Source organism: Hypanus sabinus, chromosome 1 (genome assembly GCF_030144855.1).
Source record: "Hypanus sabinus isolate sHypSab1 chromosome 1, sHypSab1.hap1, whole genome shotgun sequence".
In the NCBI taxonomy this organism is placed as follows: domain Eukaryota; kingdom Metazoa; phylum Chordata; class Chondrichthyes; order Myliobatiformes; family Dasyatidae; genus Hypanus; species Hypanus sabinus.
The window spans coordinates 155,069,458-155,141,546 of record NC_082706.1 but is presented as its reverse complement, the minus strand read 5'-3'; the positions used below and the strand labels follow the sequence as shown (position 1 = coordinate 155,141,546).

Here is a 72,089-nt window from a genome sequence, read left to right as displayed (position 1 = left end):
TAATGGTCTGAGAGAAAGACTGTTAAGAGTACAAGATTTAAACTTGGAAAGAGCTTTGATGCTCTGCAAAGCTTCAGAAACCGTGATGTCACAGGCTAAAGAACTTTTCATTGAGAGCTGCAATGTAGATGCTGTGAAAAAGCGCAAACATATTAGAAAAAATAATAAAACGACAACAAAACCGATAGAGAGCAAGACATCATTGAGAGAAAAAAGCTATGTGATTGCTGTGGGCAGCAGCATCGGTTAAAGCAGTGTCCAGAGTATGGGAAATTGTGCAACAACTGCGGTAGAGTAATCATTTTTCATGCTGTTGCAAAAGTAGAAAGAAAATAAAACACGTAAATGCAGTGCTTGAAAATTAACTTGAGGAGTTTTATATAGATGTGCTTTGTGAAAACAAACAAAGAATGACTGGAATATTCTATTGCAAGTGAACAAAACAATATTCTGTTTAAACTTGATACTGGAACACAAGTAAACGTTCTTGCAGAATCTGAGTTTAATGCATTAAAGCCAAGACCAAAGTTACATAAGACAAATATAAAAGTGACAGGGTATTCAGTGCAGACATTCCAGTTAAAGGAACATGTGTGACAAAAGTATCACACAAAAATATTGTGCACACACTTTCATTTGTGGCGGTGCCAAGGAATGTAAGTCAATAATGGGTTTATCTGCCTGTGAGAGACTGAATTTGGTGAAAAGAGTATTAGCCCTGGACAGTGACACAAAGTCAGAATACAGTGACTTGATGAAAGAGTATGAAGATTTGTTCAAAGGGCTTGGTTGTCTTCCAGGAAAGCACACAATTAAAATCAACAACACAGTGCCACCGGTAGTACGTCCATATAGAAATGTGCCTTTTGCATTATGTCAACAACTGAAAACAGAGCTTGACCGAATGGAACGGCTAGGAGTCACAAAAAAAATTGATGAACTGACTGAATGGGTCAATTCAGTTGTCATTGTTATAAGAAAAATGGAAAACTGAGGATTTGCTTAGATCCAAGCGACCTGAACCGAACCATTAAAAGAGAGCATTTCAAATTGCCTACTTACAAATAAATTATGTCACAGTTTACTAATACAAAGTACTTTAGTAAATTAGATGCATTCCCTGGGTTCTGGTAGCTAGATGAACCGAGGTCAAAGTTGTGTACCTTTAACACTCCTTTTGCCAGATACTATCTGATTCAGCTTCTGTTTGGAATTGCATCAGCTCCTGAACTGTACTGTAAAATGATTCATATGTTATATGAGCACATTGAGGGTGTGGATACTTCCATGGACGATATTATTGTTTTGGGATCATCTAAACAAGAGCATGACGCCAGACTCAGACAAGTCTTTGAGGCAACACGCAAGATAAACCTGAAGTTGAATAAAGACAAATGGCAACTGGGAGTGACTGAACTTACATTTGTGGGTGATATCATCAGCAAAGTGGGTGTGCGTCCTGATCCATTGAAGGTTTCTGCTATCGGGAATATGCCAAGACCACATGTAAAAAGGATGTCAAAGGGAATGGGAATGGTCAACTACATGGGAAAATTCATACCCAATCTTTCAGAACAACTTGCTGCATTGAAGCAGCTAACAGAAAAGAGAAACGAATGGAGCTGGAATCGTGAACAGGAGAAGGCATGGCAAAATCTCAAGAAAGTGCTCACTAAAGAACCTGTGTTGATATTCTCTGATGCTGAGAGACCCATCAAAATCTCATGTGATGCATCTCAAGCAGGCTTAGGGGCAGTATTACTCCAGAAACATGATAAGGAATGGCTACCAGTGGCATATGCATCTCATACATTATCTGATCCAGAAACAAGGTATACCCAAATTGAAAAAGAATTTCTCAGCATTATGTTTGCTTCAGAGAGATTTCATCAGTTTGTGTCAGGGCAATCTATTGATGTTGAAACTGATCATAAGCCTCTGATTGCATTGTTCCACAAACCTTTAAGCGACTGTCCTTTGCAAATTCAGCGAATGATGATCAAATTGCAAAGAAATGTATTGAATGTATCACACACCTGGAAAACTCATGTACACAGCTGACCTCAGAAGTACAAGAATACTGGAACCACAGATCAGAACTTTCTGTTGTGGATGAGATATTGTACAAAGGTAGCAGAATTGTGATTCCTAAAAGTCTCCAAAAAGAAATGCTTGGGAAAATTCATGAAGGCCACCTAGGTATTGAAAAATGTAAGAGAAGGGTGCAGGAAGCGATGTTTTGGTCCAGGATGAATCAAGCAATTGCAGAATTGGAGTCTTCTTGTCAAATATGCCTTAAATACCAACCTAGCAACCCTAAGGAGCCACTGAATCCACATCCTAGTCCTCAAAGACCTTACCAGAAAGTAGCCGTTGATCCTTTTGTAACTGACAACAAAGATTATCCATTAATAACAGATTACTACTCGTTGTATCCTTAAGTGTGTGGTCTGAGCAGAACAATGTAATTACATGTATTAAATCTTTTTTTTTCCAGACATGGTATACCTGATGAAGTTCTCACAGATGATGGTCCACAGTTCAATGGTGAATGCATGAGACATTTTGCTCAGGAATGGGGTTTTGTTCATACAACATCTAGTCCATTTTCCCTCAGTCCAATGGATTAGTTGAGAAGTCAGTAGGAATTATCAAGAAACTGATGAACAAAGCAGAAGATAATGGAGGTGATTTTTATAAAGCTTTGTCAGCTTATTGCCGTATTCCACTTGAATGTGGATTTTCACCTGCTCAGCTCTTGATGGGACACCATTTGAGATCCAATCTGCCAATAGATGAGAGCCTTCTGAGAACAAAGGAAGGTGAACAAGTGAAAAGCTGGAAAGATGAACACAAAGCAAAGCAGAAAACATACTTTGACAGTTGTTCTCATCCATTACCTGAACTGCACCAAGGAGATGAAGTAAGGATACAAGACAAAATGAACACATGGACACAGAAAGCTACAGAACTTGAAGAAGTACAACCCAGATCATACATGGTCCAAACAGAAGAAGGAGCAGTGTTAAGAAGAAATCGCAAAGACCTCAAGAAAGAGCCAACTTCAGAGTTTCAGTTAATTGATGCAGACCAGACAAAACATGGAATTAACAGCAAAACACAAGAACTGTGTGAACCACTTAGAAGGTTTACTCGTATTCATAAACCCCCAGAGAGACTGATAGAGACACGTTAAATTATGCATTTTCTCTGGTCAATGTTGCTAATTCTTTTTCTTTTTAAGGAAAGGAAGATGTGGTCATATGACATGTAAGAACATGATTGGAGAGTGTTCTGAACATGCACAAAAATGATAGAAAGATCAAGAAAACATGGCATTGTAAGCATGTGTAGTTGTTGTTAAATAAAAGTTCTATTCTTCCAGAATATGGTTCTTTATTGGTAACCCATGGTATGTTAGAATACAAAGAGCAGAACAGACAGTACCTCCTGGCTCAAAACAGAGCTCGGGTTTCCTTTGTTTCCTCGTGAAAGACACAACTGAACAATTAGTTTGATTAAGTAACTTTCTTAGCTCTTCAATAAAAGAACAAAGAAATCAGTAACTTCAGTAATTTTTACTCGGTCACAGAACTAATTTAACTTTCTACCTTCAGCTACAAATCCAAGGAACAAAACACAGACTTCTTTATTTGATTCTTTTCTAAAAAATCAAACTCAAGGTTGCATGCAATCCATAATAATACTTATCAGCAATTAACAGCACCACTTGTATATTCTTCACCACTCTGTCTTTAGCCGTTGAGGAGGCCCAACACTTCGAGACATGAGGTGATATAAATATTGCCAGGCATTGTTCGCTAACCTGCTCATGTAGGAGATCCAAAAATCACTTGATAAATCTTTACTAGTATACTATTCTGGATTTTCCTTATCTCACCTACAAATGAATAATAACTCCATATAAGGCAAGGTGCCCTATGCTTGACTTATTGGAAATTACTACGTGATTTCCAATAAATCCTCTTAGACAGCCTACTTCTGTAACCAGAGCCTAAAACAAAACTTGTCAGCCATCTTGTCAACATACTCAGCCGTATGATCCCTATTATAACAGGGAAATCACTAACTCTGCTTCATCTTACCACACGGCCACAGCTTGATTTCATTGTTGCTTACAGCTTTACATCAAAGGTCGTGGGCCATGCATGGGTACCTTGGTAAACCTATTTGTATACAGCAGCCTCTAAGCAGCTGAACACAAAAATATTGCAGCTATAATAAGCATAAAGAAAATTGTTTTTGTCCTTGCGTGCTGTTGAGTCATTGTTGGCTCATGGCGACCCTTTCCATAAGGGTAGTATAGCTTTTGTGGCAAGAAACAGAAGTAGTTTGCCAGGCCTTTCTTCTGCACAGATACTACTGCTGCCCAGGTTGGGACCCTGCCAGAACTGAACTCAGGACCATCTGCCTTGCAGGCCAGTGCTGATGTCACTACTCCACCAGACAGTCCTAAAAGAAATTATCCCCTGTATTTTGGCAGTCATAACTGAACACATCCAGCAGATTTCGCAATACCTCAAAGACTTGGTCATTGCTAACTTTCTAATGTAATTTGCAAGTTTGGAGTTTACAAATTTGAAAGGAAAATAAGTCAGTTCCCACAAGTGTATATGCCCCCTCCCCAGCTTTTGATAGGACAATATCTAAACCCATTCAGAAGTAGGCTCAATGGCCACATATAAAATAGGTACCATTCAGAGTAGGTGGCATAAAATAACAGTTGTGATTTGTAAGGATACCAACATTACAAAAACTATTCCCAATCCAAAATCCAGAATTTTTAAACTTCTGAAATCAAAAAGACCTGGTTGGTCAGACAATATCTGAGAGATTGGTCAAGGGACAGCGATAATGGAGTATGGAAGATGCCATACTGTGAGGTGCTACCATCCCCCTAGGTGCTGATAGTTGTGAGAGGAAGATTTCATTGGCATTGGTGACTGGGTACTATTACTGAAGGCTAACCAAGACAAAACTACAGCTCAATTGAAAGGGACAGGACATTGCTGAATGCTGAATACCCCCTGTGGGGTGTATAGGAATATGTGAACACACCCAAGAATTAGTTAAGTTAGCACTTTTAGCACAGGCAAGGGACATATACAAATAGGTGTTCAGATGCAAATCCCTATGTTGCCGTAACACTACCAAAACTGTCAAGTTCATTATAACTAAAACCTGCATCAGATCGAATTGCTTAGGCACAATTTCTGAGTATATATTTATAAAATTCAGTCCAAGTAATATCTGACAATGCAAATAATGCAGGCTAAGGGAACCAGCTCTCCTCACAACTTTCTTTTCCAGTTGTCGCCAGATAAAGCTTATACTTACTTGTTGTTTTCCTGTAATGTCAAAAGAGCAGTTGTCATTATTAATTCCTTCTCTTTTAGTCTATTTACCACAATGTACACAAATGGGTTTTTACAGTTCCCTGCAATATAAACCAATCGGTATTGCTATTGACATTTTCTGTTTCTGCACTCTGCTGTAGGCGTCAGCTAGCCCAACTCAGATTTACTTTCAGCCCAGCTGAAGGTGCTTGCTCTTCCTCCATTTCTGATTCAGGTGTGACAAAGTGGTCTGTTCAAATTATTCTGCCCTACGATTTGGGTCTGATGTTAAGATATAAAGTGCTAAAATACTTTCATAAGTGCTTCATATACCTGAACCAGGCTCTAGTCTGATCGTAGTGCTTTACTGGCAGATGAAAATTGCTATCAGTACCCCTGAATAGGTGTCCGCCTGTGCCACATACTAGTGAGGACAGAAAGAGGAAGATGCCAGTTTGACACGTGGCTAAGGAGAGAGGGCTTTGCATTGTTGGATCTTTCAGCTCTCTTCCAGGGAAGGTGGGACCTGTACGGGAGACTTGCACCTGAACAGGAAAAGGAGGAACATTCTAGTGTGAACGTTAGGTGGTGCTGCACGGTGGGGTTAAACGAGAGCTGCAGGGGGATGGGACCAGACAGCCAGAATAGATAGTGGAGTGATTGTAGAGAAAGTTGTTGTTCACCCTACATACAAAGTCAGGGATCACGATGGGTCTAATATTCCGAGCTGCATATATTTCAATGCAAAGAGTATTATAGAAAAGACGGGTTAGCATAGTGTATAGATCAGCATATGGGATTTTGACATTGTAGCAACTGGCTGCAGGAGGGGCATGACTGGCTTCTCAATGTTTTGAAGTTCTGATGTTTCAGATGTGACAGAGCAGAAGGGATTAAAGGGATGGCATTACTAGTCAGGGAAAATGTCACGGCAGTGTTCAGTCAGGACAGACTGGAGAGCTCATCCATTGAAAATTTATGGTTAGAACTGAGGAATACAAAAGGTATGACCAATTTAATGGGATGATATTATAGACCACCCACTAATCTATGAGATTTAGAGCAAATTTGTAGAGAGTTTTGACTGTTGCAAGAAGCACAAAGTTATGATAGTAGGTGATTTTAACTTTCCACGTATTGACTGTGTTATGAATGTACCACAGCTCTGAGGGGCTGAAGTGTGCAGGGTAGCCCCGTCCTTTGTGAGAATCGCAAGATCACTATTGAGTCAGTTCAGGAGACCCAGGAAATGAGAGAGAGACGTGCGGAATGTCTCATTTCCCCGACATGGCCATTGTCTCCGGAAGGCGAATTTGTGGATTGGAGACTATGCTACGTGAACACCCTCAGGCAAAGTGGGCTGGTTGAGGGAGGGATTGCATCACCCCCAACCTGATTGACATCTGCGACCCTGCGAGTCAGGATAAAAGAGGGTCTGTAAGAACAGCCCCTCAGACGCACCAGAAGAAATGTTAAGCGACCACGTAATAGCAGGACGCCATTTGAAGGAGGCCACATGCGTTCAGTTCCGTTGCCTGGAACCACGGAAAACGACTTTTAGCTAATGACGGGGAACCCACTCCCCTGCCTGAAAGGACTGGCATCATAAAAGACCTGGGCAAGTTTTAAACCACCTCTCTCTTAAACCCAAAACGCTGCAGCGTGAACGGACTGACAGTGACTGTTATATTTCCATTGGACAATACATTATCCCCTAGACAACAATAGAGCAATTTCTTATTGATTATTATTATACCCACGCTTTAGATTTAGCATTGACGACATATATTATCTGTATGTTTGCATTAATCTTTTTTTGTGCCCTTTTATCAAATAAATACTTTTAAAAATAGTACCATCAGACTTCAACGGACCTCTCTATCTTTGCTGGTAAGTGACCCAGTTACGGGGCTTCATAACAGCTGGGATTTCCATACTGTAAAAGGGCTGAACAGGTAATAGTTTCTCAAATGAGTTCAGGAAATTTTCCATAATTAGTACACAGAAGTCCCAGCTAGAGAGTGTTATACTAGATCCCCTATTAGGGAATGAGACAGGGCAGGTGACTGAAGTTTTTGTAGGGTAACACTTTATAACTAATGATCATAATGCCATTAGCTTCAAGGTAAGTAAGGAAAAGGATAGGTCTGGTCTTCGAGTTGAGAATCTAGATTGGCAAAAAGCCAACTTTGATGGTATGAGAAAGGATCTGGCGAGTATGGACTGGGATAGGTTATTTACTTGCAAAAGTGTACATGATAAATGGGAAACCTTCAAAAGTGAAATTTTGAGAATATAGAATTGTATGTTCCTGTCAAAATAAAAGGCAAGGATAACAGGTTTAGTGAACCATGGTTTTCAAGAGATATTGAGGACCAGGTTAAGAAAAAGAAGGAGGTGCATGGCAGGTATAGGCAGAGAGAAACAAATAAGGTACTTGAGAAATAATGCAAGAGAGCACCCAAGAGGGAAATCAGGAGGACTAAAAGAAGTGATGAGGTTGCTCTAGCAGACAAGGTGAAGGAGAATCCTAAAGGCTTCTCCAGATATATTGAGAGCAAAAGAATATCAAGGAACAAAATTTGTCCTCTGGAAAATCAGTGTGGTAATCTATGCATGGAGCAGAAAGTGCTGGGTGAAATCTTAAATGGATTTTTTACATCTGTGTTTACTCGGGAGATGGACAAAGGGTCTATAGAAGTGAGGCAAAGTTGCAGCTAGGTCATGATCCCTACACAAATTGAAGGAAGTGTTTGCTGCCTTGAGGGTAATCAGAGTGGATAAATTCCCAGGGCCTGACAGGCTGTTCCCTTGGACTCTGCAAGTGCAAAAATTGATGGGCTCCTAGCTGAGATATTTTAATCATCCTTTGTGGCAGGTGAGGTGCTGGAGGTTAGGAGAATAGCTAATGGTGTTCTATTGTTTAAGAAATGTTCTAAAAATAAACCACAATGTTATAGGCTGTTGAGCTTTACATCAGTAGTGGGAAAGTTATTGTAAGGTATTCTAAGTGAGCAGGTGTGTAAGCATTTGGATAAACAGGGACTGATTAGGCATCGCCAGCATGGCTTTGTGTGTGGTAAGTCATATTTAAACAATCTTATAGAGTTTTCTCTTGCAGAAGTTACCAGAAAAGTTGATGAAGGCAAGGCAGTAGATACTGTCCACATCGACTTTGGTAAAGCACTTGACAAGATCCCACATGAGTGGTTGGTCAAGAAGTTTCAGTTGCTTGGTATTCAAGAAGAGATAGTAAATTGGATTAGACATTTGGTTTGTGGGAGAAGCCAAAGGGTGGTTTTAGATGGTTGCCTCTCTGAGTGGAGACCAGTGATTAGTGGTGTGCCACAGGGATCAGTGCTGAGTCTATTGTTGTTTGTCATCTATATCAATAATGAGGTAAACTGGATCAGCAAATTTGTGGATAACAACAAGAATGGGAGTGTAGAGGACAGTGAGGAAGACTATCAAAACTTGCAGTTAGATTTGGAGATGCTGAAAATGGCACGGGGGTATTTAGTGCCCACAAGTGTGATGTACTTTAGGTGGACTAACTATGGTAGTTCTTACACAGTGAGTGGTAGGGCACTGAGGAGTGCAAAAGAACGGTGGGATCTAGGAATAAAGATCCATAATTTCTTTAAAGTGTTGCCTCAGATAGATAGAGTCATAAAGAAATATTTTGGCACATTGGCTTTCATGAATCAATCTATTGAGTTCAGGAATTGGAATGTTATGTTGAAATTGTATTAGAAGTTAGTGAGGATTGATTTGGAGAATTGTGTGCAGTTATAGTCACATATGTACAGGAAAGGTGTAAATAATATTGAAAGAATGCAGAGAAAATGTACAAGGATGTTGCCAGGTCGAGGACCTAAGTTACAGGGAAAGGTTGAATCAGTTAGTACATATTCCCTAAGACACAGAAGATTGAGAGGAGGTTGAATAGAAGTATACAAAATTATGAGGGGTATAGATAGGGTATATGCAGGCAGGCTTTCCACTGAGGTTGGGTGAGACTACAACTAGAGGTCATGGATTAAAGGTGAAATGTTGACAAGGAACATAATGGAGAACTTCACTCAGAGGTTAGTGAGAAGGTGGAATGAGTGGCCAGCGCAAATGGTGAATGAAGGTTCAATTTCAACAGTTGAATGAAATTTGGATAGGTATATGATGGGATGGGTATTGAGGGCTACGGTCCAGGTGCTGGTCAATGGCTCTAGGCAGATTAATCATTCAATGACTAGACCGGCTGAATGGCTTCTTTCTGTGCTGTAGTGTTCTCTGCCTCTATACAGTCCAACACTTTCAAACAGCATTTTACCACATAGCCAGGTCTGGGAGTTTACTTGACCATAATCCCAATGGTACATTGGTGGCTCCCTTATTTTAACACAGGCTCCAAATAGTCACACCTTCCCACTCTGATACTTCTGACTCAAATGCATATCAGGCTTTCATGCTGTGAGTGTTAGTGCTGGGCCATCTCCTGCTTTGCCTTCTGGAATGCCCTCTATTGGTCAGGCCTATTCAAATTCAGCTTTCTTTCTGGCTGTTCCATACAGCAGGAATGTCAGATGGGGTGTTGTGGTGAACTACATATACCTGTCTGGACACGCCCCCCCCCCCCCCCCCCCGCTGACTGCTCCTGTGGCTCCTCCCACAGACACCCCGGTATAAAGGCGATTGGAGCCACAGACCCTTCCTCAGTCTCCAGGATGTTGTGTGATGGTCACTTGCTGCTTGTGCTTTCTTCCAGCCAATAAAAGCCTACCTTAACCCATGTCTCAGAGTTATTGATGGTGCATCAGGTGTATGCTGCATCCAAAATCTAAACAGGTCAACAAAGTTCTGCACTTCTCAATGGTGAAAGTCACTTTGTCAAATATATTATTCTTGGTTTTATCCAAGATGGTTCCCTGAGCTGACCTCCAGCTAAGTGTCCAAAATCAGAACCATCTTTCTGGGCCCTCGTACTTTGAATGCCCATCCATGCTGTGTCATGTGTTCCTTTAATATATAGAGTAAGATGGTGGCATGCACATTAACAACACCCTGTCTACCTCCAAGCAAAGGATGTTCATCCTTTGCATCTTTTTTTTCAATCACAAGACACTGCTAGATATTAACAACATCAAGTACTGCAGATTCCCCATCAGCGAGTTGCTGATAGTGACGGAGTTGGACTCGTTTTGTACCATATTTTCACATGGACTTGTTGCATACCAATGTTTTGTGGAGATGATGCATGGTCCAACAAATAGTACAAGTGATTGCCTTGAGCTTTTTTGCTGTGATTGTGAGACCCTGGTGAACAATGGTAGTGTAGAATACTGCAAGTCTGGTTCACTGGTTTATTGGCAAGACCGATGGTGGGGGAAATGTGCTGCCTTGGATGTTGGGTGGCCCTCATGCCCCAGTGTTGCCTGTTGCCACTGTCCAAGAAAGGAGACACTGGAGGCAGTATGGGAGAGAACAGAGGCCCCTGTGGATACACCGGAATTCAGACTGGGTTGGTAATTTGGCCCCTTCCATTGGTGCTGCTCTCCAGTTTTCTCGGTGAAAGACATGCGGACCAGGGCACTATCAATCTACAGACCATGCCTTTTGAGCTGTGTTATATTTTTGTGACCCTCTTTTTCTGGAACTGCAGCTGTTTGTGTATGTGCAGACTGCTGTGTGCTGTTAGTACTGTGTTTTTGCACCTTAACCCTTGAGAGACACTATTTTGTTTGGCTGTAATCAAACTAAAGTAGAGATTGAATCTCCTGGGACTGTACTCACTGGAATTCAGAAGAATGAGAGGAGATCTTATTGAAGCATATAAAATTATAAAAGGGATAGATAAGATGGAGGCAGGAAAGTTGATTCCACTGGTAGGTGAGACTAGAATTAGGGAACATAGCTTCAAGTTTTGGGAGAGTAGATTTAGGATGGAGATGTAAAGGAACTGCTTTTTCCCAAAGAGCAGTGAATCTGTGGAATTCTCTACCCATTAAAGCAGTGAAGGCTACCTTAGTAAATATACTTAAGACAAGGTTGGATAGATGTTTGCATAGTGGGGGAATTAAGGGTTATGGGAAAAATGCAGGTAGGTGGGGATGAGTACATGACCAAATCAACCATGATCTTATTGAATGGTGAAGCTCTATTTCTTATGTTCTTAATAATGTGCATGGTTGAAAGACAATTAAGCTTAAACTTGAACTAGAAGAGATTCCACTACTTCTCTGTCCATGGGTCCCTTTAGTAAAATATCATCGATTGAATGTGTAACCTGTAATGTTGGGCAAGAGGGAATGTGGCTCCAGGTCCTGAGCCAACAAAGAATGACAAAATTTGATTAGATGAGATTAGATTAGATTCAATTTTATTGTCATTGTGCTGAGTACTGATACATAGCCAATGAAATGCAGTTAGTATCTAACCAGAAATGCAAAGAATTTACAAAATAACTGTGAATAAAAAGTAAGTACTACAGCACACAAATATAAAAGTACTGAGACAGTACAATATGGGTGTAATACTGCTTAGTGCTGTGACGTGAGGTTCAGCAGGGTCACAGCCTCAGGGAAGAAGCTCTTCCTGTGTCTGCTGGTGTGGTATCGGAGGCTGCTGTAGCGCCTTCCGGATGGGAGAGAGTGAAAAGTCCATGGTTAGGATGAGATGCATCCTTGATAATGTTTTTCACCCTGCCCAGGCAGTGTTTATGGTAGATGTTCTCAATGATGAACAATTAGGTGCTGATAATCTGCTGGGCAGTTTTCACCACATGCTGGAGTGCTTGCGGTCTGATATGGGACAATTGCCATACCACGCTGAGATGCAGTTGGTGAGTAGGCTCTCAATGGTACAGCGGTAGAAGTCCATCAGTATCCTGGGTCAGAGGTGAGCTTTCCTGATGCTCCGCAGGAAATAAAGGTGCTGACGCGCCTTTTTGATCAGGATGGAGGAGTTCAGGGGCCAGGCGAGATCCTCAGAAATGTGGACACCAAGGAACTTGCAGCTTGATACACGCTCCCCTACAGCTTCGTTAACGTAGATGGGGACGTGTGTGTGGCCACTAGCATGCCTGAAGTCCACAATGATCTCCTTGGTCTTCTGGGTGTTAAAGGCCAGGTTGTCGTTAGCAAACCACGCGGCCAGCTGCTGGACCTTGTCCCTGCAGGCCACCCCGTCATCCCCTCTGATTAGGACAACCACCATGGTGTCGTCTGCGAACTCCATTATGGAGTTGGAACTATGTACAGGAATGCAATCATAGGTGACAAGGGAGTACAGAAGAAGGCTCAGCACACAGCCTTGAGGCACACCAGTGTTCAGGGTGAGAGTGGAAGAGGAGAGGTTGTCTAATTTAACAGATTGGGGTCTGTTAGTCAGAAGGTCCAAGGTCCAATTGCAGAAGGATGAGCTGATACCAAGCTGGCGAAGTTTGGCGATCAGCTTGGAGGGGGTCACAGTATTGAATGCCGAACTAAAGTCAATGAACAGCATTCTGATGTAAGAGTTGGGGCTGTCCAGGTGGGTCAGAGCAGAGTGAAGCGCCGTGGAGATGGCATCCTCTGTTCACTTGTTGGTGCGATAGGCAAATTGATGGGGATCCAGGGTAGTGGGCAGACAGGATTTCAGATGTGACAGAACCAGTCTTTCAAAGCACTTTGCAATGATGGGGGTGAGTGCAACTGGGCAGAAGTCATTCAGGCCCGTGGCAGTGGAATACTTTGGCACTGGCACGATGGTGGTGATCTTGAAGCTTGTGGGGACAACTGCCTGAATAGGGGCGTACCTCAAGTCTGTGTGCTGAGCCCATTTCTGTACTCCCTTGTCACCTATGACTGCGTTCCTGTACATAGTTCTAACTCCATAATCAAGTTCGCAGATGATACCATGGTGATTGGCCAGGGACAGATTGAAAATGTCCGTGAAGACCCCGGCCAACTGCCCTGCACAGACTCTGAGCACACGGCCAGGTATTCCATCCGGACCAGCTGCCTTCCGTACATTCACCCTGCTCGGGGTGGCTCAAACATCGGAGGTGGAAAGTGAGAGAGGCAATTCACCAGGTGGGAGATCCGCTTTGATGGTGACTTTCTTGTTCTCTCAGTCAAAGCGAGCGTAGAAGTAATTGAGTTCATCAGGGAGGGAAGCAAAGCTGGAAGGGGGCACAGTACTGAGTGGATTGTGAATGTACCCTTCAGGAAGTCTAGTAAATGTGTATTGCTTCCTCTCCCAGATGAAGGCAAGCTGATCCTGTGAACTCACATCCCCAAAGGAATAGAGAAAAATGCATTAGACAGGTCAATCACGTGTGTTCTTCCTGCATCCAACATGCTTTCCCTCAGGGTAGCAATATCTGGCACTGCTGAGGCTAAAGGCAATGTACACACACTTAATTGTCAATAGTCAGCGTTTATGTGTCAGCTCCCATCCGATTTCCTTACTGGGCTGTTGTACTGTAATGTGGCTAACCTTACCAGCCATGTTACCCTAAATTCCCTAAAGGTCTCAGTAATTTTTTGTCCCTCTGGTATCCGGTTCTGGTTTTGAAGATCCTCCTGATCAGGTGAGGGTATATGCAAAAGCTCAACTTAAAAGCTTCTCCCACCCTAAAGACACTGATCTTCTGAATTCCAACCATAAATTTTCCTATTCGTGCTGTGAAGCATATTCATTCCCAGAATCAGTTCTGGCATTGGCACGCCAATAACTGGGCTCACATTCGGGTGTCATTATCCACTGATAACATCATCTGGACCTCTGTTGCCGGTATCAGTTCTTCTCTGAGTCCTTCTACCCATTTTTGTCTTCCCTAATTGGCTCAGCACAGATGCCTAATAATCCCATCAATCACTATTGGGTTCCCTTCCCCCCTAAAATAGTACCTGGGGCATGCAGCCTTAGGACCCCATCGAGGTTTGGGAAATCCTGTATACAGACAGGATCGATGGTTGACATCTATAGGACAGGCTGACTCACCCTCCTCTCACTCTTTGATTCTGTCGTAGCTGTTCCCACTCCAGTTTCTGATTAATCTGTACCAGTTTCTCTTGGGAGGGGTAGAGTGGCACATCTGCGGTTGGGTGGGAAGAAGGTGTTATCCTTGTATCCCTCTGCCAATATTTCCCTTCCACATGGCAAGCATTGTGGTAATAATCCTAATTATCTTCTCTTTTGGCTCCCCCACCTTCATCAGGGCTAGAAACATTTCTTTGTGAATGGTCTTGGGGGTGCTTTACTTATTCCCTTATGAACTCTCTGAACTGTCTTTTGCCAGTTGCTGCCCCTTGTTAACATGTGGGTGCTTCCCTAACAGGTCACATCTTACTCTGTCCCACTGTCGTGTTTCCATTCCAAATGCCATTTCCTCTATTAATTTTCTTAGCACAAAGGTAGTTAGCGTCAACATAACCCCTCCAATTCCACTGGCCTCCCTTGGATTTGCTGAGTAAAAGGGGTTTGGTTTGGGCCTGTCAGCTTGTCCTCATATAAGGTTCTTTGAGTGGCTGCACACCTTGCTCAAGTGTATTCCACTCTGCAGGATTTATATGCCAGTCTATTGGGCTAGGACGATGATGCCAACTGGTGTGCACCACCTGGCTGAACAAGGACACTGTTACTGATGCATCCCATACAGCTGCATTGATCCAGTGACATACACTGAAGCACCTTGCATTGATACTTCGGCAGCTGACAGTTCAACAGTTCAACAAAATCTGTTGCACAAACTCTCAACTACGTTCCACTTTGGTCCTGACTGATGACCTGCTGCCACTGAGCACACACCACTGGGTGTTTGCTGTTTCTGGTCATCCTCATGCTGACCTTCACCATGTTCCTCACTCACTCTGCCCCACTTGTCCCAAGTTTCAGTTCTGACAGGAGAGGTCTGGTAAGGGTGCTCATAATTTCCCTCCCCCTCCTCATGTACACAATCAATAGATTGATCCACTTGTCTATTGTAATAGACAGACCAGATAGTGTCCAGACTCCAGCCTTTTACCATCATAGTGCACCCTTTCATTGGGTTTGGGTTGTAATCAACTTTCAACATTTTGTTTAGCCACTGCCAGTCAGCAGACCGGCATGGCTCCTGACTGTTCAGCTTTTTCAGGCCATTCTTGGGCTGTGTATACAGTTTTATATGCATTCACTGTCTCTCCTTCTGTAATTCACCTTTCAACCTAGAAACTTCTTTCTCTAAGGCATTTATTAGTTGCTCTCTATCCTTATGTAACGTGCTGTAATGTTTCACTGCTAAGGCTAAGGTAAAGGTGCAGCATCCACCTAAACAAGGTTTCTTAGGTTTGACCGGGCCGGGGGCTGTCATCCCCTAGATTAAGCCGCTAGCCAAACCAAGGGTCACATTTTGGTACATCCATAAACATCCAAAGTGCAGCCCGAGTGGTGTCCTTTTTAAGCCCACTTCCCACAACAGCTGTGCTATCCAATGAGCTATTACCTCTTGCCCCAATAAGCAGTCGAGATCCCGTGACTTTGGCTCATGTCTTGTGGCTATTAAATTGGTAAGAGCATTAAGACCTTCAGATTATCTGCCCACACAGGAAATAAAACCTCTTCCAGCCTGTTCTCATCTTTCTTTCAATGAAATTTTGCTCAGAGTGAAACCTTGCCGACCACATATACTGATTCGTTCAAAATAGAGTTCAGGTTTCCTGATACTCTGATTAAATAACTTTATTTAGCTCTTAAACAAAACGACAAAGAAATTAGTAACTCAAGTAAAATATTGTTTAACACTTACAGTAGCTACAGATCAAATTTAACTTTTAACTACAGATATAAATCTGAAAAAAAGAATACTTAAGCTTCTTTATTTGATTCTCAACAAGTAAACTAAACTCAAGGTTACATGCAGTTCATGGTAATAATTGAACATCAGCAGCACAGCTCATATACTTCCCACCACTCAGTCTCGAGCAGCCAGTGAGCCCTAACACTTTGGCCAGATATGAAGTGATATCAAGGTTGCCAGCACAATGAGATATCCAATCTGCCCTAAAAAATACCTTAATATTATACTGTTCAGCTTCTTACTTATCTTCACCGCTATGTGACTTTCAGTTAATCCTCTCAGACCGCCAACCTCTAATTAAAGCGTAAAAAACTTAACTCAGCCATCATGTTAACATTTTCAGCCATTTTATAGCTAATGCAAAAAGGAATGAACTAATTTTACTGCATCACCACATCGCCTGTGTTTCAAAGTGACATCAAACCACCGTTCTTCCTTTCTGGTTAAAGGTGCCATCAGGAAGTCATCAATGTGACACAATTGATATCAACTTTTAACCCAAAAATGATGTGATTATCTCCATTCTTTCTCACTCTGTACTATTCAGTACTTAAAAGGATACTCCAGCCCCTCTCTCACCACCCACCACCAGCACACCAGTTCACATTGTCACCAAGCTCCAGGATGTCTAACCCTGATCTATCAAATCTTAGGTCTGCCAGGCACAGCAGTGACGCTGCCTTCCATCACCAGTGTTCCTGAATACCAGAGTGCCAGAGATTCCTGACAAAGACAGAATAATGAAATGAAAATCGTTTCGTGTATAGGCCATAAAAGTAGTCACCTGCATTGGTTTAGAAAAGAAGTGTTCAGATCCTACTGAAAGTGGAGAAACAGCTTGCAAATGCAGTAGGAGGAATTATATTTTTGAGAGTGATGGATTAGCTCACCCAGACCTACCTTCCCTTCTCAATTTAATACAGTCATAATGCTTGCCACTTACCTTAAATGCTGAGATGAACCCTTGACATTTTTTGGCTGGATTGCTTGGAACCTGTGTCATCTTGTGACTCTAAAATTTAATTGGAAAGTCTTGCCAAATATTCTTACCTTTGGGGAAAAATGGTTAACTTAATTTGACAGGTAAAGCAACACACAGACAAAATAAAAGAGAGCACGGTGGGTGTGTGGAATGCACTGCCAGCAAAGGTGGTAGAGATGGAAACAACAGGGTCTACTGAGAGACTCTGAGATGGGTACATGGAGCTTAGAAAAATAGAGGGCTATGTGGTAGGGAAATTCTAGGCAGCTGGTAGTGTAGGTTACATGGCTGGCACAACATTGTGGGCTGAAGGGCCTGAAATGCACTGTAGATTTCTACGTTTCTATGTATAACTCCACCTAAAGACTGAGCAAACTAAGGGACAGAGTTGTGAAATTAAACTCCTACAAGTCACCTATATTTTAACTTATCGGAATAAGAATTAGACTTATTATTAGTTGAACTACACGTTGTGAAAACTTTTGTTTAGCAGCAGCAGTACAGTACAAAGCTTTGCAAATGTTCGTCACCTTATCATGGTGAAGAGGCTTGTGAGTTCCTGAGATCACGAGAATGATGCTGTCTGGAGTTTAGCTCCTGGTAGGGTCAGCCAGGGCAGTAAGGTCAAGGGGAAGGTTCCAGGCAAAGAGCAATGTAACCAAGACCTCAATTGTGGAGCAGGTGAAAGAGGAAGACACATTGAAGGTGGAGGAAGGCTGCATAGTGAAGGGCTCCCTGTCGTCTTGCTCTCACGCCACTGGACACTGACCCCAATCTGCCAAGATCTGTGTGGTGTCTGTCTGTGCATCACCCTCCCCACGCTAAACAAAGTCACACACGGGCATTCTCCATGAAGAGAATCTACCTGAACATCCTGCATTAAATCACATGGTAGTCAGCAAGTGGCAAAGGGGGGCAGGATTGTGAGGTCTGGAAGCCCCTAGTCCTGAGAGGGCACATTGGACAGTGAGTGTTTGATTCAGCCGCTGAGCTGTTGGACTGAGGCAGAAAGAGCCCTTCATCAGGGCTAAGCAGCCCTACTCAGGATTCACTCTGTTCACCCCATTCGGGGAAAATGATGCCCTAAAAATAACGTGTTTTGTGCATACCCACAACCAGATGGCAACCTTAGTGAGTGTTTACGCACCATCCCTTCTCACATGTATGAAAAAGAAGCCATCTACACTTGTCTAGACAAGAGGATAAGATAATACTCTCAAGAAACCTCAATGCCACAGTCAGTGGAGACTTCATCCTTTTGCAGAGTGCCATAGGAAAGGAAGACATTAGCAACATCATCTCCAATAGAATACCACTTCTCACCATATGTGCTGAGAACAATCTTATCATCACAAACTCTCTTCCAGCAGAAGAAAACAAATTCAAGGCATCTTGGTAGCACACCTGATCTAAACAGTGGCATCTCATTGGCTATGTCATTGTCTGAGCTAGGGACCACCATGATGTGAATATCACAAGGGCACTGATAACTGCTGAACAGCTCATCACCTGATCCATTCCACTATGTCCAACAGCTTCATGAAAAAATAGGAGGAATCATACAAAACAGACCAGGTTAAGACTAAAACTTAAGAGCTTGCTTGACACAGCCACCCAACAACACCTTCAGGCCTCGTTAGGGAAAACTTCCTACCGGAGTATCCAGAGGATACAGAAGAACACTGGGGTCTGTTTAAATCTACCACCCTTAATACCTGTAAAAATATCCTTGGCTACAGGTCCAGAAAACATCAGGATTCGTTCGTTGATAAGAGCATGGAGGTAGAACAACTCATCTCCTTTTATTCCTGACAAAATGACTTCAGCAGCAAGGCCAAAAGAGAAGCTTACTCCAGTTATATAGTCCAAACAATATTTTTGGTCAAAAGAGTAGTCATCCTTCCTGCAATATTATATGGACCACCTACAGTAGACACATCGAAGCCCTGGAACAATCCCACCAAAGAACCTTATGAAAGATTTTGAGGATGAGCTGGAAGGACTGAGGAAGAGGCCAACATGAAGAGCATTTCCATCACAACACCAACCCCAATGAATAGGTCATGCCATTCAGATACCTAATTCACATTTCCCCCAAACCCCGCAGGAGAACAGCTTGCTTGATTCAAGTGATGACTATCAACAGTGCATAGATATAAAATTATTATAAATTCTAGCAGTGAACCCTCAGTGAAGACTGGTGCATGTTCTTTCGATTTCTCCTTCCTGAAGTCCAGAATCAATTCCTTAGCCTCACTGGCATTGACTGAAATGTTGTTGTTGTGTCGCCATTCAACCAACCAACCTATCTCCCTCCTGTATCTCTCCTTGTCAACATCTGGTATTCTACCAAAAGCTGTGATGACATCATAAGATTAATAGATAGCATTTGAGCTGTGCTTAGCCACACATTCATGAGAGTAGAGCAGCGGGCTAAACAGGTATCCTTCAGATGCAAATACATTGATTGTAAGTGAGGAAGAAATGTTATAAATGATCAGCACTGACTATGGTCTCCAGATAAGGAAGTCGAGCATCCAATTGCAGAGGGAGTTACAGAGACCCAGGTTTTGGAATTATTTGATTAATAATGACCCAGGCATGACCCAGTCAATATACTTGTTACTATTCCTTACATGGCAAAAACATCTATTATTAAATTATAAAGCTAATTTTAAAACTTTTTAAAATTCTAATATATCCTTATCTGGCTTAGTTAAACTTTGTTTGGTAGTGAATCAATTACATATCGTATGAATTCTACTTTGTTAAATATGTAACATAAATGTGAAATACATTGGTTATCGAAGAACATGGTCTACTATTTTGCTACAAAAATATCACAGAGATTACCTGCCACATACAAATGTGAATATTACAGAAGAAAAAAATGGAGATATTAAGCTGTCCTGTATGTATGGTTCACATTAGTCTGTGCAAAAGAGGCTAATATACAATAATGTTTTTTTTTACCTTAGCAATAGCTTTTGCTCAGTTGAAAAAATACACTCTTTTGTATAGCAATTTCATTTCAAAAGGCAACTCAAACAATTTCTCTTTCTTCAGATTTATATTTAAAACTTATATGATCACAACATATACTTTAAAGACATACAATCAATCTATGTATATAAGCTATCACATGTATTTATATCTATTGTGCTTTTTATTATTGTATTTTTTTATCTTAATGGTTTTATTTTTGTACTGCATTTGATCTGAGTGACAAATATCTCTTTCTCTTACATTTGTGTACTGGAAATGACATTAAAAAACCTTGAATCTTAAATAAGAACAAAAAAAAGTTTTATGGTTTATCCTTTATTATATCATAAAACAAATCAATCATATCAAGAACAACAGTATAAATTATTCAGTACAATTCAATTTTTAAAATATTATGTATCATTTATCAATACAATATGGGTATAATCATAATTATTGAACCAGAATTTGCAACAATCAATATCATCTGTATTCACTGGTATTACAGTGGAAAAGACAACAAGTCTTGGCATCTGAATATGCATATCTTCATCTATGCATCCCAAAGCTACTATCAGTAATGTCCTCAATGGTTGTACTATCAACTGAGTCAATGATTTGACAAAAGTAGACTTGCTGCAAGTCAGACTGAAAATGCTGACCTGTTGAATGTCTGAGTGGGATGTATTTCTTTCTATTCCATAAAAAACTGACAAAGAGTTTAAAGTAATAAAACCATTATGTTTCATTGCCATATATCATCTTTTTCCTCAATCCAATGTATATGCCCCAGACTTAATATGCTTTTCATATAAATGTTAACATGTTGCTCATAATTCCTGTGTTTAACTTCCCGGTCTGAATTCTTCAATCTGTTTTGCCACTCAGCCTACTTTACTTACTGGCACAAATCCCCAAATTCAGTATTCAGCAGAATCTATGGAGGGAAAAACAAGTTTTCAGGTCCCCTAATTCTGTTTCATTCAACTTCACCTGCCCCATCACTGAACGGTTCCCACAAACTCTGGTCTCACTTTGGAGGACTTTTCATCCCATTTTCTCAATACTTGCTGCTTATTTGTTATTATGATTTCTTTTTCTTCTTTCTTTTTTATAAGCACCATCTGATGTCTTTTGCTCATTGGTTATTGTCCCTGTTGGTAGTCTTTCATTGATTCTATTATTGTTATTGGGATTTATTGAGTATGCCTACAAGAAAATGAATCTCAGAGCAGTACAGTATGTGGTGACATATGTAGTTTGGTAATAAACAAGAGAAAATCTGCAGATGCTGGAAATCCGAGCAACACACACAAAATGCTGGAAGAATTCAGCAGGGTTTCGACCCGAAATGTCGACTGCCTTTTTTCCCATAGATGCTGCTGAGTGTAGTTCGTGTGTGTAGTTCGGTAATAAATTTACTTTGAACTTTGAAAACTGTCTTGAAATAGGGAAAATAGGTGATACGCTTTCCATTAAATTTCAGTGGACGACGTTTCTCAATGCCTGCAACAGGCATAGTCCCTTCATTCTGTCTGTATGGCCTAGGCTAATATCGTGATACACTAATACAGAGCTGACCACAAGGTGTGTATTGAGTGAAGTTGTTCCACATTTTATCAGGTTTCAGTCACAGTTCAATCTTAGGCTTCTTCCTTTCTTATCATTTTGCACATTCAGATGTCTGCAGATTGTGAACTCTTTTTGGTTCTGGCTTTTTCATTTGTTTTTTCTCTAGGGTATACTGCTGCACAGCCTGCAGAACAACCTTTTCCACAATCTTCTTACTGGTAATCTGCAGCTCCTCTTCCTGTGATTCATTCTCAGGTTTATCACCTGCTGGGGGAGACAACCTTCAGTAAATTAATTAGTCAACTTCAGCTATCTATAACATGCCAATAGCTTTCTACCTTGCATACATTCGTGTTTATTCTTTATGCTTTATCCTTATTCTCACAATTTCCATACCTCAGTTTCTATTTCAATAATTATAATGGAAGGGATTTAAGTGAGCATTTCATAACAGAACTCATCCATGTCATGTTACAACAACAATATCTCTTTTTTTATATACTACATTTTCACCAAGGAGTGAAATAATGAAAACTCCTATTTCCATTTCCCATTGACTGTCAAGAAGAATGTTAACAAGCAAGAGAAAGTGGAGTGGAGATCAAATATATGACTAACTTGAAACTGTTACCAACTTCGGGCTGAAGTAAAATAACTTCTGGCTTTAATTGATCTTTAGTTATAATTACATTACCCGCTCATCGGAAGAGGCAAAATCATTGAGAAAGGCCTGCAATATCACATCTTCCTGCCTGCCTTCTACTGTACATACCTGTTGGTTTAGCATATGAATATTCGAGAGAAAATTGTTTAAAATGATAATACGAGTATGGTTGAACTACTTAGTGTGATTGAAGTTAAACTAATTGAACCAACATAAAACTTTGACCCAAATTATACGTTGTAATAATATCAAATAAACAAGCTCAATCAGGGCAAGTTAATGTAATCAAAACATAAGGACAAGCTGAGGAGAATGGTTTTAACACTGCAGTCTACAGAACCAACTGATAATATTGTTTGAAGACTCTAGTACCTGGGGTAGGAATAACCATATGATACTAGATGTGTATAAATGATTTTAACACTCTGCAAACAGGGAGCAGACAAATTACATTATCTCCCAATGATATTGTGAAGCAGTAATAAAACAACATTTTATACCCTTTTCAATTGCTACAGCATTCTTTTCTTTAACTTGTTTATTCAATAACCAAACTCTAAAGAACACAATAGACTGAGCAATACACACAAAATATTCAGCAGGCCAGGCGGCATCTGTGGGAAGGAGTACACAGTCAATGGTTCAAGCTGAGACCCAGTCATCAGGACTAGAAAAGAAATGGAGGTCAGAATAAGAAGGTGGGAGGAGAGGTGGAAGAAGTATGAGGTGGCAGGAAATAGGTCAAACTGGAAGATGTGGAGGGGTGAAGTAAAGAGCTGAGAAGTCAATTGATGAAAGAGAGAAAGGGCTAGAGAAGGGATTCTGACAGGAGAGGACAGAGGACCATGGAAGAAAGGGAAGGTGGAGGAGGACCAGAGGTAGGTGATGGGCAGGTAGGAAGATGAGATGTAAGAGGGAAACAAGAATGGCGAATGGTGAAGTAGAGGGTGAGGGGTCAAATACTAGTTCAAGAAATCAATGTTCATGCCATCAGGTTGGAGGCTACCCAGATGGGATATAAGGTGTTGCTGCTCCAACCTGACTATGTTCTCATTGTGACAGTGCAGGAGGCCATGGACTGACATGTTGGAATGGGAATGAGAAGTAGAATTGAAGTGGATGGCCCCCGGGAAATCCCACTTTTTGTGGCAGACAGAGCAAGAATGCTTGCCAATGTGCTCTCCCAATCTACGGCAGGTCTCACCGATATACAGAAGGCCATGCCAAGAGCACCAGATACAGTAGATGAACCCAACAGACTCACAGGTGAGGTGTGAGGTGTACTGAGGGAGGAGTTGTAGTGGCAGTTGTACCACTTGCTCCGCTTGAGAGGGTAAGTGTGAGGAGAGAGATCAGTGGGGAGATGGGCATGAGTGGACAAGTGAGTCGCATAGGGAGCGATCCCTGCGGAAAAGAGAAGTGTGAGGGAGGAAAGAATGTGCTTGGTGATGGGATACCTTTGAAGATGGCAGACATTATGGAGCATTATGTATTGGATATGGAAAGTGTCCTCCTTCTTCAAGGAAAGGATTTCCCTTCCTCCATCACCAATGCTGGCCTCACCCCCATCTCTTTCATTTTGCACACATCTGCCCTCACTACATCCTCTCACCACCACACCAGAGATAGGGTTCCACTTGACCTCACCTACCACCCCACAGGCCTCTGCATACAGCACATAATTCTCCATAACTTCCACCATCTCCAACGGAATCCCACCACCAAGTACATCATTCCCTCCCCACCTCCACTTACTTCCTGCTTTCTGCGGGGATCACTCCCTATTCACTCGCTTGTCTACTCGTGCTCCTCCCCCCCCCACCCCCGATCTCCCTCTAGGCACTTATCCTTGCAAGCAGAACAAGTGTCATATATACCACTACACCTTCCTCACTAACAATCAGGGCCCAAAACAGTCCTCCCAGGTGAGGCAGCACTTCTCCTTTGAGTCTGTTGGGGTCATCTACTGTATCCGGTGCTCCCGGTGTGGCCTTCCCTTTATCAGTGAGACCCAACTTAGATTGGGACAACTTTTACTCCTTCTACCATAAAAAGTGTGATTTCCCAGAGGCCAGCCATTCCAATTGTACTTCCCACTCCCATTTTAACATGTCAGTCCATGGCCCCCTCTACTGCCACGATGAGGGTGCACTCAGGTTGGAGGAGCAATACCTTGTTCTCGATTTGGATATCCTCCAATTTTTCAAACTTCCAGAATTGCACCCACCCCTCCTTCACCATTCCCCATTCTTGTTTCTTTCTGTTATCTTATCTCCTTTCTTGCACATCACCACCCTCTTCCCTTTCTTCCATGGTTTTCTATCTTCTCCTATCAAATTCTCTCTTCTTTCACCCTTTATCTCTTTCACCAATCAACTTCTCAGCTCTTTACTTCACCCTTTCCCCTCTCCGAGTTTCACCTATCACCTGCTACCTTGTACTTCTTCCTCCACTCCTTCCACCTTCTTAATCTGACTTCTCTATTTTTTTTTCCAGACCTGATGAAGGATCTCAGCCTGAAACATTGACAGTTTTCTCTTTTCTATAGATGCTTTCTGGCTTGCTGAATTCCTCTAACATTCTGTGTCTGGTGCCTGGATTTCCAGCATCTGCAGATTTTCTCATGTTTACAATAGACTGAGTGATGGTTTATCCTCAGGAAAGTTTATCCTTTCTTGAATTACAGACAGCATATCACATTTCTAATTATATTATAAAGGAGAGGCAATGATTAAATTTTAATGAGATGAGAAAGTTAAGTTTGACTTGCAAAGTATGTGGGAGTGGTGGAAGTTAGAAGAAAAAAAGAAGATAAATAAACTCTTTTTGGGCTTCCAGCCAAGAACAGGCATCGATCAAATCAACATTTCAATTAAAAACTCTGCTATCGTCATCAAGGATGTAGTCCATCCCTCCTGATTGGTTAGTCCTCATCCAATCAGGTTTCTACTCCCCCACCTTGTTTACAATCGAATTCCAGTTTTCATTGAAATACTTTTCCTCTAGTTTTATTTCAATGGCTTCCTTTACAAGGTAGTCCCAAAAGCCATTGGCATGGCACAGCTGTTTTTTGCCAATGATGTCAATACTATGGCCATTACAAATGCAGTGTTCTGCTAACATTGATTTCATGGGGTAACCCAAATCCCAGGTTATCTTTGACCTACATAAGCTGTGATTTGAGCTTTCTTATGAGTTTCTGGATGGTATTAATCCAGTATTTCTTCAGGATCCTGGCAATCCTTCCAGACACTGTGGAAATATAAGGAAGATAGGCGGTAGTGACTGGTTCCTCCTCGTTAGGTTTTCTGGTTTTTCCATCGTCTCAATACAAGTCCTCAATTTACAATGGAGATGGAGAGAAATGGTTGTCTCCAGTTCCTGATACTTTCTAATACAATGGAAGCTGCCTTGGACATGGAATCCATCGTAAACCCACTCACATGGACTTGTACCTCAACAATAACAGCCACCAAATGACTCTTTATGTACAATAATTGCTTCTACAAAAACTATTTTGGACCCAGAGGCTCCCCGAGGAAATAAGATGATTGCTTGTGACATTCTGACAGAATGGCTACAAGGTGAAGGAAAGCTATTGGGCTCTTAAAAGGGGCAACACAAAAACCAGGAACCCTAACAACAAGGAGGAACCTGTTGCTACTGCCTGTCTTCCCTACATTTCCAAGGTTTCTGCAAAGATCACCAGGATCCTGAAGAAATACCGGATTAATACCATCCACAAACTATAAGGACACTCAAAACACAGCTGATGTGGGTTAAAAGTGACCTGGGACTCAGTTCAGCTGGCGCTTACAGGATTCCCTCTGAATAAAGAGCAATATATCAGCCAGATAGGACAGACAGAGGAAACTCACATCAAGGAGCTCAGGAGGTAATTTTGTTTGTATTACCTGGAGAAATTGGCAATGGCAGATCATTGCATTCACAATGGCCATAGGATTGACCTCAAATGCACAAAACTACTGTGCCGCAACAATTACATTTGGAACCATCTGGTGAAGGAAGCCATTAAGATAAAACTAGAGGAAAAGAATTTTAACAAAGATGAAGGTCTCTAAATAAGAACTGGAATTCAATTGTACACAAGGTGGGACAGCGGAAACCTAATTGGATGTGGACTAACCAATCAGGAAGGATGGTCTACAGGGTTACCACCAGACTAGACATGCCCAGCCATAATTCTTGATGAAGATGGCAGAGTTTGTCATTGAAATACCAGACATAATCAATTTTACTTGTCAAAAGTAGGGTTAGGGTTAGATTTTACTTGTCAAAAATGCCAGGAAAGCACTAGATCCTTTCTCAAAAAAGAAGATATATAATGAAAAGACTTTGGATGACATTTCTTCCCTAATTGCCATTTGCTATGACAATGTGCATCTGTGTCTACCAGAAGTAAAAAAGGCAACTTTTAGGTCAGCTCAGCCTCTTCTGTTTTATAAGGTGTGGGTCATCTCATACAAGAAAGAACACAATGATATTAAAGCTTCAATACTGACCAATTATTTTGTATGTTTTGAGAAGAGATGGGATATCATGGTTGATATAATAACTAAGGTACTGCATCTCTTGCCCATTACATTTCTCTTCATTTGTCACCCATTCACTGGCCGCCCAACCTAGTAATGAGTCTAGCCGCATGCCAGTACGTGTCCCTGATGCGTGTATGTGTATGCCTGTGCATGTGTGTATCCGTGTGTGTGTGAGAGAGATAGAGAGAGAGAGAGAGGTTGAGCAAGCGACGGTGCACATTTGGCAGCTGTGACGACGATGGTTGAGCATTAATATGCAGCAGAGCCTGGTCACCAGTCCCTTCGATCCCATTGTCACTGGATTTGCACCTTGCTCTGAGAAGCTTGTGCGACTGGTGGTGCACAGATACCTCACAACACAATATGCAATTTAGACCCTGGAATGAGAGAATCCATAAGGACAATCCCAAGAGTGACAGAACTACACCGCTAAGTATCTTAGCTCTAACTTCCAGGCTGGAGCAGAAGGCCATTCCCTCTGTCTCAGGGGAGCAACCACTGCATCAGATCTGAAACCATGAAATAAAATACAGATCATGGCAAAACACACAAAATGCAGGAGCAACTCAGCAGGCCAGGCAGCATCTATGGGAAAGAGTAAACTATTGATATTTCAGGCCAAGGCCATACTATCATATTTTCACTTGCTGCTTTCACCCAACTTCAACACTGATCATGTTGTATAATCATTTGTACAATCCATTTGTGCACTTATCAAATGTATCACCAAGTTTCACTATGAATATTGCCACACCCAGCACCGTTTCATCACTGCTTTTCACTGTTTCTGATTAGTAATTCTGTCGCCCCAACCCACAGCATAGGATGCACAGAAATAGCTGATTGAATATTAGATCATCATTTAGATTGAATATAATATTGAATATTAGATTGAATATTGAAGCTATTGTTTGATCCTGGCCACACACCGCGTTCCATAAACAATCCTGTATTTAAGCCACATCATTCTCCAAAGGTCCCACTATTACTATCGCCATCTTCTTCCTTTTTAAATGTCTTTCAAAAAATGGACTATTTATCTAGATATTACATACATATTTTCTCTTATAATCAAGTTCACTTTTGGTAGGAGCTTTTTGACCTTTTATTGTTGTTTCCTGAAGCATTCCCAGTCCACTGATCTGCCACTGGAGGTTGCCATCTTTAACAGTATCCTTCAACTTCTTTATTAACCAAGGATGGTCCATGGTCTGATCAGGGACAGTCAGCATGGCTTTGTGAAGGGCAGATTGTGTCTAACAAGCCTGATAGAGTTCTTTGAGGAGGTGATCAGGCATATAGATGAGGGTAGTGCAGTGGATGTGATCTGCATGGATTTTAGTAAGACATTTGACAAGGTTCCACATGGTAGGCTTATTCAGAAAGTCAGAAGGCATGGGATCCAGGGAGGTTTGGCCAGGTGGATTCAGAACTGGCTTGCCTGCAGAAGGCAGAGGGTGGTGGTGGAGGGAGTACATTCAGATTGGAGGGTTGTGACTAGTGGTGTCCCACAAGGATCTGTTCTGGGACCTCTACTTTTCATCATTTTTATTAACGACCTGGATGTAGGGGTAGAAGGGTGGGTTGCCAAGTTTGCAGATGACACAAAGGTTGGTGGTGTTGTAGATAGTATAGAGGATTATCGAAGATTGCAGAGAGACATTGATAGGATGCAGAAGTGGGCTGAGAAGTGGCAGATGGAGTTCAACCCAGAGAAGTGTGAGGTGGTACACTTTGGAAGGACAAACTCCAAGGCAGAGTACAAAGTAAATGGTAGGATACTTGGTAGTGTGGAGGAGCAGAGGGATCTGGGGGTAAATGTCCACAGATCCCTGAAAGTTGCCTCACAGATAGATAAGGTAGTTAAGAAAGCTTATGGGGTGTTAGATTTCATAAGTCGAGGGATAGAGCTTAAGAGTCGTGATGTAATGATGCAGCTCTATAAAACTCTGGTTAGGCCACACTTGGAGTATTGTGTCTAGTTCTGGTCGCCTCAATATAGGAAGGACGTGGGAGCATTGGAAAGGGTACAGAGGGGATTTACCAGGATGCTGCCTGGTTTAGAGAGTATGGATTATGATCAGGGATTAAGGGAGCTAGGGCTTTACTCTTTGGAGAGAAGGAGGATGAGAGGAGACATGATAGAGGTGTACAAGATAATAAGAGGAATAGACAGAGTGGACAGCCAGCGCCTCTTCCCCAGGGCACCACTGCTCAGTGCAAGAGGACATGGCTTTAAGGTAAGTGGAGGGAAGTTCAAGTGGGATATTAGAGGAAGGTTTTTCACTCAGAGAGTGGTTGGTGTGTGGAATGCACTGCCTGAGTCAGTGGTGGAGGCAGATACACTAGTGAAGTTTAAGAGACTACTAGACAGGTATATGGAGGAATTTAAGGTGGGGGGTTAAATGGGAGGCAGGGTTTGAGGGTTGGCACAACATTGTGGGCCGAAGGGCCTGTAATGTGCTGTACTATTCTATGTTCTATGTTTCCATGGATGTTATTCTGCTTTCTCGTTGAGGTAAATTTACATTGAGTATTAGAACTAGCTGCTTATGTATCTGCCACTGCTCAGACACTGACCTATCTCTTAGCTCTGTCCACTCTGGACAATTTCATTTCCAGATCAGTGTAATTGTTCTTATTTATTATGAATTCATTCTTGTCCTGGGATGTTCACTCTCAAGCTGCCTTTGGGATTTTACAGTATGGGGTGACAGAGCGACGCACTGTGAGAGCTGGTCTTGGGTCCTGCCTATGTTCTCCTTGTCACATGGTAATTCTGGGCTCTAGGTTCAAATAATTTGTTATTGATTATATGTGATATGTGAATTGCATATGTTATGGTGCTACCACATTATACATGCATGCCTCACATCAAGTAAATATGAAGTTCGACTGGCATTTGGGGTTCTACGTTTTTATATTTGATTAGTTTTATGTTTTCGAGTTACAAAACATACCGCATATGGTTGCAATGACAAACACAAAATGCTGGAGGAACTCAGCAAGCCAGGCAGTGTCCACGGACAGGTGTAAACAGCCAAAGTTTCAGGCCCAGGTCCTTCATCAGGACTGGAGAGAAAAGAAGTCAGAGTGAGAAGGTGGGGGAGAGGAGGAAGAAGGTGATAGGTGAAGCCGGGAACGGGAAGGGATGAAGGAAAGGGCTGGGAGATTGATTGGTGAAAGAGATAAAGGGCTGGAGAAGGAGGAATCTGATAGGAGAAGACTGAAGGCTAGGGAGGAAAGGGAAGGGGGAGGAGCAGCAGCATCTCTTTACTTCAACCCTCCCCCTTTCCGGCTTCACCTATCACCTACTACTTTGTATTTTTTCCTCCCCTTCCCTCACTCTGATTTCTCATCTTTTTTCTCTAGTCCTGATGAAGGGTCTCAACCCAAAATGTTGACTATTTACTCTTTCCCACAGATACTGCCTGGCATGCTGAGTTCCTCTAGCTTTTGTGTGTGTGCGTCACTTGGATTTCCAGCATCTGCAGATTTTTGCTTGTTTGTGTATACTTGCAACAAATTGTCTTCAGTATTCACATGCAGTGCCTCAGGTTTGCTGGTGATGTGATGATTTTGCAGTTTCTCCTTACTGTTAGTTCTTTAATTGTCCGACACCAATGATAATGAGATGTTGCAGGACTGCAGAGCTTTAATCAGTTCCATAGGTTGTGGCATCACTTAGTTTTGTCTGTTGATTGTTTTATTCCACATTAACACATATGGCATCCTACACTTCAGCTTGGCACCCTGTATTTAATGTAGGTCTGTAGCTGCTTTTGACATATCTCTTTGCAGAGTCAGAGAGGCAAGGTCAATCCCAAGGCTTGACTGGGTAGAAAATGTAAATATCTGGTGAGTGAAAATGAAGGTGGGAGTGATCTATTTACCCTCAGCCTCTTAATGGGTAAAGCATAAGTAGCAATAACCTGTGAAAAAGGGTACCACAGTTATTTTGGGAGATTTCTCAGTACTACCATCAGGTGGGAAGTACAGGAGTCTTGAGTCCCACGCCTCCAGGTTGTTGACCTAAAGCCATCAGGCTTCTGGACCAGCACGGATGGACTCCATCTCCTCCGCACTGAACCGACTCCACAGCCTCTACATTCACTCTGTGGGAATCTGCCCTTATTCTGTATGTTTCTTTTTCATGGATTCTTTTGTATTTCTTTATTTTCCTGCATGTGCCTGCAAGAAAATGAATTTCTGGGCTGTATACATACTCAGCTGATAGATTTCTTCAAACTTTTGAACATGGTATTGATTGGACAAATTAAACAGGCAAAGGTATTGTTAGGGACATCACTGAACACACATTTATACTTATTCTACATTAACCCTTTCTTTTATCCTTCTACATTCTCATCAACTTGCCTCAGATTCTGCACTCCTTTCATACTAGGGCCAACTTACAATTGCCAATTAACATAAAACTAAACAAAAGGAAAAACAAGAAGCCAGGAATAACACGTTTTAGCTTTGTGTTTACTTTTAGTGAATCATGCATATATGATGTGGTAGCATGATGACATATGTCTTTTGCGTACTTTTACTTATAACCTGTAATAAATTATTTAAACAAACAAGAATACTTAGATAATCAACACATTTAGAAAGTTGCTGAAATAATAAATACACAACTCTCCTCCCTACTTAGCTATAAACTCCAACTCAATATAAAATGCATACCAACTTGTATACATGTATATATTATAACTAACATATAGGCATCCACAGAATAGTAGATTTTAAATTGTCTCATTCAGTTCTGAAGATTTAATTGTGATGGAGGATTCTTACTCTTATGAGATAACAGCATTTTTGACAAGGTGGGGGTGAGTGTGGTCACTCTGCTTGGCAGGCGAGACTTGTGGCTGTGAAACAATTTCGGGTTCTGGGGCCTCCTCCCTGGTAGTTGTAGGAGTTGACTCTGGGACTGTAGGAAGTGGTTCTGACAACTCTGGATATCTTTCTTCTGGGTGTGTTGGAATCCTGAAATGTGCATAACAAACTTCACTGGATGATATGGATCATAATGTGTAAGTCCAGTCTCTGAAGTCACCATTCTATTTAACATTTTTGAAAACCCCGTCACACTGCTTTGTCCATTACTATTTCTTCCTGATCTGTAGTAATGAGTTCAGGGGATAGACGATAGTAGCCAAGTTTGACAGAAACCTGTTACAGTAATTGACAAATCCTAAAAAGGACCACAACTGTGACACATCCTTTGACCTTGGGGCACCCACCACTGCTTGAATGTTCTCAGCACACTTGTGAAAATCATGTGCATCAATGGATTTACCACAGTAAGTGATGCTTAATTTAATGAACTCATGCTGGCTGCATTATGCCCTGAGGCCATAATCTTCTAATCTTCTTAACACTACCTTGAGATTTTGAAGATGTTCCTTGTCATCCGTACCAGTAATAATGATGTCATTTTGGATACACTAAATGCCTGTGCAGCCTTGCGTCAGCTATTGAATAGCTTACTGCTGGAGTGCACGTGCTACTCCGAAAAAATAAGCCTATTACAGCAATAAAGCCCATTACGGTGAGAAATGGTTTGGACTCTTCTTCCATCTCCATCTGTAGGTAGGCCTCAGCTAGGTCCATTTTGCCGAAGTGTTTTTATCCACGAAGGTTTGCAAAAATGTCCTCTATCCTGGGCAGGGGGTATGGATCTACTTTCAGCATTGAGTTGATAGTGACCTTATTAGCAGAGATCCTGACAGCCTCATTCTTTTTGGCTATTAGCACCACTGGTGTTGCCCATGGGCTCCACTGAACCTTGGAAAGAAGTCCTTCTGCTTCCATAGGATCTAACTTTATCACTGATGGTATAAGGAACTATCTAGTAACTTTCTCAATTGTTTTCAAGTGACTCTGTTGCAGGGGAAGTTGCATGCACTTGGTGGATAGATTCCTTCAGGAGTTCTCTTTTCTCCAGTATAATTTCTTAGTTGGTTACTTGCAGGCTTCAGATCAGTATCTTTGAAATGCCATTCAAACTCATTTTGTGAAAGGATTGAAATAGCCGAGCCAGTGTCTAACTCAATTTCAATTAGTTTGCTTTTTACTTCTGGTGTAAGCCATATTACTTGTCTTTTGTTAGTTTTGACATGTAAATCTCAAGGCTGTCAACCAGACTCTTTTCCATAGATGCTTCCTGGCCTGCTGAGTTCCTCCAACATTTTGTGCGTGTTGCTCGGATTTCCAGCATCCACAGATTTTCTCACATTTGTGACTGGATGAATTTTACTTAACACAGTGGAATACAAGATTGGAATGTCATTGGCGTACATATCATTGACATATTGCATCCCACAGTCCTGACAGGTCATCAGATTGCATGCAAGGAGAGAGAGTTCAAAAGAAGCAAACGGGGGCAATTAGCACATTTTCCACAGGTCACAAAAAGTAATTGCATTGAGTAGAAGGAGAGAGTAATTAAAAGAAGCAAATGAGGGCAATCAACAAATTTTGCTCACTACAGACACACTAAAGTTTAAAAAGAAGTGAATGGGGCAGTCTGCACATTTTTACACACCACAGTTCCCAAGGAGACATTGGGTTGCACATAATTAGGCACTTGGCCAATAAAAGGAAGTTAGGTTTTAGAGGGGAGCTGAGGCTTTGGCTGATCGATGCTTTGGAGAGGAGAGGGATAGGATGTTGGTAGGTATTTTTTCATTATTTATCCTTTATTTCTTTCCTATTGCATATTTAGAGCAGTGGGGATGCCAGGCGGGATGTGTGAAGACAGGGTGACCTCCAGTGTCCCTACCAGCTCCGCCTACAAGAAATACATCCAGCTGCAATTTCTAACATACCATATTAAAGAGATGGAGCTGGAACTGGGAAGGCTGAGGGGTTGGTAGACAGGACATACAGTGAAATTGTTGGATAGAAGTGACCAAATGACTATTAGAAGAGGGAAATAGGATAGGTAGCCAGTGCAGAATACCCTTGTGGCTGTTTTCCTCAATAACAGACATACTATTTTGGATATGGTTGGGGGAACTCTCCTAACAGAGGAAAGCTGCATCGGTCAGATCTCTGGAATTGAATCTGGCTCTGTCGCTCAGTAGGAAAGTGGGGAGTAGAGGTGAACACTAGTGATTGGGGATTCATTATTTAGGGACACAGAAAAGAGATTCTGTGAACCAGGATGAGATTTTCGGAAGGTTTGTTGCCTCCTGGATGCCAGGGTCGAGGACATCTCAGACCAAGACCAGAGCATTCTCAAGTGGAAGGGTGAGCAGCCAGAGGTCGTAGTCTAAATCAGTACCAATGACATGAGTGGATGGGTGACGAGGTCCTGCAGAGTGAGTACAGGGAGTTATGGGTTAAGTTAAAGGTCAAGACCCCTGGGGTTGTGCTCTCAGGATTGCTATTTGGGCCACAGGCTAGTGAGGCTAGAAATAGGAAGATCACACAGTTTAGTAAGTGGCTAAAGAGCTGGTGTAGGAGGAATGGCATCAGATTTTAAGACCATAAGAAAATAAGGTATAGGAGCCATTTGGCCATTTGGCCATTGAGACTGCTCTGTCATTTCATCATGGCTCATCTATTTTTCCTCTCAGTCTTCTCCCTGTATCCCTTCATGCCCCGATCAATCAAGAATCTATCAAACTCTGCCTTAAATATACATGAAAACCTGGCCTCCACAGCTGCCTGTGGCAAAATCACTACTTTCTGGCTAAAGAAATTCCTCCTCATCTCCATTTTAAATGGCGCCCCTCTATTCTGAAGCTGTGCCCTCTGGTCTTAGACTATCCCTCCATAGAAAACATCCTCTGCACATCCTCTCTATCAAAGCCTTTCACCATTCGAAAGGTTTCAATAAGGCTACCCCTCATTCTTCTGAATTCCAGTGAATACTGGCCCAGAGCCATCAAATCCTCTTCATATGACAAGCCATTCAACCCTAGAATCATTTTTGTGAACCTCCTTTGAACCCTCTCCAGTTTCAGCACGTCCTTTATAAGAGGCCCAAAATTGTTAACAATACTCCAAGTGACGCCTCAACAGAGCTTTATAAAGTCTCAACATCACACCTTCCCTTTTATATTCTAGTCCTCTTGAAATGAATGCTAACATTGCATTCGCTTTCCTCGCCACAGACTCAATCTTCAAATTAACCTTTAGGGAATCTGCACAAGGACTCCCAAGTTCCTTTGCATGTCAGTTTTTTTGTGTTTTCTCTCCATTTGGAACATAATCAATCCCTTCATTTCTTTTACCAAAGTGTATGGCCATGCACTTCCCAAAACTGTATACCATCTGCTATTTCTTTGCCCATTCTCCGAATCTGTCCAAGTCCATGTGTAGCCTCTCTATTTCCTCCAAACTATGCGTCCCTCCACTTATCTTCATATCATCTGCAAACTTTACAACAAACCCATCAATCCCATCATCAAAATAATTGACATACAATGTAAAAATCATCAGTCCCAACACAGACCCTTGGGGAACACCACTAGTCACCGGCAACCAGCCAGAAAAAGATCCCTTTGTTCCATACCTTTACCTCCTGCCAAACAGCCACTGCTTTATCCATGCTAGAATCTTTCCTGTATTACCATGGGCTCACAGCTTGTTAAGCAATCTCATGTGTAGCAGCTGTCAAAGGCCTTCTGAAAATCCAAGCACACAATATCACCCTATTCTCCATCTATCCTACTTGTTTTCTTCAAAGGATTCCATCAGATTGAGGAAACTCAGAGGGACTGAGAGACTTCTTTGCTTGCATCTTCATAAACAGCTCTATTTTTATCTTTGCTATCTCTTAATTCCCTTTTCTCAGGGTTCTTGTGGAAGACCCTGACCTGGAGTTACAGTCTGACTTTGGTTCTTTGTGGGAACGGGACCCACTCTTCGGGCCTCATGACCAGCCACTTTTTGATATCCCAGGGATGCGGCCTGGAAGACTAGTGCACCTTCACGGTGCTGGATTTTTGTGGCTCTGCAGACATGCTAATTCGAGGCCGGTGCCCCTGACTGAGGCATCATGGGAGAACATGGAACATCAGGAGCAACAGATTAGTTGCTTGTGTGTCCAGAGACCTGAGCCTTTCTAGGGCTGACTTTTTGGGCACAGAGCTTGGAAAAAGCAACGCGACAGACTTTTTACATCGTAAATCAGTGTGTTGCTTGTTATGTCTCCCCTCTCACTGTGAAATGGGGACACCTCTTTTTCCCTTATTATGGAGAGAAAGCCTGTGGTATGTTGAATTTCCAGGTGAATGAGTAGTCGTTGGGGTAATGTGAGTTTGTGTCTTTATTGATGCTTGCTGCACACTTGAGTGCTCGATGGAGGGCGCTGACGCTTTTTTGCTGGTAGGGGTGGGGGGAGTCGTTGCCTTGCTGCTGCTTGTGCATGAGAGGGGGAGCCGGGGGGGTGGGCTTCAGGATTCTAATGCTTAACTGTCATTCATTTTTTGGGGCACTGCTGTTTTTGTGGATGTTTGTGAAGAAAAAGAATTCAGGATGTATACTGTACATATTTCTCTGACATTAATTGTACATATTGAAACCATTATTGAATCATTGGGCTCTTTTCCAGGGAAGCAGGGACTAATATCCTAGCAGAAAGGTTTGCTAGTCCTTCATGAGGGGTAGGAGGGACAGGGTTTAAACTAGAGTTGTAGGGGAATGGGAACCAGAGCATCTGAACAGATAAAGGAGTCACTGTGGAGAAAGATGTTATTAAGCCAACATACAAGGTCAGGAATCAAAAGGTTATGCATACAAGGAGTATTGAAGGAAAGACAGATAAGTTTAGGGTATGGATCAGCATGTGAAATTAGGACATTGTAGCAGCTCAATGCTCCAGGTTTCCATTGTTTGGATGTGATAGAGCAGGAGGGATTAAAGGTGGGAGGGGTAGCATTACTACTCAGGAAAAGAGTAATGACAGTGCTCAGTCCAGACAAACTGGAGAGCTCATCTAGTGAGGCTTTATTGGTAGAACTGAGGAATAAGAAATGTTTAATCATGTTAATGGGATTATATAATAGACCACCCAACAGTCCACGGGATTTAGAGGAGCAAATTTGTAGAGACTGTAGCAAGAAACACAAGGTTGTGATAGTAGGTGATTTTAACTTTCCACTTACTGACTGGGATTCCCATACTGTAAGTAGGCTGAATGGGAAAGACTTTGTCAAATGAGTTCAGAAAAGTTTCCTTAATCAGTATATAGAGGTCCCAATTAGAAGGAGTGCAATACTAGATCTTCTATTAGGGAATGAGACAAGGCAGATGACAGAAGTTTGTGAAGGAGAACACTTTGCACCTAGTGACCATAATGCCATCAGTTTCAAGGTAATTATGGAAAAGGATAGGTTTGGTCCTTGGGTTGAGGTTCTAAATTGAAGAAAGGCTAATTTTGACGGTATTTGAAAGGATCTGGCAAGTGTGGAATGGATAGGTTGTCTTCCAGCAAAGGTGTACTTAGTAAGTGGGAGGCCTTCAAAAGTTTGTACGTTCCTGTCAGAATAAAAGGCGAGGATAATAGGTTTAGTGAATCTTGATTTTCAAGAGATTTTGAAGCCCTGGTTAAGAAAAGGAAGGAGATGCACAGCAGATGCAGGCCGGCTGGAACAAATAAGGTACTTGAGGAGTATAAGAAATGCAAGGGAACTTAACGAAGAAATCAGGAGGGCTGAAAGAAGACATGAGGTGACTTTATCAAATAAGGTGATAGAGAATCCTAGGGGCTTCTTTTTACATAGCATTTCATTGATTTGGATAATGATGGCTTTGTGGCCAAGTCTACAGACGATATAAAGATAAGTAGTAGGACAGGTAGTATTGAGGAAGCCGGGAATCTGCAGGATGACAGATTAGGAGAATGGGCAAAGAAATGTCAAGAGCTGGATGGTCATGCACTTTAATACAAGGTATAAAATCATAAACTATTTTCTAAATGGAGAGAAAATTCAAAAGAATGAGGTGCAAAGGGACTTGTGAGTCCTTGTGCAGGAATCCATAAAGGTTAACAAATGCAATGTTAGCATTCATTTTGGGAGAACTAGAATATAAAAACAAGGATGTAATGCTAAGACTTTATAAGGCATTGGACAGGCCTCACTTGGAGTATTGTGAGTAGTTACGGGCCCCTTATCTAAGAAAGGATGAGCTGACATTGGAGAAGGTTTATAGAATTTTCATGAAATGATTCCGGGTATTAAAGACTTATCATATGAGAGGTATATGATGGCTCCGGGCCTGCACTCACTGTAATTTAGAAGCATAAAGGGTGATCTCAATGAAACCTAACAAATGTTGAAAGGCCCAGATATAGTGCAGGTGGAGAGGATGGTTCCTATAGTGGGGGAGTCTAGCAACAGTGGGCACAACCTCAGAATAGAGAGACGTCCATTTAGAACAGGGAGGATACAAAATTTCTTTAGAAGAGGGTAGTGAATCAGTGGAATTGGTTGTATTTAAGACAGAGATTGATAGTTTCTTGATTAGTCAGGGTGTGAAAGGTTACAGGGAGTAGGCTGGTGAATGGGATTGAGAAGGAAATGGATCAGCCCTGCTCAAAAGACAGAGCAGACTTTATAGACCAAATAGCCTAATTCTGCTCCTATGTCACATGATCTTATGACATCTATGGATATACTGAGAAAAAAGATAGCAAGAGCTGACATTGGTCCTCTGGAAGATCAGAGTGGTAACCTATGCATGGAGCTGAAGAGATGGGGGAGATCTTAAATAGATTTTTTTGCATCTGTTTTTACTCGGGAGACAGAACCTGAGTCTATAGATGCAAGGCAATGTAACAGTGAGATCATGGAACTGATATAGATTAGAGGAGGAGAAATTTTGCTGGCTTGATCAAATTAGGGTGGATAAATCCCCAGGACCTGGCAAGGTGCTTCCTTGGACCCTATGGGAGGTTAGAGGAGAAATTGTGGTGGCCATAGTGATAATTAAAATATCCTTAGTCATGGATGAGGTGCCGGAGGATTGAGAATAGCTAATGTTTTTTGATTGTTCAAGGAAGTTTCTAACAAATAAACGGGAAATTATATGCGGCTGAGCCTGACATTGACAGTGGGAAAGTTTTTGGAAGGTTTTTGATCTAGATAATGTGGTTGATTGGATCAACAAATTTGTGAATAACACCAAGATTGGGGGTGTAGTGGACAATGATGAAGACTGTCAAAGGTTACAACAGGATCTGAATGAGCTGGAAAAATGGGCTGAAAAATAGCAGATGGAATTTAATACAGTCAAGTGTGAGATGTTGTACTTTGGAAAGACCAACTAGGATAGATCATACACAGTGAGGGCACTGAGGAATGCAGCAGAACAGAGGGATCTGGGAAAAAAGTTCCATAATTCATTGAAAGTATTGTCACAGGTAAATAGGGTCATAAACAAAGCTTTTGGCTTTGAAACAAAGCCTTTATAATTCAATGTATTGAGTACAGGAGTAGGGATGGTATGTTGAAATTGTATAAGACATTGTTGAGGCTTAATTTGGAGTATTGTGTGTAGTTGTGGTCACCTACCTGCAGGATAGATGTAAATATGATTGAAATAGAGCATAGAACATTTGTAAGGATGTTGCCAGAACCTGAAGACCTAAATTATAGGGGTAAATTGAATAGATTAGGACTTTATTCCCCAGAATGTAGAAGACAGAGGGGAGATTTGGTGGTGATATGCAAAATTATAAGGGGTATAGATAGGGTAAATGCAAGCAGGATTTTTCCACTGAGGTTGGGTGAGACTACAACTAGAGATCGTGGGTTAAGGTTAAAGGATACAAAGTTTAAGGGGACCATGAGGAGTAACTTCTTCATTCAGAAGATGGACAAGTTCGCAGTGCAAGTCATGGTTATGGTGTTGATTTCAACATTTAAGAAAAATTTAGAAAGGTACTTGATGAGAGGGATATGGAGGGCTATGCTGTGGGTGCAGGTCGATGGGACAAGGCAGATTAATGACTTGGCACAGACTAAATGGGCTGAATGGCCTGTTTCTGTGCAGTTATGCTACCTGCCAAGAAATGCAGCAATGTTTTCAGAAATGCTCAAAATAGACAAGTTGATATTGTGGTTTTTATATCATGGGTAGCCTATTTATTTCTAAATAAGGATGAAACACTCACACTTCCAAAACCTGCACAAATTGGATTATTTAAAAGAGAACTTAATTTAATTTTCATCAAAACCCTACCAGATTTTGTCCAGTACCACTAAGGAGTCAGATTAGTAATACTAATTAATCAAATGTACCTCATAATGTACAGTAGTGTGCAAAAGTCTTAGGCACATATACAGTATATAGCTAGAGTACCTAAGACTTTTGTACAGCTCTGTAGTGAATTTATGTATTACATTGTACTGTTGTGCAAAAAAAAATACATGACATAGGTGAGTGTTGATAAACCTGATTCTGGTATGGGTCTCTATTGAGCTCTGTGAATGGGAATGGGGCAGGGAGAGAGGAATCATTGTTGGGAAAGGAGAGGTGAGGAAGAGGGAAGCACCAGAGAGACAAATTGTCATGAAAAATAAGCCAGTTGCTTGGAATCAAATGACCTTGTCTGGTGTCTCAGACATGCTAGGTGTGTCTGCAGACATGCCACCTCCCCCCCCCCACTCCCCACCCGCCCCACCACCCCGGCACTCCTTCTCTAGGACATTGTCGTGGACAATTCCAGAGAAAACCATAGAGACATTTGATTTTTGTAAACATTTCTGATTATTAATTAGCCAATAGATGGTTTTTGACTATCATGTACGTATACTAGTAATTCACCATTGGCTAATGAAGCATCTAATCATGTTCTAACTTGTTCATTAGACTGATGCACCATAATGCTGGATAAAAAGAGTGTTGATGTGGGAAAGATGGGATAGGATGTAATGTAACGTTCCCAAATATTTCTAACCAGAGTTGTCCATAAAATACAACAGATTATGTTCTCTTCAAGAAATTTTATCAGCTGTAATTGCTGCAATGGTTGTAAACCTCAAAACAAAGATTTTGAAAAAGTATTATATTTTTCTTATCTATGATAGAAAAATTATTATTGTTTCAATAGTTCTGTATCAGGAAAAATATGGTCATTAATTTATTGAATCAAGGCATCAAACTATTTAAATAAATTTGATATACATGTATTAACTATATGGATATTAATAATTTACATAAAATAATTTAACAGTCAATACAAAGTCAAGATATTTTCACAGAATACTGAATTTGATTTCAAAAAAAATTACTTTCAATTGCATGACAAGGATGTAATTATATGCAAAATCAAAAATACTGAATTAACATATTTTAGTTAATATCAAAATCAGTTAGGCTAAATGATTTGCAATCATTCACTTCTTTCTGAAGCTAGTATTTGCAGCATCAGGCATTTCAAAGCAAACTTATGCTATTTTAATTATAAATAATTCCATATAATGAGGAAAATAGGATCTATCAAAGAATGTCAGGTCACTAGTATATTGTCAACATGAAACTGCATTATCTTGTCCAGTGTATCTATTATAAATCATATAATTTACTGTAATTTTCTCATATATACTTACAAACACATGCAATTTAGAGGCTATTAATAATTGGAATAAAATGGTAACCATGTTAAGCAAAGAATTAAAGAAAATATTTTTTTCTCTCAAAATCTCTATAGTGACAGTGGATGTAATGTTAATATGACATAAATACATAACAAAGGAGCGGACAAACTCCTTTAGAAATATCAGATCCAACTGCTTTATGACTCCATAATGAACTTAAGTTTTGATGGGACCATGATATATCTGGTTACTCCTGGAACTAGATGCAATCAAGTGTAACAATTTAAGTAATTCAAAATTAGTAATTACTGAAGTTATCAACAATTATGCAAAATCAACATCGACCGAGAATATGTGGACGATATTAGGATTCACATTCAACAAAGTCAAGAAATCATATTTATTACATAATCACTGAGATTGTTTCAAATTTACAAATCCAGGTTGTTTCCCATTTAAAGCAGTCAATTTTCTCATCTCCATTAAAACTTTTCACAGGTATCAAGGAAATAAAGACACTCACCTTTAACAAAGAGCATGATAGTAGGTGAATTAATATGGTGTATTAGAAATAATTGGTCTTCAATAGCTGATTGGAATCCTACTTCAGTCCTGGTCAGATCCAACAACAGAGATTTGTTTAGAAAAATATTTTCTCTACCCTTTCTGCCTAATATAATTATGTTAAACTGATCTCAAACTGTAGAAGAACTGACTGACATCCAAGGCTGTCATGTGCAAATGATCGTTTGTGAGGACAGTTGCTTCTTGAAACTTCTCAGCAGGAAAACAGCTAATTGCTCTTAATTAAATGCTGCCTTTTCTGAAGAGCATATCATGACATTTAGGATACAAGAGGTTTTTTCATTGCCTGCCATTGAACATTATACATCTAGAGTGAGGATTGCAATACCTGTTAAGCTAAAACAATAGCTTATCAGGTTAAGAAAACTGAATTTAACTAAATTCAGTATTTATTATATTTATTTATAAATTTATTAATGATTCATACTTATTTTCAAAGCAGCAGGTTTCCATGAATGCCATGAAAGATATTAATATTTTATTATGCATTAATAATACCATGTGTCCTGTTATTATCAATGTAAGTTTAATAATAAGATGGGCCAAACTTAATTGTTCTCACCACCGGCACACATCTCCCACACCCTGACATGAAGCCTTCTAGCCACACATATCTTCTGCAGTATCATTGCTCCCAATAAGCTCAAAGCCTCAATTCTGCAATTATCCCACAACTGAAGCAGGTTTGAGCATTGATTAGGCGTGTAGATGTGGTATTCAGAAATGCCATCACAAGCTCTGGACCAATGGCCATTGAAAGCTCATGATGCTTTTAATTAATTAAGAACAGAATACATTGAAAGAATAAATTAAGCAAAATAATCAAAAACATACTTAAAATCAAATTTTAAATATATCTGTGTAATTTACAAAATGTCACTACATTTAATAGAGAGTCCAGGGATAAGATGTGAAGTCAGAACTCTAAACAACTGATTGCTAGAATGCCTTATACTCATATTTTGCAATTTCTCTGGCACAGAGTGTCAATGAATTAAAGCCACAATCAAACAATATAAAATAACGCAAGGTATGGTGCCATTCATTCAAACAAGAACTGACCTCCTGCAAAAGTAATCTATATGTGATCATTGTTCATGCAATAGCAGGAACAACTGCATAAACTAACACCATACTCTGTGAAGGGAGCAGGCAATTGGGTCCCTTCACTTAATGAGATATGTTTTGGAAATCGACATGACCATGAGACATTTTCACATGCACTGGCCAAGTATTGTACGAGGCGTGATTGATAAGTTCGTGGCCTAAGGTAGAAGGAGTCAATTTTAGAAAACCTAGCACATTTGTTTTTCAACATAGTGCCCTCCTACATTGACACTCTTAGTCCAGTGGTCGTGGAGCATACGGATCCCTTCTTTGTAGAAGTGGTCCACAGCAGGTGTGATTGATAAGTTTGTGGCCTAAAGTAGAAGGAGGTGAGTTATGCAGCTCTCGTTACATGCATCTGCAATTTAACTCTCTGAATGAAAATGTAGAAAGTTTGAAGATAATAACTCATGTCCTCTTCCATAGGTCACAATCTTATCAATCACCCCATGCTGTGGACCACTTCTGGAGGTCCAAGACACCAACTTCTACAAAAAAAAGATCCGTATGCTCCATGACTGCTGGACTAAGTGTGTAAATTGTAGGAAAAATAAATGTGCTAGGATTTCTAAAATTGACTCCTTCTACCTTAGGACACAAACTTATCAATCACCCCTCGTATATAGGTGATAGAGCTACCTTAATGAAACTACATTAATACAGGCTTTTGACATTTTGAGCTAAGGTATTTTACATTATTGTGATGTTAATAAAAGGAGTCCTTGATGAGATCGAGAGGATTCTACATTGACTATTTTACCACATGGCACATCTAACTTGATCATGCTCATAACTGTTAGGTCAATCAATTCTGGACATGTTTGTATGCCACACAGTATTGAGTATTTGAGGTTTTTTAAAAAAATCAGTAACTTTAGAATGTCAATGTAAGCTCCATTGATTCAGCAAAGCAGTTCTTGTTAGTTAAGATGTGGTCCCACTAAAAATGTAGAACTCCATGGAACTATTTATTCAGAACCAAAATTTTGAAATAAACCATGCAGTTTTAACTTTTGAACTAGTATTTTATTGCCTGCTATTATCTTTGTAACCTAATGGGTAAATATAGCTAGATATTGTTTAAGATTAGAGAGTTTCTTCCATCAGGTCTCCCTTGGCAGTTTGCTTGGTATGAATAAAGACCCCTTATAACTCCGGACTCTGTGTGGATCTTTAAAAGTGAGAAGTTGTGGAGATCGGATCTAGGTGTCCTAGTACATACTCTGCTAGACAGTACTGAAGAAGGGTCGGGGCGCAAAACATCGACTGTATATTCACTTCCATCGTTGCTGCCTGACCTGTTGAGATCCTCCAGCATTTTGTGGATACTGAGTGTCCTTGAAGAGAGAACATAGTGAGGATGTTTCTGCCTGTGGTAGAATCTCAAAATTAAAGGATCAACTATTTAAGACAGAAATGAGGTGAAACTTTTGTCCTCAAGAAAGCCGTAAGTCTTTGAAATTGTCTTCCTCAAAGGATGGTGGAAGCAGAATTTCAGAATTACTTTTAAAAGAGATTAATAAATAGTTAATAAGCAAGGGGGTAAAGGATTACTGGGGGAAGGAAGGAATGCAGTTTTGATAATACATTAAGATCAAATATGATCTTATGAGATACCACAGCAGATTTGAGGCCTACTTCTTCTAATTCTTATATTCACATGCCAATTTTCCAAAATGTGTGTTAGTGGATCTACCATATCTGTTAGCCCAATCTGATCATTCCCATATCCAGTTTTTCTTCAAGAGAAACTTCTTCACACAGAGAGTGGTGAATCTGTGGAATTCTCTGCCATAGGAAACAGTTGAGGCCGGTTCATTGGCTATATTTAAGAGGAAGTTAGATATGGCCCTTGTGGCTAAAGGGATCGGGGTATGGAGAGAAAGCAGGTACAGGGTTCTGAGTTGGATGATCAGCCATGATCATACTGAATGGTGGTACAGGCTCAAAGGGCCGAATGGCCTATTCCTGCACCTATTTTCTATGTTTCTATGTATCTTTTGTAGTTCCTACATAACAAAAGGACATTTTAAGTTTTCTAGTACTTTTTAAGTACATGATTTAACTTCTCAAAGTAACCGTCATAAATAGCTGAAGTTAATAGAACCATGTGGAGTTAAGCTGTAGAAGTCCACTGAGAAACAGCTATTCAAATCTGTGGCAGATCCGTCCTAGTGCAATCTCTCTGATACCACTGATGTTGGTATGAGAATGTTGATGTTGTGTGCTTGGATTTTCAGAAGGCCTTTGACAAGGTGCCACACGAGGCTACTTAACATAGTATTACAGGAAAGATTCTAGCACGGATAAAGTGTAATAACGAGGAAATCTGCACATGCTGGAAATTCAAGCAACACACACAAAATACTGGAAAGTCTGGCTGATTGGCAGGAGACAAAGAATAGAGGAAAAGGGAGCCTTTTCAGGTTGTCTACCGGTGACTAATGGTGTTCCACAGGGGTCTGTGTTGTGATTGATTATTTTTACGCTATATATGTCAATGATTTGGATGATGGAATTAATGGGTTTATCGCAAAGTTTGCAGACAGTACAAAGACAGATGGAGGGGCAGGTAGTTCTGAGGAAATAAGGAGGCCACAGAATGACTTAGACAGATTAGGAGAATGGGCAAAAAGGTGGCTGATGGGACACCGTGTCAGGAAGAATTTGGTCATGAACTTTGGTAGAAGTATTGAAAGGGTTGGCTATTTTCTAGATGGAGAGGAAATACAAAAATCTGAGGCAGAAAAGGATTTGGGAGTCCTTGTGCAGGTTTTCCTGAAGGTTAAGCTGTAGGTTGAGTCAGTGGTGAGAAAGGCAAATGCAATGTTAACATTCATTTCAAGAGGACTAGAATATAAAAGCAAGGATGTAATGTTGAGACTTTATAAAGCACAGTTCAGGCCTCACTTGGAGTATTCAGATCAGTTTTGGGCCTGTTATCTAAGAAAGGATGTGCTGAAACTGGAGAGGGTTCAAAGGAGGTTCACAAAAATGATTCCAGGATTAAAAGGATTGACATATGAAGAGGATTTAATGGCTCTGGGCCAGTATTCATTGGAGTTCATAAAAATAAGGGATGACCTCATTGAAACTTCACAAATGGTGAAAGGCCATGACGGACTGAATGTGGAAAGGATGGTGAGAGAGTCTAAGACCAGTAGTCACTGCTTAAAAATAGGAGGGCATCCTTTCAGAACGGAGATGAGGAGGAATTTCTTTAGCCAGAGAGTGGTGAATCTGTGGAATTCTTTGCCACAGGCAATTGTGGAGGCCAAGTCTTTATGTATATTTAAGGTAGAGGTTGATAGATTCTTGATTGGTCAGGGCATGAAGGAACATTGGCGAAAATGGATCAGCAATAACAAAATAGTGGAGCAGACTTGATGGGCCAAATTCTGCTCCTTTATCTTATTTTCTTATGTATGACTTTACTTACAGGCCGCCCCCAGCACACCCTCAGGTATGTTGGTTGTTAATGCAAATACATATTTCACTGTATGTTTTGATGCACTGTATGTGTGACAGATGAACTTGAATCTTTATTTCATCAGCAAAATAGCCAGCCCTTGATTTTACTCAATGTTCCTTTTATCTATTTGATAAGATGCCATGCATCAGAACTCAAGACAATGGCATCCTGACTTTATGTGGTCCAATTAAGAAAGCCCCATTCTCTGTATATTTGCCAATGCATTTACGGGCTTTGGAAAGAGCAAAGGAGGAAATAAGCTTTTTGCAGCTTTAACCATTCCACTGTAGTTCACATTTTATATATTAAGAAGGGCTTTTAAATAATTTTCTATCTTCAGATCATTTTCATTTCTTAAATTATTAATACTTCAAATTGATTGTTAATGTCTTGCTATAAAAGATGAGGATTGGGATTTTCTAATTGCTTTATTGTCTTCTCAAACAAAGGAAAATTAATAAAAACTGATCTAATTAGATTAACTATAACAGAGATAATATTAGCAATGCTAGCATAAGGATTGCCTTGATGAACTAGATTAAGGAAGGGAATAAATTTGAAATTAAATTGTTCAAAAGTTTCAATTTAACATCAGAGAATGTATATGGTATGCAACCTGAAATTTTTACTCTTCACAGATATCCATGAAATTTAAAAAAAACACCAAAGAATGAATGACAGAAACATCAGAACACCAAAGCCCTCCTCCCCATTCGCACGCACAAGCAGGAGAAGGATCAACCCTTGCCCCACTTGTGCCAGCAAAAGCACTGAACTCTCTCACCCTACCATGCAAGCAATAGCAAAAGCCCCCAAAAACCACGGTCCATAACCCAACACTTCAGTATCTCAGACAGGCTCTCTCTCACTTGTGAGGGAGAGAGAGAGATTGCTCCTGCAATTATGAGACCTGAGACCAGCAACTCGCTGCTAAGATGTTTTAATCTTCAGCGTCTCCTCTCCAAGCCCCCGAATCGAGGACTGACAGACTCTCACTCACCATCAAAAAGAGAGAGAAAGGGCCTCCTTCTGACAGCAGCATACACTGCCTGCTCTCTCGATGTGTCAGTCTCACACAAAGCTTCAACTAAGGAACCAGGCCGGCTGCAGGGCTGCACCCCAAAGGCATCTCTACCAAGTCGGTCCTGGAGATATCGAAACACCAGGCCACACGCCACACTGAGAACCCGCTGCTAGTGCAGAACGTGGTTTGAGCTGCAGTTGTAGATCATGGACTCCAACAGGACCCCAGCCATCTTGAAAAGAAAAGAAAGATATGAAAAAAAAAGAATAAGCTGTTATGCGGATGAACTGGAAGAAGGCACCTAGGTCTACAAAAGCCCCTAGTGAATTACATCTATTATTATGTTCCTAGTGCCTTATTTGAATCAAATTCCCATGTAACCTGGATAGTGATTCATTGAAATCCATTACAATATCTGACTGGATTTTTGACTGAATTTCATCCAGATTGCTAGCTAGAAACAAGCAGAAGCTGATTAAGTCAAACAATTAGTTACACCAGTTAATGCAATATCTACCTTCAATCATTAGATTACCAACTAGTTGGTAAGATGCCCAATCATAAACTAAATAGGCATTAAAGTACTTGTTTTTGCTTTCACCCTTTTAAATTTAAAACTTTTAAACAAACACTGAGTCATCTGCTTAAATATTTCCCAGCTTCTCTTGAAATGGTTACTGGCATGGCAATTCTTCCTCCCTTCTAGCAGTGGTTTGGGCGTTCATGAAAACAAATTTGATTTAGTTATTATCAATATCCACCACAATTCCAGTAAAGTTACACTATTGCTCTTCAGGCAGAGCTGCACACGGAATCCCGAACACTTTCAGTAAAGTTACTCCGAGGAATCATGTGGACTTTAGCAAAGTTACACCTTTTCCAACAAAGCCAGATTATTATTGTCAGGGATTCCAAGATTTCAATGCATTTCCAGAAATAATATGAAGACACAAGAGACTCCAGCTGCCAAAGTGTGTTGCTCCAGAAAAATTATGATATGGAAATGGAAGAAACTCAAGAAAATTATCGGCTATTTTTTCTGGATTAAAAGTTGGTCCCAATTATTTAACGTAGAACATATTATATAAAGATTTTGTAGGTTTCTTCCTGTCACTGACAGGAAAAAATGGATACAGTATATTAAATTAATTTGAGGCTTAGTCTGTGATTACTTATGTTTAAGAAGTTAATAGTGTATTTATAATAGGAGCACTAATACAAATGAATTTCCAGCACAATGATATTTCAGTCAAAGTATAAATATGGAATCTGGGGCCTTCACTCCGGATTTACACCACACATCCTAAGCATCAGTACAAAGTGAAATTATTGTTCAACAGTGATACTTAAACAGAATTTATCATGGAGAAATAGGTTATCCAGCTTATCAGTCTTTCTTCAATAACTTAATTGAGATCTGGGCAGAAAATTATAATACTAAATAGTTATCCTTTAAGTTAATAATATCACACCAAATGCCTATGGAAAAATGCTACCATTATATAGTTCTATTAAAATTAGATTCAAGTAAATACGTGAAGATAAAGCAATAATTTCATAATATTGATGCCAATATCCACCACCTACCAGAGTACAGATGTCTTGACCCTAGGATGACAGGCACAAAAGAAGGCAGTACTTCCAACCAGCCATATTTGGTTTACGTGTAGTCTTAGCTTCCATCTTATGAGGATTGCTAGAGGGAATTAACAAGCTTTGTAAAATCAGTCGCCTGAATGAGAAGGCCAAAGATATAGAACAGCTCCTCGTGATCAGCTTCCAAACCTTAAGAACAGGACATATTGAAGATCCAGTGTGAAATTGAATTTCACTTTTCTGGCAGGCTGCCTATAGCTTAATGGCCTAATTTAAATAAATCCCTGATTCAATTTCAGCCAGGCCTTAGGTCTAAAGCACAGGGACGATTCACTACCTCTTGTCTAAATTCACTAGAATTGACCCAATTAACTAATGTCTTTGAATAACAATAATCAAGAGATTTCTATTGTCCCAAAAGGCATTTCTATTAAATTAAATTATTATTTTCAAATAAGTTCTTGCTTATATATTTGCACCTTCCTTTACTTTAACTTATAATAAAGAGAAGTAAATATATAATGTAAATTGAAATTTTGGGTGGAGAAACAGCAGATGGATTTTAATTCAAACAGTGTGAGGTTTTGCGTTTTACATTTTGGGAGGCTAAGTGTAAGATGAAGGAATACTGTAAATCCCAGGACTCTTAGGAACATTGATGTGCAATCAATTAGATCTTGAGGTTCAAGGCCATAACTCCCTGAAGGCAGATAGGATGGAAAGCTTAATCTGAGCAAGTGTGAGGTGTTGCTCTTTGGGAGATCAAATGTAAAGGGAAGATACACAGTTAATAGCAAGACTCGAGAAGTAGTAACATACAGACGGATCTTGTGTCCAAGTCCATAATGCCCTGAAATCGATGCACAAGTCAGGGCACCATGGTATCAGTTAACGTGCACTATTACTGTTCAGGCTGTTGGAGTTCGGAGGTCAAATCCAATACTGTCTGTAAGAAGTTGCTTGAATGTCCTCCTCGTCAATGCATGTGTTTCCTCTGGGTGTTCCTGTTTCCTTCTACATCCCAAAGACGTAAAGGTTTACCCTGGCCTGTGTGCTGTCTTTGTACTAACAGCTAGGATGCAACCTCCATGGTCAATGGTGGGCCTCCTTTTTTACCAATTGGTAGGTTAATTGGTCATTGCAATTTGTCCTGTGATTAGACTAGGGTTAAATAGGTGGGTTGCTGGGTGGTGTGGCTCATTGGGCCAGAATGGCCTGTTCCTCCCTGTATCTCTAAATAAACAAATGAGTCAATAGGGTGGTAATGAAGGCACATGGCATACTTGTTTTTATTTGTCACATCATTGAGTTCAAAGGTCAGGAGGTTATTAACAGCTTTATGAAACCTTGGTTAGGCTACATTTGGAGCCTTGCTTTCAACTCTGGCAGCTTTGGAGAAGGTGCAGAAAAAGATTGCCAGGATTCTGCCTGGATTAGAGGGCAAAGACTACAAAAACTGATTGAACAAACAGATTGTTTTCTCTGGAGTGGTGGAGGCTGGGGGAACCTTATAAAAGTTTATAAGAATCTGAGAGGCGTAGATAGGGTAGACAGCCGAAATCTTTTTTCCAGGCAGAAGAGATCAGTTTAGTTAGACTTTTAATTATTAGTTTAATTAGTTCAGTATCACATGGACAGAAGGGTCTGTTACTCTGCAGTCCTGTTCTATGTTCTATCTATATCCCAAAAAAGGCATATGGCATGCTTCACCTGATTGGTCAAGACATTGAGAATAAAACCCAGGAAGCCACGTTGCAGCTGTGCAAGACTTAAGTAAGGCCACATTCAGAGATTAAGTGCATTATTGGCTGAGACAACAGAGAGCAGATGTGGAAGCCTTGGAGGAGAGGCTCATTGGTATGTTGCCAGGATTGGAGTGCATTAGCTATATGGAGAGGTTATACAAACTTAAGACTATTTCCACTGAAGTAACAGAGTCCGAGAGGCAACTGGCTCAAAGTATATAAAATTATGAGAGGCGTTAAACAGAGTAGATTGTCAGAAGTTTTTGTCAGGGTGGAAATATCAATCACTAGAATGCAAAGGTTTAAGGCGAAAGGGGGTAAGTTTAAAGGAGGTTTTTTTTGCAGAGGGAGAGACAAGTACACAGAACACGCTGCCGAGGGAGGTGGTAGAAGCAGATCTGAGAGCAATGCTTAAGAGGCACTTAGACAAGCACACGTACAGGCAGAGAACAGAGAGATACAGACTATGTGCAGGCAGATGTGCTTAGAACAATTTGGCATCACGGTTTGGTACTGACGTGGTGGGCTAAGGTCCTGTTCCTACTCTTTTCTTTGTTTTTATGTAAATGTTTTCTAAAACTTGTTTCATTTGGATATTACTGCAGCTGTTCATCACCATGCTAATTTTCTCCAGCTGGAAGAGCGTATCTCTTGCTGTTCTACATACACTGTGTATTTATAATTGTATCAGCTGTGGCAAAATTGCAGAAAATGTCCAATGCATTTTCAATTAAACTTGAAAAATGTGCATATGAACAGAAAATATCATTCCTTAAATGGATGATCACATGATTAATATTTCCTCTTAATACCAGAGGTGTGATTTTTTTACATATTTATGTTCCTTAGATAAATAAAAGTTTGGAAAAAATACAAACATTTGGTTGGGTAGCCCTCCAGTGCAGGTTTTGATGCCCTAAAACCTAAGAGGTTGACAGTCAGAATTGGAATTGGAATCGATTCATTATTGTCACGTGCACCAAGATTCTGTGAAAAGTTTGGCTTGCCTACCATCCAGACAGGTCAAATTATTGCACACTGCATTGAGGTACAACAAGATCAAAAAAATAACAGAACGCATAATAAAGGATGACACAGTAGTAGTAAGTGTAATGTTATTGCAATATCAGTGACAATGATACATAGTTTAAGGACAGTTTCTGTCTTACTGTTATAGGCCTCTTGGATAGATTTCTAATAAGATAAAGTTGAGCTCCTAATCTTAATCAACCACACCATGGCCCATTGCACCTTATTTGCCTACCTGCATTACACTTTCCCTGTACCTGTAATACTATATTCTGCACTTGCTATTATTTTCATTTTGTACTACATCAACATAGTTTATGTTTGGAATGAACTGTGCGGATGGCATGCAAACAAAAATTTTTCACTCTCTTTTGGTACATGTGACAACAATAATAAACCAACTGCCGAGATAAGGAAGGAAGGGAATTGGTTTACATCAGCTGACAAAGTAGGGACATAGTCAGGCAGAGTTATGGCGGTAGAAGTACATTCTATTGTGGAGCAAGAAAATAATTCTCACTGTTTGTTTTCAGATCATGTACTTATTTCATTAACTGATCTTTCCCTCCAAGAAGAAGAGAGGGGCTAATCCACTTCATCTATGCAATCTACACACACTTTCCCTGCTTCTATCCATATTTGGATAATGCAAGCTTAGGAAGCCCATGCTCAATTCCCTGTGACATAATCATTCCGATATAATCACCTTGTTCTTCTGGAGCACTCTCTACCGGTCTCACAGTTGAAGTGTCCCTTTGTTCATTAATGCCTTGGATTCAACAATGATGATATTAGGACCAGGCCTTGTTATCTCCGATTGCCATGTTCCTCAGAGGGCTTTCTGCTCCCTCTTATCCCATGCTCTGCTGCATTGATCGGAGTAGAATTCTGCCTTACATTATGCTTTCTAAAATAATCTGTTCAGTAATCTTCAAGCAGTGTCCTGTTGTTCTGACAAAGACACAGATACATGATCTAATATCCAATTCAGATTCAATATAATATCAAGCTTGCCAATAGGCTGATTAAATTTGAGAAAGCCATCGAGAACAGGGTAGGATTCAGTGGTTAGGAAATGGTGTATGTGTTGAGGACTGCAGTTAATATTTGATTTTGTACACAAATCTGATACGTTATATCAATTTTAATCTGTTGCTTTTTGGTTGCTGTTCCTTATGTGGAGTAAGAAAAGATTTGTTCATTAGCCTATGTTCTGACTAAAACTGAGCCACACGAAATATACACATCTTTATTCACATGGTAGATCTCCGGAAGGGAGAGAGTCCAGGAGGATCTCATTCTCCTGATACAATATTCTATAATTCTTCAAAACAAGGATAATAATAAATAATTAACTACAGTTTTAGTTGACCTAAGTTTGATCTTTGTATTGGCCCCAGGACCTACAGTTAATGGGATCCCAAACTCCAGGCCTCAAGTTGTGGACTCACTGACTCGTACTTAGGGTATCATAGAAAACCTACAGCACAATACAGGCCCTTTGGCCCACAAAGTTGTGCTGAACATGTCCCTACCTTAGAAATTACTAGGCTTACCTATAGCCCTCTATTTTTGTAAGCTCCATGTACCTATCCAAAAATCTCTTAAAAGACCCTATCGTATCCACCTCCACCACCATTGCTGGCAGCCCATTCCACGGACTCACCACTCTCTGAGTAAAAAATTTACCCCTGACATCTCCTCTGTACCTACTCCCCAGCACCTTAAACCTGTGTCCTCTTGTGGCAACCATTTCAGCCCTGGGAAAAAGCCTCTGACTATCCACACGATCAATGCATCTCATCATCTTAAGCACGTCTATCAGGTCACGTTGCATCCTCCGTCGCTCTAAGGAGAAAAGGCCGAGTTCACTCAACCTGTTTTCATAAGGCATGCTCCCCAATCCAGGCAACATCCTTGTAAATCTCCTCTACACCCTTTCTATGGCTTCCACATCCTTCCTGTGGTGAGGTGATCAGAACTGAGCACAGTACTCCATGTGGGGTCTGACCAGAGTCCTATTTCCTGCATGGATCTCCAATCCCCCTGTTCCCATGGGAGACTCACTAACTTGGAGAGGAGAGTGTTGAGGGAACATCAGTTCTTGTCCTCGCTTGTCTTTGTCCACAGTGCTTACTGGCCTGGCATCTGTCTAAGGATGTTCAGAGGCTAAAGCTGTGCCTAGTCAGCAGAAGGAGATATTTTCATGATAATACACGTTGACTTTCCTGTGTTGTATTGGTTGCATACTCTGAGTTCCTAGATCGCTGATCAATATTCAGTTACCGAAGTGATAGCATTGTGATAATTCTGACTTGACAAGGCTGTCACCCTTCAATCCTTGCACAGACCACGGCAGATGTGGACACTTGATCATATATTGAAAATAAAATCTTTTCTAGCATGATCGAAGTTTTAACAACAAATTGCCTATTATCCACGACTATGACAGTATATCTGCAGAGTACTCTCCAACTATAGACTTAAATATCAAAATGTACAATTATACTTACTCTTCTACAGCTATAGTATATCAGCCATCTGAAAGCAGAAATGTATCTGTTGCTATGGTAAAAGCTGGAAATGTAACTAAATTGCCTGTGCTATTGACCAATGGCTTTGTATATGTCCTCCAGGGAGTGCACTTGCACAGCAGATAAGGAGATCTTTTATTCCATTATCTGTTCAGTCAGCAGAAATGTTACACTGTTAAAAACAAACTGCATTTCCTTCACAAATATTTATACTCAATTCAGTTATGGAACAAGTTATTCCTCCAAATAAGTTAGTTTATGGACAGTGATAAATACTTTTCAACCTTTACCCTTTAGAACTATTGTAAATGAATGTTTATTATTAAACTTTACATTAATGATGGATGGATACTAGCTTAATTTTCCATAGCATTGAATAAGTTGGTTGAAGAATATGTCAGTCCCTCACTCATCCATAATACGTTTGTCAAACAAGTGAATATGTTAATCAGGGACATAACACTTGTTTCAGGACTGGCTGCCAAATTCATCGAAAGTGCTTTGTTCAGTGTTTTTTTCAGTGGTACCATGGTCATGGTAGCTTTAAATATATTCTACAAAGTGGTCAACATACCATGTTCTGATAAGCATCTTTGCATGGGCTATTGGAGATGCCCCACAGTAAAGCAAAGTTTAAATTGTTTACTTGCATTATACAGCATGGTGCTGGAAGATGCGTTCCTCAGATCTCATGGTTAGACTGTTGCCATGCAGCAACTTTCCTGCTCATGCAGTACAGTGGCTGCAAGAGTGTCTGATTGATGTTGACTCCAGACAAGATTCACCTTGGGTGTGCACAGCTTACTAACCAAGTCTCAGCTTGCCACTTCCTGGGCCTTTGTTTTAACACACGCAGTAAATTCGGTGCCATAAATCATTATGAAACTTAATTATTTTTCACTGCAGGAATGAGAATTAAACTCTCTGTTGTTCAAAAGTAGTTCATCAAAACAGAACTTTTCTAAAGGTCACGAATATATAAGAATGTTTAACTTAATGAATTAAGTTGCATCCACAGAACAAGACGTTAAAAAGCTTTAGGTCGCTAATAGGTTAACTTAAAATGTTAACTTTGTTTCTCTCTTAATAGATTGAGCACATCTGTATGGAGCAATGTCGATGGCACAAGAAGACAGCATCCATCATCGAGGACCCTCACCCGCCAGGCCATGCTCTCTCTTCGCTGCGGCTGTCAGGAAGAAAGTTCAAGAGCCTCAGGATCCGTGCACCAGATTCAGCAACAATTCATATCCCAGAGGGGATAGCTTCATTCTCGTATCTCTGAGCTGTTCCCACAACCTACGGACTCACTTTCAAGGACACTTCATCTCGTGTTCTCAAAATGATTGATATTTATTAATATACTTTTTGCAGTTTGTTGTCTTTTGTACATCGTTAGTCCGTCCTGTGGGGGGCGGTCTTTCATTGATCTGATTGTGCTTCTTGTGTTCACTGTGAATGCCCCCCAAAATGAATCTCAGAGTTATATGTGGTGACATATATTTACTTTGATAATAAATTGACTTTTAACTTTGGGACACTGCTTACTCTGCTGTATTTATGGAGTTAAATGTTTCAGGTGGATGATTCTAGAAAGGTCAACTTTTGTGTGAAGTCTAACCTCCAAATGATTTCCATAATTTTTCTACGAGATTTCCAGCATCCGTAGAATTTTGTTTTTGAAACATTAAATTCAACGAAAAAACTCTTCCACAGATTCCCCACTTCCCATATTCTCCCTATCAAAGTAAAAGTCGCAAGACCTGCCTGAAATCAGAAAGTAGGCAAATCCTCTATTAGTTGCACCATCTTTTTTACCGTTTGTTTCTAAATGATGTCATAATAATCTTTTAGCAGACTGAACTGCTAGAAATGAAAGGTGGGATAATTCAATTCAAAGTGGTTTATTCGCGGCACATGCGCAGCTTTCACAAAAAAAGCATAAGTTAAGCATAAATTTACACTATTAATTAGACATTTAAGAAAAGGGTTTTTTAAAAAAATAATTATTGCATTGGATACTGATATAAAGAGTGATTGCAGGATCAGACAAATAAAGTTCAAAACAATATAAATATATAACCTTTACTACTTCCACACACATTAACCACATTGTTTTGCCTGCAACCGAATGTGGCATGAACTCGCAGTTTCTCTTCATCGGCGCTGAATAGCGAGTGCAGCCTTGGGAATGTATATATAAAAAAAAGCTCATTTGAGAATTTTGTTCTCGGTTTCCTCAGTTAGTGCTGTGCAGAATGAGAGCGTACTTTCTCCATCCCTGAAGCTATTCCACTTACTGATCCATGTTCTGGAAAGGTCACTTTAAGCACAGATGCCACTACCCGATCGGTATGCAGTCATATTCCAGATTTTCTTTAGACTCTATTTGTCTGCGCATATTGATTAATTCTGAATTAATATTTGCATTTCCACTATTTGTTTTAGCTTGTCTGCCTCTTTATGCCTGACGTTCCCACTCAGGATTGGTTTGAGTGATTTTGCACGTGGTTCTGGGTTTAAAGGCGGCAGAACCACTTGCAGCGGCTGGAAAGTCATTTTACTGTGGGGTGGTGAAGGTCGGAAGGCAGCGGTGTAGCAGAGCAGCAGAAATGGTTGACGCATTTCTAGGAAAATGGATCTTAATCAAAACGGAAAAATTTGACGAGTACATGGCTGAACTAGGTGAGGATTCTGCTCCTCTTGTATGCATAATTTGTGCTCCCCTCCCCCATGTAATGTATGCAGCCGCTCTGCCCTTCCCCTTTTGTGGTTCAAGCGGAGCTTTTTTTTATTTAACTGCAGTAGGTCCTATAGATGACATTATAGTAGCGTATTATGAAATCCCACCATCTTGCTCGTCGTTTGTAATGCGGCAGGAATTGCATAAAGACTTTGTTTAAAGCTGAAGGACCCGAATTCAAGTGTCTGAATCCATTTCGAAACCCCTCCTTGTAATTCACAGTAATTTGGATTCCAGAAACCCGGTTGACAGTTCATGGAAGTGGTAGTAGCATCAGTGCAAAATCGGTCCCCGTTCCATGTGGGAAAAGCAACGTGGCGCGTGTCAGTAACGTTTAAGAGTCGTATGCTGTTTGCCTTTCAGGAGTGGGTATGACCCTAAGGAGCTTGGCTAAAATGGCTAAACCCACGACTACAATTTCCAAGGACGGCGATACAATCACCATAGCAACCGACAGCACGATAAAAAGCACAAAGATTCATTTCAAATTCGGGGAGGAGTTTGATGAGACCACAGCTGACAATAGGAAAACCAAGGTGCATGAACAATTAACCTTGCTGAGCGTTGTAATTTGCCCATGGTATTACAGGAAAGATACTAACATGAATGGAACATTAGTAGGAGGCAAAGAGTGGGAACAAATGGGGCCTTTTCTGTTTGGCTGGCTGTGACTGGTGGTGTTAAGACCGCTTTTTACGGTCCTAACTTCTCAGTGATTTGGGCGAAGGAATAAGCTGGCTTTGTGGATGCGTTTGATACGAAATGAGGTGGAGCGGCAGGTGGTGTTGAGGAAGCAGGGAATCTGTAGGATTTAAAACGGATTAGGAGGATGGTTAATCGTGTGGCACATGGAATGTAGAGTAAGCAAGTGTACGGTCATACTCTTTAGTAGAAAGAGTAAAGCATAAACTATTCAAAAATCGGAGGTGCAAAGTGACTTGGGAGCCCTTATGCAGTATTCCCTGCAGGTTAACTTGTAGGTTGAGTCGGTGGGAAGGAACCTAAATGGAATGTTAGCATTCATTTGACGACTATAACATAAGAGTGGGACTTAATACTTTAAGCGTTATAAGACACTGATCAGACTGTACTTTGAGAATTGAGTAGTTTTGGGTCCCTTGCCTAAGAAAAACTGTGCTGGCATTCTTGTCCAGATGATCATGAGAATGATTGGGGAAATGAAGGGGTTAACATTTGGGGAGATTTGATGGCTCTGGATGTGCAGAGGAGGATGTTTACTTTAGTGGGTGGATCTAGGACAAGAGGGCGCAGCCTCAGTGGATGTTCTTCCCTTTTGGACCAGATGAGAAATTTCTTGAGCCAGAGGGTGATGAATCTGTGGAATTGTTTGCCAAAGATCCCATGAAGGCCAAATCATTGAGTATATTTAAAGTGGAGGTTGATGTTCTTGATAAGTTCTTCAGTCCTCCAGCATTTTGAGTTCTTGATTAGTCAGGGTGTCCCAAGGATTTGGAGAATGGGATTGAGAGAGATATGATGGAATGGTGGTGCGGACTCATTGGGCTGAATGGGTTAGTTCTTCTCCTGTAGCATGTCTTGTGGTCTAAATGTTCCTCTGTTTGCATCCCCAACAGACTACAGTGGTAATGGATAATGGCAAAATAGTCCAAACACAACGGTGGGATGGAAAAGAAACAACCCTGGTTAGAGAACTGATTGATGATAAACTAATATTGGTAAGGACTTCTCAGTGTTACCTAGTTCAGACTATTTGGTGTGAAAGTTTTTGTTGGTGGTGTTTGACCTTGTAAATATTTATTGTGAAAGTGAATGTCAGTAATCACATTAGTATGGTGAGTCAAACAATATATGCACTGAAAGTCATTTAGTCCTGTAGTGAATCACCATGTTCTATACATATAACTGATTCCTATGTCCTTTTTCAATCAGACTTGTACCATGGGAGATACAGTGTGCACGAGAACCTATCAGAAGCCAAATTGTTGATCTGGAACAAGGATTGGATTGGCTCTTTTTCAGTGATCCACACTTGCTGCTTTTCTACTGGAGTATCCCCTCAGTATTTTGTATAAACTAGGACTGTTCTTTTTCATGACATTTTTTGGTTATACTTTGTAGCCTTGAACTGTTTTTTTTTAAAAAGTAAACTTCATGGGTTATGCTAGGATTTTGTATGACTTTGAAATCAAATGTAATTGAGTGCATTCCTTGATATACTTTCATTATGGAAGCATTAAACATTTCTAATCTGAAATGGCATGATTAAATATGGTTCCATGACCTTTATGCTAATTAGATACTGTGATATTCTTCATAGAAAATAGCTAATTTTGGGTATAATCGTGATAACATGAAGGATTTTAATTCTAGGAAGAAAGAAATGTGTAATTTCTCAAGGCTATGCAAGGTGTTCCCAGATGCATATGATTAAACAAATTATTGCTCAATAGTGGGCAATTAAGATGTTAAGCATTACTTAGCCTATTACTTGTTCAATTGCCATGTATACTTACAAATACAAATTGTACATTGCTCGCTGTTACAGCATGTGCCTACCTGAAATTCTAATTTCTGAAGTTATGGCAACCCTTGCAATTTTTCAGTATTATGGAAGTTAATACACAATAGAGCCAATGTACAAAAAGAATGGTCCTGTGTACAAATGGTGGGGGGGAAAAAGCAAATTTGTGCAGCTTTAATAAAATTTATGAACAAAGCAAGATTAGTCTGATGTTCTTTAATAGTGCTGGCTTTAATATTCAATGCTTAGGACGGGAAACAAAACTATTTTAATAAAACATTAAAATTACTCTAGGTTATACTCAATTCTAAAGTGTAACACATGTTCCTATCAAACCAGTTTTAAAAGTTGATTTCAGTGTTACATCAAATGTCCTGTTGTGTAAAGTCTCTACAAGTTGCACTTGCTGTTTACAGCTTGGTTATGCCTGTAACCATGGTTTTTCCCTCTTGCTGAAAGATTGTTGCCTTTTGTGGAATAAGTGGCAATCTGCTAAAGCTATTTCTTTATTTGCATCTGAAGTTGAATATGGTGCAACACACAAAATGCTGGTGGAACACAGCAGGCCAGGCAGCATCTATAGGGAGGAGCACTATCGATGTTTTGGGCCGAGACCCTTCTCTCAGCCCGAAACGTCGACAGTGTTTCTCCTTGTAGATGCTGCCTGGCCTGCTGTGTTCCACCAGCATTTTGTGTGTGTGTCGTTTGAATTTCCAGCATCTGCAGATTTCCTTGTGTTTGCTCTTTGAATATGGTGCAACTTTTTTGAGGGAGTAGCTAATAGGAATATTTTCCTATATCTTCCTTTGTACAGGATTATATTCCACTCAATAGGAATTTTGTTTCATCTTTTGATAATTTTATTGGGCTTCATGGCACACTTGGAAATGTTGCCTTGAAGGGAGCCAATCTGCTGTGTGGAGTAGTCTTGGTGAAACTCAAATTGAGTATCGGGGGAGTGGTTTTTGAGTATCAATACTGAATGGTACTGTTAACAATACCTGCCATTAATAACATCTTTTATCACTAATTGAGTGGGCAGATTCATGCATTATTTATCCTGCATTTTTGCACAGGGAATGCCTAGACAGTTTTGCATGTTAAGTTGATGCTAGTGCTGTAACAGTACTAGTTCGGCTAGAAGTTTATTCTAGCGTGGAGTCTTGAGTACCATTAGTATTTTTATCTAGCTACTTTGCCTTTTTTGTTGTATCCTGAACTAGGTTATTTCCTTATGAATGTTTCAAATTTAAAGCAGGCTTCTGTGATGGGGAGGATCACCAGAGACAGCCAAGGTTTGCGAATCTTTAGTATTTGCACATTTGGCTTTACTGTTGTCAATGACAACGTACCATTTGCAACTGAATATGCAGGACTGTATTGGCAGGGTGATTTGATTTACTTCCCTGCCCCCTCAAAACGTGGTAAATTGACTGCATTAAGATAGTCAAATACTGATGGGGGTTTCTTGGTTGAGTGATAGGTTATATAGTCTCTGAGCCATCAGGTGGTATAAATATTTCCACAACTGTTCTAATTTTTGTTATTGATTTTGTTTTGTAAATGTAATTTTAAAATGTGCCCTTAACTGGTTTCTTCAGTTTGTGTAGTTTTGTGAGACTGAATTTTTCATGTTTTTGGAGCATTAATTTCAGTTTGTTGAAGGTATACAAGTGTAATCTTGCCTCTTAATTTCTATGTTCCTGTCCAGCTGTGGAAGTAGCATAAAACAACAGCTTAAACATATTATAAGCTTTGGTATGGAAATTGGTTTCAGGGACATAGAATAAATTATTTATGGATGTGTTTAAAACCTCTGGTAATCTCTGGTCTGTGCCTGTTCATTGGAGCATTTGGGGTGGTGCTGTGAATCATGTCCACATAGTAGAACAAAGAAAATCTGGTAGGGTGGGGGAGTGCAACACCTCTCCCATTCATAAAGAAGAAAATCTTCAGCTGTTGGAGATTCGAGCAATGTGTACAAAAGGCTGAGGGAACACAACAGTCCAGGCAACATCAATGGACAAGAGTAAACAGTCAATGAGACCCCTCAACAGGGCAGTATTGAAGAACAGTGAGACATGTCCAAGGATCTCTGAAGGCAGCAAAGTCTAAAGTACACTTATGATCAAAGTGTACATATTATGCAACTGATAAGTCTCCTTTCAAAACAAAGAAACATGACAACCCATTTAAAAAAAATAAATGCCCAATGTGCAAAGGGGAGTTTTAAAAGAAAACTTGCACAAACAATAAAAGTAAGCAAATAGCATTTAGAATGAAAGTGAGTCCTCAGACTTGAAGCCTGGAGCAGGTCTGGACCGCAGTGCAGAGCGGAGTGAAAATCAGTGGAGTAGCGAGCAGGTCCTGACACTCTGCCTTTTCAATCCATCTGGCCCAGTGTTTAAATTGTCCAAACATCTGGTCATTCCTCACTCCGACCCTGGCCCTGTTGCATTGATGCTCATTGTGCCTGGACACTGCCAATTCTGTATAAAAATAGGAGTTTTCTGTTCAGACTTCAGAACAGTGAGGGTGACAGGGGTCATGCTGTTCTTTGTGTACATGTAAAGCAAAAATATGTGTGAGTCATTAGGTGTGTTCTGGGACAGTTATTTTCATCATCAATAAAGGTGGTTGTCAACATTTAAGAAGTAGTTAGCTGAGCACCTGAAATCCAAAGCTAGAGGAAGCCATGAGCCAATTGCTAGAAAATGGGTTTAGTAGAGAAGGATAATTGCTGGCAGATGTGAGCACAGATAGTCTGTTTCCATGCTGTATATATGAATGTGAAAATTGATTTTTCTGTCCTCTCAGGCAATACACTGCAGGTTAGAAGATCTGCAATTTCATATTGAGTATTTGTGTTTTCTGCGTAAGCAAGATGGCTGCATGCATACAACCTATAATGTCTGTTCAGTAACAATCCACATTGAGGGGAGCACTTGAATTTCATGCTGGATTGTAGAAGGGATCCATAACTTCACCTGATATGAAATGAAGAGTTGAACCGCAGTTGTTCATGCAAATGTTTTTTTGTTATGTTCTTCTGTGTTACAACATATTGAAAAGACTCCGAGCTTGCAACAACCATTTCAGCCCAACTGAGCTTTGTTAATATTTAGGCTGCAGACAATGCGAGGTAAAAAGCTCACAGTAACTGTAAATCATAAACACAAGAGATTCTGCAGATGCTGCAATTCCAGAATAACACACACAAAATGCAAGAGGAACTCAGCAGGACAGGCGGCATCTATAGAAATGAATAAACAGTTGATGTTTCAGCCCAAGGCCATTTTTCAGGAATGGGAAGATGCCAGGATTAAAAAGAGGGGGGAGGGAAATGAGGACTAGCTAGAAGGTGATAGGTGAAGCCAGGTGGGTGGGAAAGGGAAAGAGCTAGAGAAGAAGGAATCTGGTAGGAGAGGAGAGTGGATCATAAGAGAAAGAGGGGCAGCAGAGGGAGGTGATTGGTAGGTAAGGAGAAGATCTAAGAATGCAGAGTGGAGAATAGAAAAAGAGGGAACAAGATGATCTTTGGTCAGCCAATGGAGTTGAGAATATTAGTAGATATTAGAATAGTATAGATTTGAGTAAGTCATTTGATAAGGTACCCCATGTGAAGCTCATTTAGAAAGTAAGGAAGCATGGGATCCAAGGAGACTTCACTTTGTAGATCCAGAATTAGCTTGCCCACAGAAGGTAAAGGGTGGTTGTAGATGGTTTGTATTCTGCATGGAGGTCAGTGACCAATGGTGTTTTGCAGGGATCTGTTTTGGGACCCCTCTTCTTTTTATTAATGACCTGGATGAAGTAGAAGGGTGGTTTAGTAAGTTTTCTGATGACACAAAGTTTGGGGGTGTTGTAGATAGTATGGAGAGTTGTCAAAGGTTACAGTGGGACATTGATAGGATGCAGAACTGGGCTGAGAAGTGGCAGATGGAGTTCAACCCAAACAAGTTTGGAGTGGTTCATTTTGATAGGTCAAATTTGAAGACAGTATGTAGTATTAATGGTAAGACTCATGGGCAGTGTGGAGGATCTAAGAGATCTTGGGGTCCGTGTTCATAGGACACTCAAAGCAGGTCGACAGTGTTGTTAAGAAGGCTTACAGAATGTAGGCCTTCATCAACTATGGGATTGAGTTCCAAGAGCTGTGAGGTAATGTTACAGCTATATAGGACCCTGGTCAGACCCTACTTGGAGCACTGTGTTCATTTGAGGTCACCTCACTACAGAAAGGAAGTGGATACTACAGAGCGAGTGAAGAGGAGATTTACAAGGATGTTGCCTGGATTGGAGAGCCTACCTTATGAGAACAGATTGAATGAACTTTTCTCCTCAGAGCGATGGAGGACAAGAGGTGACCTGATAGAGGTGTATAAGATGATGTGAGGCATTAAGCGTGTAGATATCTAGAGGCTTTTCTCAGGGCTGAAATGGATAACAGGAGGGAGCATAGTTTTAAGGTGCTTGGAACTGAGGGGATGTCAGGGGTAAGTTTTTCACACAGAGTGATGGGTGCATGGAATGCACTGCCAGCGATGGTGGTGGAGGCAGATACAATAGGGTTTTTTTAAGAAACTCTTAGATAGGTACATGGAGCTTAAAAAATAGAGGGCTATGTGCTAGGGAAATTCTAGGCAAGATGCGGGTTTCCACCGCACACCCTTCTGAATGATATACACTGCTCTACATTCACAGAGAATCTTGTAACCACCAGCTGTCCTGAGTCCCAGGTCACCTTTGACCCTCATAAACTGTCATTTGAACTTCCTTATGAATGGTGGATGGTATTAATCTGTTATTTCTTCAGGATTATGGCAATCTTCCAGAAACCATGGAAATACAGGGAAGACAGGTGATAGTGATGGGTACCTCCTCATTGTTTTGTTTCCTGGGTCATTGGAAAAACCAGGAAACCTAAACTAATTTGCCCAGTTTATTGCCTTTTGCACATTGGTATTTGTCCATCTTGTGTGTGGTTTTTCACTGACTCTATTGTGTTTCTTTTATTTACTGTGAATGCACACAGGAAAAATCTCAAGGTTGCAAATGGTGACATTTATGTACTTTGAAAATCAATTTCCTTTGAACTGTGAATCTCCATTGTAATTCCTGCTTGGAAACAGGAATAGGTGACTTGTTTCTCTGCAAACAGAAAATTACTTCAACAGTTACAGTATGTATGGACATTTAATCTATATGTATAGAATTGGGTTAATCCTAAAATGAAGTAAAATTACCCCTCCCTTACTTTAGTGAAATATTAGTTCATCATAAAACTAAATGAATTTTTGAAGAACTTTCTCATTACCTCAATCCTGAACATTCATAATAATATCATATTTAATGTGTTACATTGCACATGTTACAATGGGATTGAAGCTGCATTCCATGATAAAGTACCTCTTGCTTTTCTCAGATCTGGAACACTTGTATCTGTAGTAAACTTGTATAAGGTTGTTTCAAACTGCAATATTAACTAAGTTTATACTCTTATTTAGATTAACTGAGATAGATTTTGCCCAAAGAAATCTGTTTGCTGTTACTCTCCAGGAGAAAGCTTGCATGCAACCCTAAGCAGAGACATAGTGGTGAAGACAAAACAGCTTTGGGAAATCAATTCTGAATCGATGTTTTCTATCTCCTACTCTGGAGTTTAGTTCTATTAATGAACTATTTGGAAAATGGCATATCTTCCTCAGTACTCTAGTCCATACTTGACTCATGCAGATGGAGGTATCCTTCATCAGCCCAGGGTGCCCTTCAAAGTACAACTTCCCTTTTGATGCTGGAAGTATTGTTAATCAAAAAAGACGTAATTATTGTGTATATCTCAATTTGGTTTTCTACCATTTATAATTTTGAAATTACAGGGGACAAATGTTGAATGAAAAGAATTATAAGGCAGGTTTACATATTATAATGTTATTTCTGAAGCCAGAGCTCTGGAGCTCAGCTTAATTAGAATCACATGTTCATTCAGACTGAAATTGTGTCAAAAGATTATGCATGCTTTTAGGAAGAGGCAATAAAATAACATTTTGATCTTTTTAATTTTTTAAAGAATGAGTACAATTATTGGCCCTTCAAGCTTATTCTATTATTCAGAACAATCAGGGCTGATCTGATCTTGGCCTGAGTTCCACTTTGCTCTCTGGACCTCATAAACTTTGATTCCAGGAAACCAGCCATGAAAATACTTAAGGTGGAACATTCCAGTGTTGTGACATTTTGAGGGAAGGAATTTATTCGAATCTAAGTCTTAAACAGGCAAGACATTCTGAAACTATTCTCATTTCTAAATCCTCAACCAGATACAGCCGCATCCCTGTCAAGATCCTGCAGGATCTGACATACATAAATAACGTAGGATTGCACAGAAATGCATCTGGTAAATTTGCAGTCTCACAGTGGGTTTAATCCAAACTTTGAGTTTACACGTTCTCCCTGTGACCACATGGTTCTCCTCTGGGTGCTCCAGCAACATCATTCTCCCCTCCATCCCACAGACACATACATTTTGAATGGGTTTATTGGCAGCTATAAATGGTCCCTTGTGGGTAGGTGGGTGATAGGATCTGAAAGGAGTCAATGAGACTGTGGGAGGAGAAGTAGGATTAATAGAGGATTAGTGCAGTTGGGTGGTTGATAATTGGTGCACACCCTATGTGCCACAGTCTTGCCTTTGTGCTGTATGCCTTTATACCTCTTTATAAATCATCAATCATTCTTCTCTTAAGGTAACCATTTATTACTTCATTCTTAATACTAATGACTGCAATCTTGCAGTCTGGTGAAAATAATCCTGCAGTCTTGTGAGACTAGGAAACAAAGATGTTTTGATTCTGTGGCAATGAAGAAGCAGCAACATAGCTTTGAGCGTTTGGCCTGCAGTATGTCGTGCAAGTGGTGCTGATTGCATTTGGACGTTTCATTTGATCTCAGAAGCATAGATATGGATTGCAGAGGTGCTGGTGATGAAATTTCCATCAGATTTTAGAAAGTGCTGCCCTCCAGCCGAATCACGACTATGGAGGAAACAATGTTCGTGAAGGTGGATTGGGGATGTGGATCAACTAGGCCGCTGTGTCCATGATTGTGTCAAATTTCTAAAGTTTTGCTGGAATTGCACTCAGCCAGGTAAGTTGTAAACTTTTGCTTACAATATTAACTATGTTGAAAATCAGGTCATGTTACTTGCTAAAAACACAATAAAATCTGCAGATGCTAGAAACTCAAGGTAACGCACACGAGATACTGGAGAAACTCAGCAGGCCAGACAGCTTCTATGGAAAAAAGTAAACAGTCGACTTTTCGGGCCACTTCTGCCCTGATGAAGGGTCTCAACCCAAAACATCAATGGTTTATACTTTTCCATAGATGCTGCCTGGCCCGCTGAGTTCCTCCAGCATTTTTTGTGTTGCATGTTAGTTGCTAGGAGTGTATTACAAAGACTGAGATACAACTAAATCATAATAGTATCTGCTTAATGAATTATATCATTATTATTATAGTAGGAGGGATCTCATAATGAAGGAAAGCAGGAAAATGAAAAACATTTCTTTGTCTAAAACATCCAATTTGTGCACATCTATCCAGACAAAGCCAGGCTGTAATTCCTCTGGGATGATAAGATATACACAACAAGCCAGCTGGGATGCGAGAAAGGAAACAGAAAACTCTAGTCCCTATATCTTCTGACAAATATGACAGACAAGACAATTGTCCATAGGACAATATGACATAGGAGCAGAATTAGGCCATTCAGCCCATTGAGTCTGCTCCACTTTCCATCTCAGCCCTATTCTCCTGCCTTCTCATAACCTTTGACATCCTTTTACATCAAGAAATCATCAACCTCCACTTTAAATATACCCAACGACTTGGTCTCCACAGTCACCTGTAGCAATGAATTCCACAGATTCACCAACCTCTGGCTAAAGAAATTCCTTCTCATCTCTATTCTAAAGGGATGTCCCCCTATGCCCTCTGGTCCTAGAGTCTCTCACTATAGGAAATATCCTTTTGACATCTACTCTACTTAGACCTTTCAGTATTCAGAAGGTTTCAATGAAATACCACCTCATTCTTCCAAACTCAAGCAAGTACTCATTCCTCATATTATAACCCTTTTATTCCTGGAATCATCCTTGTGAACCTCCTCTGAACCCCCTCCAATGCCAGCACACCTTTTGTTAGATAGGGAGCCCAAAACTGTCCATAATATACAAGGTGAGGTCTCACCAGTGCCTTATAGTGCCTCAGCATCATGTCTCTGCTCTTATATTCTAGATCTCTGGAAATGAATGCTAACATTGCATTTGCCTTCCTCACCACTGATTCTACCTGAAAGTTAACCCTTAGGGTATTCTTCACAAGTACTCTGAAGTGTGTTGGCGCGTGGCCTAGTGGGCAAGGCATCAGACTAGTAACCTGAAGGTCACTGGTTTGAGCCTCAGCTGAGGCAGTGTGTTTGTGTCCTTGAGCAAGGCACTTAACAACACATTGCTCTGCGACATCACTGGTGCCAAGCTGCATGGGTCCTAGTGCCCTTCCCTTGGACAACATCGGTGGCGTGGAGAGGGGAAGGCCTGCAGCTTGGGCAACTGCCAGTCTCCCACACAACCCTACCCAGGCCTGCGCCCTGGAAACTCCAGGCGCAGATCCATGGTCTCTCGAGACCAACGGATGCCACCACCACTCTGAAGTACCTTTGCATCTCAGATTTTTGGAATTTCTCCCCATTTGGAAATAGTCTGCACATCCATTTCATCTACCAAAGTGCATTACCATGCATTTTCCAACATTGTATTTCATTTGCCGCTTTCTTGCCCATTCTCCTAACTGTCTATGTCATTCTGCAGCCTACCTGTTTCCTCAACACTACCTACCTCTCCACCAATTTTTGTGTCATCTGTAAACCTGGCAACAAAGTAATCTATTCCATCATCTAAATCATTGATATGCAGCATAAGAAGAAGCAGTCCCAACACCAACCCCAGTGGAACACCACCAGTAATTGGCAGCCACCCATAAAAGGATCATTTTATTACCACTCATTGCCCCCTACCAATCAGTCAATGTTCTAACCATGCTAGCAACTTTTCCTTAATACTATGGGCTCTTAACTTGGTAAGCAATCTCTTGTGTGCCACCTTATCAAAGGCCTTCTGAAAGTCCAAATATGCAACATCCACTACCTCCCCTTTATCTATCCTGCTTGCAGTCTCCTCAAAGAATCCCAACAGGTTCGTCATGCAAGATTTTCACTTAAGGAAACCATGCTGATTTTGTCCTACCTTGTTCTGTGTCACCAAGTCCTCCATGGCCTCATCCTTAACAATTGACTCCAACATCTTTCCAACCACTGTGTTCAGGATAACTAGTCCATGATTTACTTTCTGCTGACTTCCTCCTTTCTTAAAGAGTGGAGTTTCATATGCAATTTTCCAGTCCTCTGGCGCCATGCCAGAGTCCAATGATTTTTAAAAGATCATTGCTACTGCCTCTGCAATCTGTATTGCCACCTCTTTCAGAACCCTTTAGTGTAGTTTATCTGGTCTGGGTGATTTAAGTACTCTTATGTCTTTCAGACTTTTGAGCACCTTCTCTCTTGTTATAGTAGCAACACTCACTTCTCTTCCCTCACACCCTTCTACATCTGGCACACTGCTACTGTCTTCCACAGTGAAGAAGGATGCAAGATACCCATTCATTTCATCTGCCATCTCCTTGGTCCCCATTATTATTTCTCTGGCCTTATTTTCTAGCAGTCCTATATCCAATTCCATCTTTCTTTTATTTTTTACATACTTGAAAATGCTTCACTATGATATTGTTTGTTAGCTTGCTTTTCTATTTAATCTTTTCTCTCATAATGCTTATTTTAGTTGCTCTCTGTAGGTCTTTAAAAACTTCCCAATCTTCTACCTTCCCATTAACTTTTGCTTTGTTGTATGTCCTCTCTTTTGCTTTTACATTAGCTTTGACTTCTCTTGTTAATCAAGGTTATATTATTTTGCCATTTGAGTATTTCTTCATTTTTGGAATACATCTATCCTGCACCTTCCTCATTTTTCCCAGAAGCTCACCATTGCTGCTCTACTGACATGTTTGCCAGCATCTCCTTCCAATTTACTTTGGCCAACTCCTCTCTCATACCACAGTCATTTCCTTTACTCCACTGAAATACTGAAATGTCAGACTTCCTCCCTATCAAATTTCAAATTGAACTCAATTATATTGTGATCACTGCCACTCTTACCTTAAGCTTCCTAATCACCTCCATTTTATTATATAACACCCAGTCAGTATAGCTGATCCCCTAGTAGGCTCAGTGACAAACTGCTCTTAAAAAAAAAAGCATATCATAGGCATTCAACAAACTCACTCTCTTGAGATTCATTACCAACCTAATTTTCCCAATCAATCCTCCTTGTTAATATCTCTCATGACTATCATAACATTGCCCCTTTGACACACCTTTTCTATTTCCCACTGTAATCTGTAGGGGCTACTGCACAGGACCAAAAGGAGCTGCAGAAGGTCGTAAATTTAGTCAGGTCTATCTTGGGTACTAGCCTACAAAGTACCCAGGACACCTTCAAGGGGCAGTGTCTCTGAAAGGCAGCTTCCATTATAAAGGGACCCAGCACCCAGGGCATGCCCTGTCCTTACTGTTACCATCAGGTAGGAGATATAGAAGCCTGAAGGCACACTCTCAGCAATTCAGGAACAGATTCTTACCCTCTACCATCTGATTCCTAAATGGGCATTGAACCCTTGAACACTACCTCACTTTTTACTTTTTACATATCTATTATTTCTGTTTTTGTACGATTTTTAATCTAGTCGATATACATATACTGCAATTGATTTATTTCTTTTTCCTTCTATATTATGTATTGCATTGAACTGCTGCTTCTAAGTTAATAAATTTCATGACACGTGCTGGTGATAATAAACCTGATTCTGATTCAGCTATCCTAGCTACTGTATATAACTGCCATCAGAACACTTGCAGTCTCTTAATCAACCCACAAGAATTCAACATCTTCTGATCCTATGTCACATTTTTCTACTGATTTGATGCCATTCTTTACCAGCAGAGCCACACCACCCCCTCCACCTACCTTCCTATCCCTTCAATACAATACGTAGCCTTAGACATACAGCTCCCAACTACAACCATCCTTCAACCATGATTCAGTGATGGCCACAACATCATACCCAACAATGCGCTGAGATATATGCTATATATATGAGATATATGAGATATATTTGCTGCCCTATTTGATTCTGCATCCCTAATCACCAATAATCACCCTGCTAGATGCAATTTTGTCCTATCATCTGCCTGCCCTTCCTGACAGTCTGATTTCATGCTATCTTTTCTTTTTTACTATCCACCCTATCCTGAGTCCCTTCACTCCAGTTCGCAATCCCATGTCAAATTATTTTCTTCTGGCTGCTCCACTTTCCTCCCACAGTCCAAAGACATACAGTTGGTAGGTTACCTGGTCATTGTAAATTGTCACATGATTATGCTAGGATTAATTCAGGGCTCAAGGGGCTGGAAAAGCTTATACCACACTGTATCTCAATAAAATAAAATAATAAAGATACAGTGCAGGCAACCGGGGAAATTGCACCATTTCCTGTATCTTGGTAGCTGTCTATCAGCAGAGGCAAATGTTAATGATAATGTCTACCATTGCCTTCATTCTGCCAGCATAGTCTTTGGCCAATTCAGCATAAGGGTACTGGGAAATCATGATTTGAACCATGCTCAAAACTCATGGTTTAGCAAGAGCAGTAATTCCTGCCCTCGCAAATGGTTTTGAAACCTGGTATATCGACAGCAAACACTTCAGAATACTTGAACACTACAACATGTCCCAGAAACAGATTTCCATGTAAAAAAGGGGAAAAATTTTAAGAATGCACTTGAAGAAATGCAACCTTCCCTCCATTCCCTGTCAAGCTTATGCAAAGTAGTGAAGATGCATTTGGGGTGGTACTGGGAACCTCAAAGTGACACATCAGAAACACCCAGAAATGGCAGGAAGGGCTCACTACCTAAATCGTACCCTTCCACCTAGCCTATGCTACCCAATCTGTGGAGTAGACAGTAGTTCCTACAATGGCCTCATCAGTCACCTCAGCACCCACAGAACATAAAATGAAGGGGTCTACCCTGATCCTGTGAGATTTCCTCATTAGAGAAGACATATGAATCATACAGGAGTA

At 40.5% G+C, this 72,089-nt stretch overlaps 2 protein-coding genes across 4 annotated transcripts; one reads left to right on the top strand and one right to left on the bottom strand.

Annotated features, from left to right (window-relative positions):
• Window positions 1-20,589: 20,589 nt before the first annotated feature.
• Window positions 20,590-56,710, bottom strand: LOC132399251 (A-kinase anchor protein inhibitor 1-like). Of its 3 annotated transcripts, none has more exons than XM_059979467.1 (5): window positions 56,672-56,710; window positions 49,272-49,380; window positions 47,661-47,916; window positions 42,020-42,108; window positions 20,590-21,979 (listed from the first exon to the last, which is right to left on the bottom strand). In XM_059979467.1, the coding sequence occupies exons 4-5, from the start codon at window positions 42,033-42,035 to the stop codon at window positions 21,804-21,806; spliced, it is 192 nt and encodes a 63-aa protein (XP_059835450.1). In that variant the 5' UTR covers window positions 42,036-42,108; window positions 47,661-47,916; window positions 49,272-49,380; window positions 56,672-56,710; the 3' UTR covers window positions 20,590-21,803. The 3 variants fall into 3 exon arrangements, with proteins under 3 accessions (XP_059835450.1, XP_059835442.1, XP_059835434.1); XM_059979459.1 differs by lacking the exon at window positions 56,672-56,710 and adding an exon at window positions 55,748-55,874; XM_059979451.1 differs by lacking the exons at window positions 42,020-42,108; window positions 47,661-47,916; window positions 49,272-49,380; window positions 56,672-56,710 and adding an exon at window positions 31,736-32,004 and having other exon boundaries at window positions 20,590-21,976.
• Window positions 56,711-57,116: 406 nt separating this feature from the next.
• On the top strand, window positions 57,117-60,033 carry LOC132399259 (fatty acid-binding protein, liver-like). Its single transcript, XM_059979479.1, has 4 exons — window positions 57,117-57,273; window positions 57,695-57,867; window positions 58,927-59,028; window positions 59,243-60,033. The coding sequence occupies exons 1-4, from the start codon at window positions 57,201-57,203 to the stop codon at window positions 59,297-59,299; spliced, it is 405 nt and encodes a 134-aa protein (XP_059835462.1). The 5' UTR covers window positions 57,117-57,200; the 3' UTR covers window positions 59,300-60,033.
• The last annotated feature ends 12,056 nt before the right edge of the window (window positions 60,034-72,089 follow it).

Coding starts and splice junctions, on each gene's coding strand:
- LOC132399251 (XM_059979451.1), bottom strand. CDS start 32,000: ATGGTGACTTCAGAGACTGGACTTACACATTATGATCCATATCATCCA. Junction 21,977..31,735: donor AATGCTGTTATCTCATAAGA/GTAAGAATCCTC, acceptor CTCCCCCAGCAG/GTGATAAACCTGAGAATGAA.
- LOC132399259 (XM_059979479.1), top strand. CDS start 57,201: ATGGTTGACGCATTTCTAGGAAAATGGATCTTAATCAAAACGGAAAAA. Junction 57,274..57,694: donor CGAGTACATGGCTGAACTAG/GTGAGGATTCTG, acceptor TTTGCCTTTCAG/GAGTGGGTATGACCCTAAGG. Junction 59,029..59,242: donor TTGATGATAAACTAATATTG/GTAAGGACTTCT, acceptor TTTTTCAATCAG/ACTTGTACCATGGGAGATAC.